The following is a 72,089-nucleotide window of genomic DNA, read 5'->3' as shown; positions in this document are numbered from 1 at the left end:
TGCTCTGAAGGAGGGGTGGAGGTGTTTCCCACCGTGTATCCTCCGAAACTTGGAATCGTGGGGAGGATAGCTGAACGCTCCCCCTAGACGTGTGATGACGATTGCCAGATTCCTGCTGGGGAAAGTTTGGTCGAGGCATTCGACGCTTCCACCATGTCGATTTTATTAGTGGTCAGTACGGCCTTTGCCACTGATAAGGCAGCAGAGGACGGATAGGGCGGGAACGGAAGTAGGCCAGGGTGGATAGGAAGATATAGATCAGTTGGAGACTCTTGATGGGAAGTAATGTCATTGTCTGACTTATCAAATTTTAATGCTATAACTCTCTCTGGTTTGCTATGCTTTCAAACTCCTTGTATCTTTTCATTCTAACTTCGGGACGAAGTTTTCTGAAGGGGGGGTGTATGTAATGCCCCACTTAAATCTTATCCTACAAATTTTGTTAATATTTACATTATCTGAAAATATTGAGAAATATTGGTCTAATATAAATTTATGATTTCCATTATTCAAATTCCCCACTTACGTTCTCAAATTGAATATTATGTAGGATATAGTCTCCTTCCATTATTTCAAAATATATGTATTCATGTCACATTCCCCAATGTACCCTCACATTTACTTGGGAGAAGACATAGTCCTCTCCATCTTATCATCAATATATATTTATTCATTTCACATTCCCCAATGTACCCTCACATTTACTAAGGATAAGACATGGTCCTTTCCATGTAAGTACATTTCACATTCCCCAATGTACCCTCACATTTACTTGGGAGAAGACATAGTCCTCTCCATCTTATCATCAATATATATTTATTCATTTCACATTCCCCAATGTACCCTCACATTTACTAAGGAGAAGACATGGTCCTCTCCATGTAAGTACATTTCACATTCCCCAATGTACCCTCACATTTACTTGGGAGAAGACATAGTCCTCTCCATCTTATCATCAATATATATTTATTCATTTCACATTCCCCAATGTACCCTCACATTTACTAAGGAGAAGACATGGTCCTCTCCATGTAATTACACTTCACATTCCCAAATGTACTTTTCAGATTTACTTGGGAGAAGACATGATCCTTTCCCATTAAATTCTCAATTTTATATTCATGTCACAATTCCAAATGTACTCCTAGCTTACTTGGGAGAAGAGAAGTCAACTAAGGATGGATGAGAAGTTAATAACATTAATGAGAGGTGGTTGAGGAAAGAGGGTATAAAAGGGAAGGGGGAAGGAATCAGGGGGAGTGTTGCTTAGGATTGTGGGGGTTGGTTGTGATTGTTTGGCCTTGTCATGATTTTGGGAGACCTTGGAAACCTGTGGAGGTTTCTTGGGTTTGAGAGGAGGAAAGTATCATTATCTAGTTTTGCACATTCTTCTTGAGGACACACTATATCTGGTTGGACTTGGGCACGGAGGGCTAGGGAACCTGTGGAGGTTTCCTGGGCTAGGAATTTATTTCCTAGTTGGCTGGGAGGTAAATCCGGTTGGGTCGGTGATAAGGAGCATTCAGTTGGTGCTATAGGACAAAGGTATCATCATCAACCACCGGAACAGGTATTTTTCTAGGGACTACTCTTGTTAAGTTGATATCAATGGAATGCTCACCTTAATTTATGTTGCTTATGATAAAATGATAAGATGTTAAATGTTTAAAGCTATGTAAGAAGGTCAGTAAGCTCCTTTTATTACTTTCAAATCAGTAGGAAAATAGATCTGTTAGTGTATAATAGATTGAGGCTCTAATAATAGGAATCAGGCCCTTACAACATTTTGTTGAATTGATGTATCTCTATTGAAATTAATTATTTCTCTAAGAAAATGTTGTTGGGTTTTTCCCTATGTGGTTTTTCCCAAGGTAAACTCTCGTGTTTTTGTTTGTATACTTTCATATATGGTATATTTTTGATGTTTTTTTGTTTAATTTATTAATAATGGATAGGAATATGAAAATAATTAAATCATTAGAAGTAATTATCAACCTATATGACATTAAAAAAATCAACATGGTATCAGAGCATTGGTTATAAGAGTAACCAACTTATTTCAAGTTAATTTTTATGGTTTTTCCTTACCCTTGTCCATTGTTGGTTGTAAGGAGGACACAAATATTTCTAGAGGAAACCAAGACCTGTTTGTGTCCTTGAAGAATTTCTATAAAACTTACCTCTGTGAAAAAATCTAAGATCAAGTCCAAAATTGTGTTAGGTTGAAGCTTGCATCAAGTACTGAATGGCCTCAGTCCTTTATAGAGTAAGAAATCTTAGAACTGGTTGTAGGAATTTTAAAGAGTGCCTCAGAAGTCTAGAGACCTCAGTCTAAGTTCATAAGGCCAAAATTCTTAGGGAATGTTGTGGAGGAATCCTCAGGAATATTTTAGGAAGGCCGAGAGGGAATCCAGATAATCAGAAGAAGGTGGAATAGTCTTAATATAGCATTCTCAGTCACCAAGAATCCTCAAACACAAAAAGTCTTACCCTTGTAGGTTTTAACCCCATACAAAAATTACCTACATACGAATTGTAAAAACAAAAAATAAACAATGGCGAGAGCATAACACATAAAACAAATATACATAGAAATTTTCCCCTGGATCCCAAAACTGGGACTACCATATTGATTTTTCATTATGTTCCTTTCAATGTTACAATACATATATATATATACATGCTGAAGCATCCATAAACCCCAATCCATTAACCCTATATTAGAACATAACCGTAGTTCCCTTGACTGGATCTATAAAATACCATGGACCGAAAAACCATCGCGCCTAAAACCATGTGCAAAATCCATGCACAAAACCATAGGTAGGTTCACCCAACTAATATAGGGTCCAAAAACAATTTCGTGGGGACGCTGCCCCGGACCCCATAGAGGGGACCTACCTCCCCTCTCTAACCCCCTGGTTCAACTACTAGGGCTAGTTGTGGAAACAATATAACACAACCCAACATTCTCCCACTTGTAGTTTTCTTTCCACGGGAGAGCTTAGTCATTGATCCACCCCTTGCAACGCCCATTGTTTCCCTACACCAAGGGAAATTCTCAGAGCTCACAAATTTTGTCAATGCATCTTCAATATTCTTCAAAGTGTCCACCTTTACCAACAACACCTTTTTTTCTTCTACCAAATCCCTCAAAAAGTGATACTGAACATCAATATGCTTTGTCTTTTAATGATAAGCAGGGTTCTTTGCTAATAAAATTGCACTTTGGCTATCACAGTCTATCCTTTTATCTCACTGTACTAACCCCATACTTGAACACAATATCTGCAACCAAACTGCTTCCTTTCTTTCATGAGTGGTTGCCATGTATTCTTCCTCTGTAGTTGATAATGCCACTACAAATTGTCTCTTACTCATCCAACTGACTACACCTCCAAATAGGTTAAACACATACCCACTTGTAGATCTTCTCTGATCCATATCTCCAGCCTTGTCTGCATCAACAAAGCCACTAGTGTCCAAAACTCTGTCTAATCCTGGTCTTCCTTGGTAGCATAAACCATAATCACTAGTGCCACACAAATACCTAAAAACCTGCTTCACTATTGTCCAATGCTTTTTCCCTGGTTTTTACATAAACCTGCTCAATACTCCCACTACATGTGCAATTTCTGGTCTAGTACAGACCATCGCATACCTTAGGCTACCAACTGCACTTGCATATGGAACATAGGACATGTCCTCTTCCTCTTCTTATGTCTTGGGACATTGTTTAGCAGATAAATTTACACCCACTGCAATAGGAACCTTCACTGATTTACTATCCTGCATATTAAACCTCTGCAGTATTGTCTCGACATACTTCCTTTGGTTTAACCAAAGCTTCCTCTTTACCCGATCTCATTTAATTTCCATGCCCAAAATATAGTTGGTAGCACCAAGATCTTTCATGTCGAATTTGGAGGACAATTGGGTATTCAAATCCTGGATAATTTCTTTGTCATTTCCAACCAGAAATATATCATCCACATACAAGACCAGATAAATAACATGGTCACCAATTAATTTATAATACACAAAACGATCTGATTTGCTTTTGGTGAAGCCAAGTCCCCGTATAAATGTATCAAATTTTTGATCCCACATCCTTGGTGACTATTTTAACCCATACAAATAATTTTTTAACTTGCATACCAGTTCTTTCTTACCCTTCACCGCAAATCATTCAGGTTGCTTCATGTAGATCTCTTCTTCCAGATTTGCGTGAAGAAATGTTGTCTTCGCATCCATCTGTTCTACCTCAAAATCAAAAGCAACAACAACAGGTAAAAGTAATCTAATAGAATCTATCTTGGCAATAGGAGAAAAAATATCACCAAAATCAATTCTTGGCGCTTGGGAATAACCTTTTTCTACCAACCAAGCTTTGTATTTCATCACCTTTCCTTCTGCATTCATCTTCTTCTTGAACACCCATTTGCTGCCAATGGGTTTCCTTCTAGCCAACAACTCCACCAGATCCCAAGCCACTTTTTTGTGCAAAGATGCCATTTCATCAACCATGGCATATTTCTAGAGTTTAGCATCCATTGAATATACTTCTTCCTTCAAAGTTCTGGGATCATCATTAGTAATAGATAAATCAAAATTTGAACAGAAAGTAGATGGACTATATCTTTCTCGCTGCCTTCTTTCTCGAACTGATCTTCTCACAACTTGAGTTTTTGGCTCTTCATCTTCTGATTCCTCTTTTGCTGTAGAGTCTGATTCTTCTCCCTTTAGCTCAAACTCTATCTTCTCAGGTTCCTTTGGTAGGACTTCATGTTTAATAACATCTTTCACCTCTCTAAACACCACATCTTAGCTATACAAAACCTTCCTTGTTACTAGGTTCCAAAGCTTATAACCTTTTAAACCATCCTTATACCCAATAAAGATGCACTTTTCAAATTTACTATCCAAATTTGTTCTTTTCTCCTTTGGAACATGCACATATGCATCACATCCTACCCTCAGATGTGAAAGAGCAGGTTTATTACCAGTCCATACCTCTTGTGGAGTCTTATCCTCCAACACTGATGAAGGTGATCTGTTGACCAGGTAACATGTAGTCTCCACCGCATTTGCCTAGAATTCCTGTCTTAATCGACACCACTGAGCATGATTCTTCCCCTTTCCATCAACGTCTCGTTCATTCTTTCTGCAACTCCATTTTTCTCAGGTGTGTATGGAGTAGTCTTCTTCCATGCTATACCAAACTTCTTACAGAACTCTACAAAGTCCTTCTTGCAAAACTCTCCACTGTTGTCTTTCCTCAACACCTTTATCTTCCTCTCTGTCTGGTTTTCCACTAGAGCCTTAAATTATTTGAACTTGTCATAGACTTCAGATTTCTTCTTGAGGAAATATATCCATGTATTCCTTGAGAAGTCATCTATAAATGATACATAGTACACAGACTTACCCAGTGATGGAATCGACACAGGTCCAAACACATCATTGTTCACAATCTCTAATATCTATTTCGCCCTCTTACCACCAGAGGGGAAACTCACCCGATTCTGCTTCCCATATACACAATTTTCACAGAAATCAAAATCCAGAGAGCTATTAGTCATACCTTCTACCATACCTTTACCATGAAGTATTTGAAGGCCATTCTCTCTGATATGTCCAAGCCTTTGATGCCATAGTATGGTCTTTTCTCTAGAGACCACTAGATTTTCTGCTCCACTTTCAGGAACCACAAAATTGTTGCACCCATGAATAAAAATGCTACCTTACAGTTTTTACAGAGTTCCAATCCAAACTCGTTGCATCAATACCAGTGCTCCCCAAACCATCTTGCAGGTATCTTTATCGAACACTATTTTTACACCTGGATCATCCAACTTGCTTACAAAAATCAGATTTCTAGCCAATGCAGGAACATGCAGAATACCCAAAAGTGTTCTAATCCTTCCACCTTGCAACTTCAACTTGACTTTTCCGCTACCAATGATTCTAGCCTTCCTGTCATCCCCTAAGAAGACATCACCACCATCATATTTCTCATACTCGCAGAACCACTCTCTATGGGGAGTGAATTGAAAGGATGCACCTGGGTCAATTTGCCATGCTTCATGATCTACATGTGTACTTAAAGAAGAAGCCAAGTACACATCCCCACCTTCATCTGAGGTGTTTTTCACCTCTGCAGAAGGAGCATCATCAAATCCCTTTCATTTCTCAGGAGCATTAGATTTACAGTCCCTTTTGTAGTGTCCTTCCTTTCCACATTTCCAGCACACCTTTACAGGTTTTCCTAGAGATTTAGATCTCCCACTCAAGGACTTATTTTTGTTTCTGTTCTGGGACTGTCCTCATACAGACAAGGCATCACTATTCTAGCTCTCCATATTTTTCCGTCTCATCTCCTCCATCAGTAAGGATGAGACTATTTCATCAAACTGCAAAGCAGTTGCATTGCTACCTATTGCAACAACCATAATATCCCACGAATCTGGTAGAGAACACAACAAACTGATGCACTTATCTTCATCTGAAATTTTAATATCAACAAATAATAATTGGCTTACCACAATATTAAATGCATTTAGATTCTCTGTCACCGAGTCTCCATATTTCATCCTCTGGTTATACATCTTTTTCCGTAGGAACAATTTATTCACCAGAGACTTAGATTGGTGGAATGTCCCTAACTTGTCCCACAAAGCCTTCGTCGAAGCTTCCCCTGATATATTCAGCAATACTGGATCTGAGACACACAATCCTATTGTGTTTTTTGCCTTCCAATCCAAATTATTCCAGTCTTCATTGGACATTTCTGTTGGTTTAGTACCCAGATCTATTGCAATCCACTGATATTTATCCACCAAAAGATCCTCCATATTGAGTTTCCACAAGTCAAAAATATGACCATTAAATTTCTCAATCTCTATCTTTCCACTGCTCACCATCTTCTTTCACCATGAGAATCGATCCCACAGATCTACCACTGAATAGGGTCTACCACAGGCCTGAGAAAAACCCCTCAGCAACAAAGACGTCCCCTTGAAGCCAAAAAAACTCCGATACCAAATATAGGTTTTAACCCTGTACATAAATTACCTACATACAAATTCTAAAAACAGAAAATAAATAATGGCGAGAGCATAACACATAAAACAAATATACACAGAGATTTTCCCTTGGATCCCAAAACCGGGCTACTAGAGTGATTTTTCAATATATTCCTTTCAATGTTACAATACATATATATACATGCCGAAGCATCCATAAACCCCAATCCATTAACCCTAGATTAGAACATAACTGTAGTTCCCTTGACCGGATCTACAAAATACCATGGACTGAAAAACCATCGCACCCAAAACCATGCGAAATCCATGCATAAAACCATAGGTATGTCAGGCCACCTAATATAGGGTCCAAAAAAAAATTTCCTCAGGGCGCTGCCTCGGACCTTGTAGAGGGGGGCTACCACCCCCCTCAAACCCCCCTGTGACTCCCCCACTATGCCCGATGCAACGAAGGGGGGAATCCACCCCCCTAGTTCAACTACTGGGACTAGTTGTGGAAAGAAGATAACACAACCCTTATGTTGTGTGAGCTCTTGAAGAAGACAAAATTGTTAGTACAGTGAGTGTTGAAAGGCAAATTGAAGTTGAGCCACTTGATTTCTTAAGGAGACAAGCTGATTTGAGAACAAGCCAACAAATTCAACTTTTTAATTCATGAAAATTTTCGGAAAAAATCACATAGAGAGTATTAGGTCGACGTGTTTCGAACCAGCCAGTGTGGTTCATCTTCAGGACAAGATGAAGAGACAGATCTCGGAGGATGGTTAAATAAGAAGGTAGGTAAACCTAACGGTTAGAGGAAAACGACTACATTTGACTGGGGAGGGAAGTAGTCCAAATGACTATATACTCTAAATTTCTTAAATAATTAATAAATAATAATTATTTAATATATTAGTTAACTTATTCAATCTTTATTTATTAATGTGTTTATTTATTTTATCATCCGATTAGAAAAATGAGTAAAATAAACCACAATGAAAATATATGAATAATTAACTAAATAAAATATAAAATAAATATATAAAAATCACAAGTGAGGGAGTTCTTATTAAATAATAATAATAATAAAAGGGGATAAATAAACAATAATACAATGAAAATTATTTAAAAATATAAAAAGGAGGGTGTAAAAAGAAAAAGGAAAAAAAGAAATATATATATATATATATATATATATATATATATATATATATATATATATATATATATATATATATATATATATATAACGATAGTGTTAATAGTAATAAATGAAATTGATCACAAATACATAATATTACTTAAAAACAATAAATAAAAAGAGGGGGAGTCCTCTGTAAAAAAGAAAAAAGAAAAAAAAGGAGAAAGACTAAGAGGAGAGGGCGGGAATCCAACAGCTACTAATTTTCCAGCTGTCATCCCTATTAATGTTATTAAAGGACTGCTCAATTTCAATGGCTTCCCTAAACTTGCAGTGATGAAATTGAGAAATTCTTGCAATGACCTTGGCATCCTCAATGCATATGTGATGCTTGGTCTTCACTGCATGTTCTGCTAAAGCCGAGGATTTGGTCCTCCCATGTTTGATATCAATAGCATGTTCTTTAATCCTTTGGTTAATAGATTGACCTGTTTCTCTGATGTATGAGGTCCCACATGAACATGGGATGACATAAACACCTTTCAAATCCATAGGGTTCACATGGTCTTTAATCGACTTTAGGGAGCTTCTAATGGTGTTGAGGGGTCTAAAGGTTGAGGGAACATTATGTTTCTTCAGGATTCTCACAATCTTGTCTGTCGTCCCTTGGATGAAGGGGAGGTGAACTCCTGAATGTTGATCAAATGTGTCAGTCTTAACCTTAGGACCCTTACCAGCTTTGAGGAAAGCTTTAACACCTTGTTGCCTACTAGAGTCATGGAAGGAAATAAAAAAGGGATTGAACTGGTGCATTAATGACAAGTGTGAAAGTGTTTCATAAGGTCTGATATGGCTACAAGATAAAATATTTATTGTTTAAAAATAAGGACTAATATTTTAGTATAAATGGGAAGTCTCATGTAACTCATACATCTAACTACTAGGCTTGATACAATATACAATTCATATAGTTTAAAGACATTGTTTTGATAAGAACACTACAATGATGATCGAAGACAAGTAAAAGAACTGAGAAGTCAAACATGTAACGAGATCTGAAAAGCTATAACTCTAGGATTTTATGCTTAAATGAAAGGTATGCATCATCAAGTTACATTCAATATTTTTGAGATCAAGTTCATTTGACAACATTTGTCAAGAATAAGGACCAATTATAGGTCTAGTTGAAAGTCTGTAGTAAGACTTGTATCAGACTTTCTTTGGAACTATTCATAAGGATATATCTCAGTAATTGAAAAATAATTGCGAATTAATCATGAGACTGTAAAGAATCCTTGAAAAAACCTTTAAGGGCGGTTATGATTGAATAATTTCCTTCACTCACTTACAATCTTCAGTCATATGAAAATATTCTTGATTAAAACATCATAATTTGTGAAAGATATGGCCAATAATGAATAAATGACCTATGTGTTTTCAAAATATGTTGCATTGCGCTTAGAAGCAAGATATTGGAGCTTAAAGCCTTTTTAAAAGTCCTAGAATATGAATTTCATATGTTGATAAGGTATGTAAATATTTTATTAACACTCAGTCATCAAATATGTTCTTTGCACATCAAAGAAAGAAAGAAAAGGGATTATTGTCACTAGTATGCCTTTGAAGAAAGCAAATAGTGAAAAAGAGGTTGAGTCCCTCTTCAAGTTTAGAGTCCTATGTTATCTTGATAGGTTTAAGTCATTTACAGATATAGTACTAGAAGACCAAGAATATAAATGATTGAAGACATTTTGGATTGAAGTATTTGATCGAACCTATTGTTGTAAAGTTTTAAACATCTAAAGTAATGATGCCATATTTATTGCCATGGAAAATATTGCACCTAGTCCTATGGGTATTTAAGTGCTCAAATCTAGTTTTGTAAATATAATGCTCAGTCCATAATGATGAATTCCATTCTTTGCACATTGAAATGAAGATCAAAGACAAAATATTGTTGCTACAATATTTTTTAGGAAGGTGAAAATACCAAGGATATTCAATAATAGAGGGTATATCAATTCTAGGTTCTTGACATTTGGATAATTGGAAATATAGGGTTTGTAAACCCTAACTGGAAAAAGGGGTTTGGATAAGAGAGCCCTAGGGTTTAAGGACAAAATACTATAATTAAACCTAGATCAATGTTTCCGCTAAAATAAGAAACTCTAGCTCATGCAAGGAAGAAATGACATCATGATGTTGATGTGGATGAGGATGATAAAATTGCAAGATGGATATAAGAAGGTTAAGATCAAGAGGGAGCTGAAAGTCGCTATGATCCTAAAAATATGAGTAACCTATATATTTATTTCTTAATTATTATTGTTTTTTTACTATTAAATGGCTTCTTGTCTTTGTTTCTCTTTGATGGGTTATAATTATTCTTTTGTGGCCTCCTAGTGAGGATTCTAGGTGCATAGTAAAAGTCGTCAAGGCTCTAGTAGCATATCAAATACGTGGAATAATGAAGTTGAGCATGTGATAAGATGACTTTCCCAGAATTAGTGATTTGTGTGAGAGATATTGTACTAGATGAGATCCAAGCTCATAGGGAGCAAGAAAATCATCAGGTTTGAAGTATACCGTGTTTTTTCCAAAGAGAAGTCAATGGTGACTTCCAATTGGATCTACAAGATCTAGTATGCAACAAATCAGAACATAGACAAGTACAAAACAAGAATTTAAGGTTTTCCCAGAAAGAGGGAGACGATCATGACAAAATGTTTGCTCCAATTTTCAAGAACACTTATGTCAAAACTATTACCATTGTCATGAGAATTGCACTAGGTGGATGCAGAGATCGTTCAATGGAGTAAATTGAAGAAGAAGAAATGTACATAAATCTACCGTAGGGCTTTGAAGTACATGAGAAGAAGTCCCATTATTGAAGAAGGCTCTGTAGGATCACAAGAAAACATTGTGGGCTTGAAATTTTTGGATTAATGGATCAAGATTTATCCTATTTGATTTGTCTCTAATAACTAAAGCATAAGGACTCATGTGTTAGAGGGAGCAGTTGTGGCAGAAATAATTGCTTTTGTAACAGACGGATCAATAAAAAATCCTTGTTTTATCTTCATAGGGAGTTTACCTTTGAGTTCGAGATGATGGTCTATCAGGCTAAAGGAGCAACAAAGATTACCATAATAGGATATGTTTCAGTGTGAAAGGGAGAACCCAGTTAGAGTGATAGGCAAGAAGATGTGGTGATGGATCCAGTGAAGAAAGCAGACCAGTTTATGGTTGAGCCAAGGAATGTAGCTCAACATGTGTTTAAAAAGAAACATGGTACAATTGGACATGAAAAAATTGATTATGGTTTGAGATATGCCTCAAACAATGAGGTACAAATGCAGGGATTCATAGATTCAGATCAGGAAAAGGGTGTTGAAGACCAAAAGATATCATCAAGATATTGCTTCATTTTGGGCTTCATTATGATTTCTTGGATGAGCAGGAAGAAAACGTTTGTCACACTCAGTATTGAAAAGGCCGAGTATATTTTCGCTTGGTTGGATAGTTTAGAATCAGTGTGGCTTCAAAGGTTACTTGCAGGATTGTCTAGATCATGTGTAGGTGACAACCACAATGACAGGTCAAAGCATAGTGATATCTAGTATCGAGACATGGTGTTGAAGGAAGAAATGTGACTTCAGTATTGTTCTACAGTCAAGAAGATTGCTGACAAAGCCTTAGTCCCAGGATGAAGTCTATATACTTTGAAGAAAAGCTTGGAGTGATTGAACATGCCTTTCTTAGAAAGAGGAGGTGATGATATTGTAGCATCCATGACAATCAGTCTCCCTGGGTTAGATTGAAAAAGGTCAGGGAAAATGGTACAAATTAATAACATGAGGGATAATCATTATTTCTGTGTCACCCATGTTGACCAAAATTATGAAGAATGGTTCAATAGAGGAAAATCGTTCTTCATGTGTCACGTACATTGACCAAAATTAGGGAGAATGGTCCAGAAAAGGACAATCATTCTTCTTGTGTCAAGTATGTTGTCCAGAATTAGGAAGAATGGTACTAGAGGTCCAAGATCACTCATTTGAGTGGGTGCCATTCATGATCAGGCTCATATTACTCTACAAACAAGTTAAGTGAGTCCAGTTAGCATCAGGTACAAAATTACTCAGTAGAGTGTGGCCTTTGGATTTGGGACTAGATTACTCAAATTAATTGAGTTTGTCACTAGAGTTTCACCACAATTCAAAGATATTGACCAAGAAGATGGTAAAGTGGACTTGTTAGTATACCATGGGTCAAAGGCATCGACCAAAATCATGGTGAATATTTGATGCTAATGATTTACCCTGTGTCACAGTTGACCATATTATGGTAAATGGATGATGATGTTGATTTACCGTGTATCACAATTGTTGACCAGATTATGGTAAATGGATGATGTTGTTGATTTACCATGTGTCACATTTTTTTAATCAATTATGGTAATTGGATGGTAATCTAGTCTCAAAAATGTGAATCTATCCTTTGTTGGATCTCAAGGATTATTAAAACTAGATTCATCAACCATGCCTAGGGTTTATGATTTTTTGCTTAAACTAATATGGTCCCTTGCAGCTCCCCGCAATATACCCAAAGAAGCCTACTATGATACCAATATGATCCATAAACCGTCGTGGATGTTCCACTAGACAATTCATCACAACGGATCTAATAAACATACTCTAAAAATTTGAAATTTATACTATGTGTGTTAATTTTCCTTAGATTTTATGGGTTTATTAAATTATTTTTTCTTGCTTATGCATGCAATAGTTTAGAAAAATATTAAATTTGGAAAATAGAGAACATATTAAACAATCACTCATAAACTGCAATAACACCATGTTATGACTCAGGAAACACTTTTGGGAGAAAACGCAACTGGAAGGGGAGGTTGGTGTGTGCTCTCTTTATTTTAATGGAATTGGTTCCAATACAAAGGAGTGAGGGATGTGGCCCATGGGCTACTATAAAACATAAATCCTCTTTACTTTTCCCTCAAACTATATACTTTGAGGCACTTTACTATGGAACAAAATGTACTAGAATAGAATTAACCCATTTTCCTCCTAAAGGCTTGCTTATAACACAATACGATAACCAACTAGGGGTTACAACTTTTGCAACTTAACCTATTAAAACCTCAATATGAGTTACAACTTAACCCTTCTAGAGTCTTCTTTGTAATGCATAACTTTTGCATCCAAACTATGATTGATATGATTCTTGTACCTTTGGAAAGGTATTCGAGTTTCGAGTAATTATTGGGGTGTGATGCTTAAATGAAAAATATTTACCCCAAAAAATCATGTTTAATTCCTTCAATTGGTACAAGAAGGCTTATTACCCAATTCTCCAAATTAGGTCATGTCGCTAAAACTACTCTTGTAAGTTGATTTCTCTAATTTTCCAACTCTGAAAGCATCGAAATGATGACAAAAAATATAATGTTCCAATCTAGATCAACAAATTAACTACTAATAACATGCACAAGGAATAGAGGGGCGATTTCCTTTTCCACTACTTAGAAAGGTATAATGTTGGAAGTCAATTCATTTTATAGACACACTTCCTTGTTCAAGGGAAACTCTGAGTTATTCAGATAAGGCCATTATATTATTTTCCATCCATATTGATGCTTTTAGAGTGGAAAAATTGGAAGAATCAACCCACAAGACCATTTTTATCAGTGGATCCTAGTTTGGTAAAATGGGGTTTGAAACTTTTTGGAAGCAATTTGACACATTAAACGATGTATGTTGGTGGTAGAACTTTTCCACTTAAGTGTTACACCACCTAACATTATTATACACTTAGATACATTTTCAACAACCAAGTAAGGCCTCAAATGCAGTTTGTATGAAAAGTTATGCCACTCAAAATTTGACCTTTCTGTTTTGACCACAATCAAGGAAAATTTTAGGTGCGAAATTTCACAAATTGGCTATTTTTTGGACATTTTCTAAAAACAAATATTAGCCAATTTTGTGAAAAATTGACCCATTTTTCACATATATATGATTAAATGGATAATATTTTCCAAAAATTTAACAATTTTAATAGTAGATTACATGGTTTTTTATTAAATATTTGCCTACATTCTATATGTATGACTTTCAAACTAGAATAGTTGCCTATCATACTATACATAGGCATAATATTTGAATCCTTAACAAAAACCTTGACCACAATGATATGAGAGGATGCCACGTCAGTCCCCATTATTCATGGAAAAGGGGCTAGCCATGTGAGCATAATGAAGAAGACTTTAGAGGAGTTAATATTGTAGCTCTAGTTAAGATTTTAAGTTATCCAAAACGTGTTGTGGGTATTCCACCAAAGAGTGCATCATAATAGATCTACTAAAATCCTTAATCTCTATATTTGTTAGTTGTTGTTCTATGATATGCATGTTATAGACATTTTTGTGCCTTGCAGCCTCGAGCATGAAATGTCCATAATCTAAGGGATCCAAAGTCCCTAAACATGTTGTTCCTACCCCTAGAGGAACAAGGCAAACCAACCATAGCAATTCACAGAAGTTCTCCACCTGAAAACACTCAAAAACAAGCCAATTCTGGATCATGTCAACTGATCCACTGAGCATCTGCGCTGAATGTCAACTGCTCCACTGTCTACCTGCGTTGAATGTCAACTCCAACAAATGCTACCTGCGCTGAGCGTAATTGGACAAGTGACAGGCTCATTCCTCAATGTGTCAATGCCTAGGAAGCTTCCAAAATGACACTTGCATCAAGGAATTCGACTGGTGATGAGTAAGAGGTTCCAAATCTCCAAGTGGACTCAAGAACTGAGAGAGGGAGAGGACACTAGTCAGATCTCAAGCTGACTCATCCTCTCTCCAAAATAACTATATATAGATCTCTCCTCCATGGGATCTAAAGGCTGGAATTTTGTTATTGCAAAGAATTGCTGTTGGTTTGAGACTGGAAACATTGGGTGCTTAATGCTTTGAAGGGAGCTAAAGAAGGAATTCCATTCTGCTGGGAAGGAGATGTTGGATTGGAGCCTTTTGGGTTGTATCTCTTCTTGAACCCTGTTATCAATCAATAAAGCTATCTTGGTTCTTTCCTATATGCTGGTGTATTTTGTATGATTGCATTAGTGTATTTGATTTACTTCTAATCTTGAATCATTTATGAATATGAATATTTTCCTTTGTGTTATGTTCTTCTCTTATCGCAAGTAGTTGTTCTCTTGTCACAGGTAGCTGTTCTCTTGTGATCTCGTGGAATCAAGTAGCTGTTCTCTTGAGCAAGTGAGGAGACAAGTAGCTGTGAACATCCAAAGAGAAGAGGATTTAGATCGAGGGACAAACGGAAGACAACGGTAAGTCTATCGATCTCCCCTCTTTCACATTTCATAAAGGAAGAAACCAGTGTAGCTGTATTCGTTTGTTGCTAAGGCACTGTCACACCTTAGGTGGATAGGATCGTCCTGCATAGGCATTTTTCCCCACAACAAATTGGCGACTCCGCTGGGGAAGATTTGTTTATTCATTTCATTTGTGTTTCTGTTATTTGTTTACTTCATAGACTTGACAACAACTATCGAACTGCATCTTTCCCGGATGCAAAGTAGAAAGTTGCTGCTTTGATCCAGTTTCTGGACTTGTCTATGATCTAAACAATGGATCCAAAAATGATTTGATGATCCTTGTGATAGTCTTTAGTACCCTCACAAAGCATCCCTCTGTTTATACGTTGCTTGTGTTTCTGATTTGGCCTGAAACAATTGATTTTTGAGCATTTTGTGACCCAGAACCCAAGGGGAACGAGAGTTTCTCCTTTAGCGTAACTGCTGTGAAGGCAGTCTGCATTTCAACGCAGGTCCCGTGAAGGCTACCTGCGCTAAATGTCAAATCCTCAGTGTTGAGGTTGCGCTGAACCAGTTTGGCCTTGTGCAGCTGGGGTTCTTTGCTGTCTGTTGCCCTGTTTTGATCTCTGTTTTTTGCAGCCTTTAACCAACATAGGTACCGGTCTGATAACCCCTTTTCTTTGCTTAGATTCCACCTCCTTTTGTACAAAAAGAATGTGAATGTTTTTATGTGTTTGTGGCATCATTTACAATTTTCCTTTGCATGAGTAAAGTAGTCATCCTGTAGCCTTTGATTCAGATCTGATTGATTGTGACCTTAGAAGAGAGTTCATTGGCTGTTTTCAGATTGATTATAGATTTAATTTTGCTTATTGGTTTGAATTTGTCTCTTTTGAAGTGTCAAAACAAGTCTTTATTTCGAAAGTCGTTAAGTAGTGTAATCTCTTCTACCTTCTCTGATTTCGAAAAAAGTGAACTTGTTTGTATTGATCATTTTAAAAGCAAATTCAAAGTTGTGCAAAAAACTTTCTTTGTAGGCATTTATACTAAGAGAGTGGAAAACAAACACCCGCATTGTGCATTTTGGATTTGATAGTTTGCATGTTGGATTTAGGGAAAGTGCATTAGAGTGTGCTGATTGCTCTTTGAGAAAAGATAGTGTCTTTCTTTTCCCTTAGTAGCTAGGATTTTCAAAGTTGAAAAGATAATAAAGCTTGCTTATCATCTTTAGACTGCATTTAGGAATTTGTATCATACATCTCGTGGTGAACCTTGAAAGGCAAACTTTAAAAAGATCAACCTAAAATAAACTGAATGAACCTAACAACGCTTTGTAACATAACGCACAACATAGAGGTCTAGGCTAGAGACGTGTTCCGACGTCGTTAAGCCTAGTGATTGTCAATCTCATGGAAGGTGGGTGATTCCTCCTGAGGGACGATAGCGCTAGTATGGATTGTGCTCCCACGTACCATCGCGTATATATTGGGAGACCCCTATAGGCATATATCTTTTATCCTTAGGAAGCCGTGTCGGCCGCCCTACTGATCGCAATGCAGTGAACACAACATTCACGAAGATCGACCGCCCGTACCCTAAAAAGTATTCTGCGGTTTTGCGAAAGGTTTGGCACACCCTCTGCCTAGAACTCCAGAGCAGTTTCTTTTGGCCTTTTTCAGATTCTATAACAGAAAAAGTCCATCCGAGCATTTTTCACTTCGGGCTCGTTAAAACATCGAAGGAGACTAGAGTCATCTTTAGCTTTTTCTCGACTCTTTAAAAGTGAAAAAGCAAGTTGTGTCTAAAGCGTCTAATAAAATTCATTCAATTCGGAAACACCATTTTCCCCTTTTTGTATTTTGGTTGATCGAGTAATCCGCAATCGTGGAAGAAAGTCAATTGAAACCCCGTCGTTCGCGGAGGCTTACGAGTCAACCGTCTTTGTCTCCGGAATCGAAAACAGTACGGACAAAGCGAACTCGTTTAACCGGTTCAAAATCTCCTATCAAAGTTAGAACAAGTGTTCCAACTACATCTGAGATTCCGGTTACTCCAAACATTTATGGAAACCCTGCCTCTATAGAAGAAGTTCAACAGCCACAGAGGGACAGTAATACTGATCCTAGTCTGGGGGCAAATACTTGCGTTACTGAACCAGTTACATCTGTAACCGGTTTAGAGAGTCTTGCTCCCCAAACAACTGTCGCTGTCGATTCAACCCCTTCTTCGGCACCAGAAATATTTTACGGACCTGACGGTCTTCCTCTTCCACCAGGTTTGATTGCGATAGAGGAAATTGTAGAGGATCCGCAAGCAAGTACTCCAACCCATTTTGGAGTCGGGGTCACTCTATTTCCTTCATCAGAAGTTAATCCACCACAAGTGGAAGTTCCTGTAGAATCGCTAGGCAATCTATTGGATAGACTTAAAATGTCTGAACAACCGTCAACATCTAGGACTGTGTCAAACGACACAGCGACAGCAGAAGCACCTGCCGTCACTCCGACAATGTTTGCCGGCATACCATCTGTCCCGACCAGCTCACAACCGCTAGAAGGAGTCCACCAAGGGACTATTTCGACAGTGTGGTCTGTTCCAATTTGTTCACCCGGAATAATATCCGGAAACTCTTATGTTGAGACTCGCCAGATTGATCCTTTTGGAGGTCAGTTTGGGCAATCCAGTCCCCAAGGACAATCAATCCCTTTGAGTTCCAGATTGCTACCGTATGGGGGGCAGTATGCCCTTTCATTACCCCCTCCGGGAGGGTATCCATACGGGAGTTCACAACAGTATTCAGGTTATACTGGAATTACATCAAGTGGTTGGATACCTATGCTACCTCAACAACCAAGGGTTGTATATTCTATGCAACAGTGTGTACCTATGACGAACATCCCAACCACACCGGCTATTGTAATAGTGTCACAAGTTCAAGCGATGCCTGTTGCATGTCAACCTCAGATTTCTCAAGTTGTAATGCAACAACCCCTTGACCATGGGTCACAACCACAATCACCAAATGGTGGGGCGACACAGGTCCAAACGGGTACAATTACCCCACACCTTGGTCCAACGGTTAGCATAGCACAACAGAACATGGCTTCACAACCATGACTGGTGTAATACCAACAACCTCAATTCCAGCAAGTGTACCAAGGTTCTGAGCAACAGATCTTTGCGAATAGTGGACAATCGTATATTCAAAATGGTCAAAACCAACCGCTTTACAGTGGTCAAGTCCACCAACCGTATCAGTCGTACCAACATCAATTACATTATGCTAGTATGCAAAGGCCCACTGCTCAAGCGATTCCGTCGTACCCTGGTTATGCTTCGCCTAACCTGAATCAACAGTTACCATTCGTGGCAACTTTAGAGTTACCCGATTTACACCGGTTAACCAACGATCAGATTTCTTACGCCCCTTGGTGGCCAGCGATTCCTCACAAACTTCCATCTGACATTCCTAAATTCAATGGAAATCCAGGTGAAGACCCATCGAATCACGTGATGACTTTTCATCTGTGGTGTTCATCAAACACCTTGAATGATGATTCGATAAGGCGTCGCCTTTTCCAGAGGACGTTAACGGGTCCAGCGGCAAAATGGTATATTGAATTACCTAGAGCCTCGTTCGACAATTTTAGCTCCCTAGCCACGACTTTCTTAACCCATTTTCAATTACCGATAAGGTATGAAACGGGAACCGAAATATTAACCAACTTCAAGCAGACAACTGCCACTCATATATCTGATCATATACATGAGTGGCGTCGTCGTCGTAGGATGGTGAAAACATACGTTCCCGATCAGCTGTTAGCTGAATGGTTTATAAAGTCGTTACTTCCTGCTATAACAGAAGATGTGGCAAAGGGATGAGTCATAACAGAGGAGCAAGTTATTGCTCGTGCACAATATCTAGACTTAGTTTATACTCAGTCTGGCATGCTCTACGACAAAATACCTGACGCCCCTAGACCGGAATTTTCAATTCCTCCTCCTCCTAAATCCAATAGTGACGCTCATGCCGGTGATGGCGTGATTGGCACGGCAAACGCGAAATCGATAAAGGCTTCGTCTAAGAAAGCCCGTAAGAATTCAGATCAAAATTCAAAATAAGAAATTCTTGCTTCGGAAGTAAATGCCGTATCAGCAGATAAAGGCAAAGAAACCAATCAACCAGGAAGCAAGAAGAAGCAAAACAAAGGGAAGAAGAAGAAACAGGGTGAGTCATCTCCTGGAAAAACTTCTTCAAACCCTCCTGGGAAAGGGAAACAAAATTATCCATGTCAAATATGTGATGAGGAGGATCATTATACAAAGAATTGTCCATTCAAAGCTGAGTTGAAAAGGTTCTTTAAAAGTTCACAAACCTCAGCTGTGTTAACTGATCCATTTCCCAACCCAGGTCAAAATCTAGTTGATAGTGGAAATGCTTCCCCGTCGCAAGTGCTTATGTTGTCGGTTTCAAAACAGCAGAATGATGCTTTGATTTCGACAAGGAACAAAAATTACAGAAATCCGCAGCTGTCGAACGACAAAGGTAAAGATCAACCAAGTAGTTCGACAACAACTTCGACAGAAGTTGTACCGCCCATCATTCTTGAATTAACAATAAAACCGCCAAAGGGAGTAGTACACAAATCGACATTTAATCCTCGCGCCAGGGCGGCACAACATTATAACATAGTGGAAGATTTGGCCCAATCGCCATCCGCTATGTCGACTCTTGAGGTACTACAAAATTGCCCATCCCAAAGGCAGGCTTTGTTATCGGCTATTGGTGGGGTTGATCCTAAAGATTCCAATCTTGTATCTTTTGATCACAAAGGATACGATCCTCAGTTACCGGCTCAACTAGCTTTCCTTATTCAAGTGAAAGCCCTCAACAAAACTGTTCACAGAACAATTATTGATGAGGGGGCATCTACATGTATTATGTCGATGAGTTGCTGGAAAACTCTAGGATCTCCAACCTTGTCACGATCTTCGACAACATTAAAAGCTTTCGACGAAAGGACTTATACCCCGTACGGTATCCTTAATAACTTGAAGGTTGAACTAGGAGGAAAAATAGTAGAAATAGATGTTGAAGTCATAGATGAGAATCTTGACTACAACATCCTACTGGGTCGACCATGGATCTATGCCATGGCAGCTGTTGTGTCGACTTATTTTAGGAAGATCGCATTCCCGTTTGAAGGAGGGATTACGATCGTCGACCAACAAAACTTCCTCCCTAATGGTTCACAAGTTACAGGAAGCATTCCCATGATCCATGAGAGCAACCATTCGCTTCAAGATATCGGAGTAGGCCTACTGAAAGACCCCACAATGATGGGAACTTTCGCGCTTCCACCTCCAATATACATAGGAAATATAGCATTAGTAGCAACCTGCAACGTGATATCTTCCACGAAGGTCGCAAAAAACGATGTCGACATGGATCATACAATGGTTTTGCCCCCAAGCCCTATAGAAATATTGTAGAAATCAATGTTTCGGGCATGGGAGGCGAACCCAAATCAACGCTTGTCAAGCGTTTGGGTAGATAGGTCTAGAGAATATGGTACCCCATTAGATCCTTGGTCGAAAGTGCATGGGACTGACGAAGGAATATTACAATCAATGTTGATTGAGGGGGCACCATGGAATGATTGCCACCATCGTTCCCTTCTTCCAGAATATGAAGAAGATACTCAACATGATCTTTATCACCCTTCAGTTTTTGAATTCCTATCAAATACTGTAAATACGGTGGATTCCGAGCGAAACTTATCCAATATTGAAGAGACTACAGCCATAAATATCTTGACTAAAACAAATGTTGTAGAGAATATTCATGTCGGCAAAGGTTGTTCCCCTTCAGAACTGGAAATATATAACGCTCTTTTTCGCGAATTCATAGATGTCTTTGCTTGGTCATATGATGAAATGCCAGGAATTGACTCGAGTATCGTTGAACATGAAATTAAAATGTATCCTGATGTCAAACTAGTAAGACAACGGCTTCGGCAGGTGCACCCCAAGAAAGCTGCTGCCATTAAAGCAGAAGTTGAAAAACTCCTCCATGCTGGTTTCATCTACCTGGTTCCTCTAACTGATTGGGTATCGAATATTGTCCCTGTTATGAAGAAACAAGGGACGATTAGAGTGTGTGTCGACTATAGGGATGTAAACCAAGCTTGTCCAAAGGACAACTACCCTACACCCTTCATCGACCAGATAATTGATGAATGCGCCGGATGTGAAATCTTTTCATTTATGGATGGATTTTCCAGGTATAATCAAATAAATATCCGCCCACAGGACCAGTCAAAGACTGCATTTATTTGTCCGTGGGGTACATTCGCTTATCGAAAATTACCCTTTGGTTTAAAGAACGCAGGGGCGACATTTCAGAGGGCAATGAATTATGTCTTCCATGACATCAAGAACATCGTTCAACCATATCTCGACGATCTTCCAGCTCATTCGCGAAAGCGGACTGATCATCCACAACATTTAAGGGCGATATTTCTACGTTGCCGACACTACAAGATAAGACTCAATCCGCACAAATGTGTGTTTTGCGTCTGTTCTGGTCGTTTACTTGGCTTTGTAGTCTCTAAGGATGGGATTCGTCTCGATCCTTTCAAGGTTCAGGCAATCATTAATTTGCCTCCACCTTCAAATTTGCTTCAGATTCAGAAACTCCAAGGGAAAGCAAACTTTCTGAGGAGGTTCATTCCAAATTACGCAGAACTTGCTAAAGGTTATACTCGTCTTTTGAAAAAGGATGTACCTTTTGTTTGGGATCAGGTGGCGCAAGATTCCTTTGATGCTCTGAAAGATTCTCTAGTAAAAGCATCATTAATGTATGCCCCAGACTATCAAAGAGATTTTAACTTGTATCTGGCTGCAGCGGATACGACCATTGCGATGGTTTTAGTTCAAGAAGTCGATGGAATTGAACATCCTATATATTATTTAAGTAAAAACTTAAATGATACAGAAAGTAAATATTCTTATGTTGAAAAACTAGCGCTTGCAGTTGTTCAAGCGATTCAAAGGTTTCGACATTATGTCCTCTTTCAGAAAACTACCATTTTATCAGGTTGCAACCCCATGACTTATATACTGTCGCGACAGTTGCTGGGGGGCAAGTATTCAAAATGGATAGCGATCCTTCAAGAGTTTGATATGGAATTTGTAAAATCCAAATCAAAGAAAGCTCTAGTTTTCGCGGAATTATTGTGCGATCTCCCATCGTCGTCCAACGATGAAAAATCCGAAGAATCAATCGTGGACGAAAGTTTGTTTCTGATATCTGCAAGCGATGAGTGGTATAGGGATATAATAGTTTATCTCCAAACACAAAAGTTCAGGCCTAACACCTGTCACTCTGAACAAAAACGTATACGATACCAAGCTAAAGACTACTTGATCGTCGGTGATACGCTTTACCGTCGTGGTATCGATACAGTTCTGAGGAGGTGCCTTACCCATGAGGAGGCCGAAAAAGCCCTGAATGAGTGTCATTCAGGAGCGTGTGGGGGGCATCAGTCTGGATATGCAACAACACAAAAAATCTTACGAGCAGGATACTTCTGGCCAACCATGTTCAAAGATTGCATAATCGCAGTCAGAAGTTGCCATGCTTGTCAAATTTTCGATAGCAAAACCAGAAGACCACCCGCACCTTTACAGCCAATAGTTGCTGTTGGGCCTTTCGCCAAATGGGTCATCGATTTAATGAAATGTAACCCCACCTCGACCGGGGGGCATGGGTATATTATAGTCGCTGTTGACTATTTTACCAAATGGGCCGAGGCGATGCCTACATTGGATAACACTGGTGAAACAACTGCCCTTTTCTTTTTCAATCATGTAGTCGCCAGGTTCGGCATACCACAGGCTATAGTGACAGATCACGGATCGCATTTTCGCAATCACATGATGGTCGAATTAGCTGCCAAGCTAGGGCTATCTCACGACAGCTCTACCTCGTATTATCCGCAAGCCAACGGACAAGTTGAGGCAATCAACAAGGTCCTGAAGCGTATGTTGCAAAGGATGATCGGGGTTCATAAAAGAAGGTGGCACCTAATCCTGTACTCAGCCTTGTGGGCTTACCGAACATCGGTAAAGAACGCAACCGGGTTCACACCTTTCCAACTGGTATATGGCCTGGAAGCAGTCTTGCCAATCCAGTGCGAAATTTCGTCGCTTAAACTCGCAATTGATCTCCTCCCCGGAACTTCGGAAGAAGAGGCTCGTTTCTTGGAATTAATCCAATTGGATAAAACCCGTCATGATGCCGCTTTGGCTAACGAAGCCCATAAGAAACAAGTCAAGGCGCAGTTCGACAAAAATGTCAAACCCCGTGTCTTCTCAGAAGGTGACTTGGTCTTGCTTTATGACCAAGAATCCGATAAATTGGGAGCAGGAAAATTTAATTCTTTATGGATGGGCCCCTATATTGTTAAACGAGTGTTAGCAAAAGGAGCCTATGAGTTAATGGATTATGACGGAATTCCACTGGCGCAACCCCGTAACGGGTTGTACCTCAAGCGTTACTATGCTTAAATAGTAACCTGTATGCTTTTGTTGTATTTTGTTTTCGCTAAAGTGTTTGCTTTGGTCAAGTGATCCACCTTTTTCCATTTATTGCAGATGTCAAACCTTCTAGAGACATGTGTTGGATATGCCGACGGAGTGAGTCGTAGTTCGCGGAACCTATCCTCCGCAGCCTGGGCCATTTTTGATCCAAGCGGCAAGTTAGTAAGTTTCAGAGGTGTGTGTATTGGGCAATCAACGAATAACATCGCTGAGTATAGCACGTTGATAGAACTACTCTCTGATGTCATCGCCCATGGTATACGCCGACTAATTGTCAGGCTAGACTCACAACTCGTAATACTACAACTCAATGGTATATATTCCGTTCGCAATCCAGCTATTTATCGCATGTTTCTAAGGGTTAAGATTTTGGAAAGACAATTTGATTGAATTCAATACCAGCATATTTCCAGAAACTTGAACACATTAACCGACTCATTAGCAAACTATGTGTTAGATAGACATTTGCGACATTTATAAAAAGAGACACATCATCAATGATTGTACATATGGATCATATAACTCAACCAGAATAAAACTCGAAAATCAAAATATATATAAGCTGTTTGTCGTTCATACATAATGTTCTGTAACCAAGAAAAAAATCGGTCATATGACCCAAAAACTCAAAAGTGCTAGGGGGCACCCTAGTCTAGTGATGCTCATGATAGCACGTCACGGCCTGTGCAATCATGCGCAAGAGACGAGTCCATCGTCTAGGCACACCAGTAGTATGCCGCTGCAACTGTAAAGCTAACTCATCAATCCTCACATCAGGAATGCCGAGAGTAAGGCTCTCAACCTGCTCCTGCACAGCTGTAAGGGTCTCGGCCACGCCAAGGTCGCGGAGAATAACTCTCCCAGCAGTCTCCCCTGCTGGGGCAACAACTGGCGCTCTCGGGCGAACTGCTGGACGAACAGGACCAACATCTGCATGCACACATGAGTTTGATTAAAGTCTTCATAGAATGAAGCACAAGGACATTATAAATAAGAACAGTAAACAGTAATATGGTCAAAGATTTTACCAATAGCGCCCCACTGTTCGCCATCCGGCAGTACCAAGTCCGGATCACCTCGGAAATCCATACCAACATATGGATACTCAGAATACACCATCTCCTGGTACTCGAACCACCTGAAGAAGGTATCAGTGAAAGTAATATGAGATTGACCAGCATGCCTAGACATGTGGTCGACCCATCTCTGCATGCGTGGCTCAGTAGGAGAAGGCAGGTCAAGTACAATATACTGAGGTTGCATCAGTGGTATTTTCTCCAAGGCAAAGGCAGTCAAAATAGAACCAAATCCAAAGTTCTTCAGCTTCCCGTCCTTTACCTTGGTCAATTGACTTTTCATCTGAACAAGTACTGCATCACACCAGTTGAATACTTTCGGTTGGAGACACTCCAGGGCGTGCTGTACATAGGACCTGTTGGCAACATGAAGAGATGCGCTACCGGCCATCCTACCAATAGTATACAGAATGGACCGGAGAGACCTGTCAGTAATCTCACGAATAACAACCTTGCCGTCTCTGCTCGGCTGGGAACCTTCCCTACAATACTGGCAAACATAGTCTCTCACGGAGTCATTCCCCCGGGCCGAACCTGACAAAGAAATGGGGGCACCCCGCCTTGACAACCCAGTCAAGAAGTAAATGTCCACTATGGTCAAGGGGATGGATTTTCCCCTAATCTGGAATACTTGGTTGATGGGATCCCAAGCATCAAGCATATATTGCAGTAAAGATATCTGTGCTCTCATGCTAGAGATACGGAAAAACTTCAGCAGGCCACAGTTCCGCAGCGCGTTCATTGCGACAGGGTCATGGAGGGCAATCATGTCCTCCTCTTCATGTTCTCGTTCTCGCCATGTAAGGGAAATTTTGCTCAAAGATCCCTGCAAAACAAAAAAGAGAAGGAGTAAGTTCCTAAATTTGATGAGAAACTGGCGAAATTTCATCAAAAACTCTGCCACAAAGTCAATTTTCTAGTCCCAACGCAGGTAGACAGTGTTCCACCTGCGTTGAAGGTCAAGCTGCCTCAAGGCATCTTGACATTCAACGCAGGTTTCGAGTGGACAACCTGCGTTGATGACTGGGCGCCCTGGCAAAACCCCAGAGGCTCAGAAAGACTGGGAAACAGGCACATAATGGAAAAATGAAACCATGAAAAGAAAGAGCTAGGGTTTAGCTCCTACCTGGTCCAGACGGTGCCGAGAATCGTCCACAGAATCTCCCGAAATCAGCTGGTGAAAATCAAGGGGGAAGAGGCACCTCCAAAGCTCCAACAAACCAAGTTCAAATGAAATGGTAAAATGAGAGGTAAAAACACTTTTTAAATGCTTTTTACGTAGTTCAAAGCAAAATATTAGGGTTATATTCTCATTTCCATGCAAATGTTATTCATTTCTAACTAAGTTTGATGCAGAAATTGAAGATGCAGTACTATCCTTGAAAAGAGAAAAGTTAGTTATGATAAAAAATCAAAATTTGACTATATAATCGAGCAGTTTTAGCATAAAGTTCATGCTCGTTAAAAAATAAACGCAAGATCCGAGCATTTTTAACGTGGTCTTCATGCTTGTTAAAAAATAAATATAAGCAGTGAGCAGAGTTTCCTCCAGTGTTTAAGCTCATTTTTAACTAAAAAATGAACCTATCCCGGTAAATAACCACTGTGAATGTAATATCATTAGCCATTAAAGCCTTGGTCGTGTTTGCACCTGCCACCTCCACTTTTCATTTGGCCGATCGTTCACCTCCATATGATTGTTTACCCATTATGAGGAACAACTGCGAAGAGTGATTTCACGTAGCCATCCTTGTGACACTGCCGTGATTGGAAAATTCCAACCTGTACCTGGAATCAGTTGTTATCCATGTTTATCACTCGTTCCTCAAAAGACGAGTCTTCTTTAAGCTCTTTTCAATTGACTCGTAAAATATGAAAAGATTGCCGAGTTTTGGCCTTCCAGCTCGTTAAAGGACAGGAAGAGCTATCCCTCCTCTAGATTTTAATCTTTTTGGACCTGAGGGATTATTGCACAAAAAGGTCGAGTGCTTGTTTTATTCAGCTCGTTAAAATTATCGAAAACTCATCCCTTCTGTATTGTTTTATACTTTTTTGGACTTAAGGGATTAGATGACGAAAAAGGAATTTTGGAGTTGACTTTATGTACCTTTTCAGACTCTCTAAAAATGAAAAGGACCGAGTTATCCTTGTCGTTAGACTCGTTAAAATTATTAAATAGCGACAAACTTGTCTTTAGATGAGAACGAGTTTCACTATCGCTAGGCTCATTAAAACATAGCGATGGGCTTGCCCGAAGGGCGGGTTATAGAACAAGCATATGTTATCCTCCTCAAGCTTGACAAAAATAAAGAGGTACTGGTTAGCAATGACTGGGGAAAAATTGGGAGAAAATCAAGAAAACTTTGATGGTAGCAGGTCGCTCTTGAACATGACACTTTTCCTCTGTACCACAATCGGGTTGGGTTGTTTCATTCACCGGTCATATCACCATGGTATCGCCATACCATCCATATTTGGGGTAATGCTACCGATCCATCGCATCAGTGTCGCCATATGTTTAAGAGAAGTCGTTCAGAAAGAGTCAACCGGGTCCCATCCACTGCCATACATTATCCTTCATCCATTCATGACCGCCACCCTGAATCATATGTCACAGATTGTTTTCACCTCCATTAAAATCATTAGCTCCGTTTCGTGTCACTGATGTGGGATTCATCAAGGCCCTCCTTTGATGGATCGCTTCTTGTCGACATCAGCTCATTATCCAAGAAGTTGATCTAGGAACAACCCCTTCAGTACTTTGAAGCTTGCATGCCTCAATGGCAAGTTTCTCACTTCCGGCGACAGGTATACATCAATGACCTTCGACCAGAAGATTTTGCGTGGTGTTCGACGCCAAGTCCTTTATTCAAACCACATGAATTGTACTGCAGTACCTTGAGGGTCATTATCATTATCGGTGATTCCTCTCGCGCTTGTTAACGGTTTACATCATTGACCGGTAATCAAGCGATGTCTTTCCATGTTCGACTTTAGCGCAATTCTCACATGGATCGACTTGTACTTAGAGTGAAGATCGAACGAGTTTGAAATCCCTGGATCTAGTTTCATCCATCCGGGCTGCGATATATATTCAGGAAAGATAAAGACATTTGACATGTACATCATTGCAGCAGATGATCATCCTACTCAAAGGATGATAATTTCGCCAAAATTATCAGTCTACCATCAGACGATCGTCTGTTCTATGTAAAAAAATGAATTTATAAATCTGAGCATGGGAATGCCCACCTCAGCTAGATCATGAAAGCAGTATGAATCATAATGTATTGTATTGTATCTTATTACAGGTCTCCTCCCAGCAAATGGATGAACTTCGGACCCTCCTGGATAAAGCATTTCACCCGATAAACGGCCTCATACTTTAGGGGGCAACTGTTATAGACATTTTTGTGCCTTGCAGCCTCGAGCATGAAATGTCCATAATCTAAGGGATCCAAAGTCCCTAAACATGTTGTTCCTACCCCTAGAGGAACAAGGCAAACCAACTACAGCAATTCACAGAAGTTCTCCACCTGAAAACACTCAAAAACAAGCCAATTCTGGATCATGTCAACTGCTCCACTGAGCATCTGCGCTGAATGTCAACTGCTCCACTGTCTACCTGCGTTGAATGTCAACTCCAACAAAGGCTACCTGCGCTGAGCATAATTGGACAAGTGGCAGGCTCATTCCTCAATGTGTCAATGCCTAGGAAGCTTCCAAAATGACACTTGCATCAAGGAATTCGACTGGTGATGAGTAAGAGGTTCCAAATCTCCAAGTGGAAGCAAGAACCTCCAAGTGGACTCAAGAACTGAGAGAGGGAGAGGACACTAGTCAGATCTCAAGCTGACTCATCCTCTCTCCAAAATAACTATATATAGATCTCTCCTCCATGGGATATAAAGGCTGGAATTTTGTTATTGCAAAGAATTGCTGTTGGTTTGAGACTGGAAACATTGGGTGCTTAATGCTTTGAAGGGAGCTAAAGAAGGAATTCCATTCTGCTGGGAAGGAGATGCTGGATTGGAGCCTTTTGGGTTGTATCTCTTCCTGAACCCTGTTATCAATCAATAAAGCTATCTTGGTTCTTTCCTATATGCTGGTGTATTTTGTATGATTGCATTAGTGTATTTGATTTATTTCTAAACCTGAATCATTTATGAATATGAATATTTGCCTTTGTGTTATGTTCTTCTCTTGTCGCAGGTAGTTGTTCTCTTGTCACAGGTAGCTGTTCTCTTGTGATCTCGTGGAATCAAGTAGCTGTTCTCTTGAGCAAGCGAGGAGACAAGTAGCTGTGAACATCCAAAGAGAAGAGGATTTAGATCGAGGGACAAACGGAAGACAACGGTAAGTCTATCGATCTCCCCTCTTTCACATTTCATAAAGGAAGAAACCAGTGTAGCTGTATTCGTTTGTTGCTAAGGCACTATCACACCTTAGGTGGATAGGATCGTCCTGCATAGGCATTTTTCCCCACAACAATGCAATAGATAAAATGTGAAAAATAGAAAAAAGTGAAATAAAACTCACAAACCACAATGAACACAGGATATGATATGGGAAACCCTTACGGTAGAAAACCCATCTGGAAGGTGAGGTTGCACTACTCTCTCTTTATTTGAATGAGAATTGATGCAAGTACAAAAGAGTGAGACCTATGGGTTTCTATAGTGCAAAAACCCTCTTTGTTTTCTCTTTATCCATCCAGTATGAGCTACTAGGCTCATTTATGGAACAAAATTCCCTCTAATGGAATGGAAACCCCTTTCCTCTTAGTGGCTTAGATATAACACACAATGATATCATACTAGTGGTTAATATTATCTCCTTCAAATATTTAATAGAGTTACAATATTGACTCTTCTAGAGTCTTCTTCATCACGATCATGTCACTAGTGCCTTTTCCATGAATAATAGGAGTTAATGTGACATTCTCTTGAATCATGGTGTAAAAAATAAGAATGTCAACTTTAGGGTAGGATAACTTTTGTATACGAACTTTGTTTGGGGCCTTTTTTGTGCCCATTGGAAAGGCTTATGGGTGTATAATAGTGCTAGGGGTGTGGCACTTAAGTGACACATTTTTACCCCAAAAAAATGTTGTTTCCTCAAACTACTTCCGAAAGGTTTTAAACCTCAATTTGAAAAATTTGGGCTAGTTGGTTAAAAATATCTCATAAGATGATTCCTTCACTTTTTCCACTTTGAAAATATAGTTCACACCTCCCCATTTTGGGAGGGTTTTGGTTATCAAGATATTCTATTGAATGGGATGAGGAAATTTTTCTCTACCTTCTCTCGTGTGTATCATTTAACATTTCCTGGAATTTGTCCTTTTCGCATGTTAAACCAAAGGTCATGTTGTCCCTATCTTGTAACCATTGACCCCTTCTGTAAAATAGTATACTTCGTGAAATCTCCTTGAGCATCTAGTTTCAAATTATATACATTCGCCACTAAGTAAATATTCATGTATAGGGGTAGACTTAGTCTACATGCGTTATCTCCCACCTTTTCCAATATATCAAAGGGACCATATCAAAAAGTGTTGATTTTATTAACCAGACCATATATTCTCTCCTTATTCTATAGTAATCATATTGGCCTTCTATTTTTCTTGTTACTTTTGCGGCATCTCCTATCCATGTGAGATCAATGAAATAAAAGGGAGCACAAATATAAGTATAAGAAGCAATGTTAAAGTGAAAAAGTGAGTGAAGAGTAGAATAGTGCAATGAAGTGTCATGTAATGTGTGAGAGGAGTGTCAATTAAGAGAGTAAAGAACCGATAGCTATGAATGTAAGATGTGAATGCAGAGAATTATCATAGAGTTGCAAATAGAATAATTCAAAATTGTGCAATGATAAATGCATTGCAAAATTAAATGAGTGTGAGATGAGATTGTTGAGATGGCCTAGGGAGTATAATGAATCTAAGAAGATAAAATATCATTGAGAATTAAGGAGATTGTAGAGAATTGTTGAAGAGAAGCTAGGACCAGAGAAGAAAAAAGTTGCAAATCTGAGGGGATTGAGGTCTCTTGCAAAATGGTGCTTGCAAATATGAGGGGATTGGTGTATCTTGTAGGTTGATTCCCACAAAGAAGATTATAACAGTAGGTTGGTGCATATAAAAAACAATTAATCAGAATAAGTTGTGTGGTTTTTTCCTTGATGGATTTCCATGTCTATCTTGTGTCTTATGATTATGCTTGTGATATTGATGTTTAAGAGTGTTTGAATTGCATTATACCGATTCAACCCCCCTCTCTTGGTATAATTGTGAATCCAACAATTGTATCAGAGTGAGTTACTTTAGAAGAAGTCTAACCATTGGACAATAGATCTGAAAGGGACAAAATGGTTATTCATGATGGTACTTTCTCAAACAAAGCCCAACTATTTGATTGAAAAAATTATGCCTTCTGGAAGGTTATGGAGAGTACATATCTGGATTCTCTTAGTCTTGATATTTGGCTATTTGTGATATATGGTTATCAGGTTCTAGCAACTCTAATAGATCCAGATGGTAAAATGGATTTTGCAAATAACACGAAATCTATGAATGAAATTTAATGTGGTCTCGCAAAATATGAATTTGTTAAGGAAATTCATTGTGGATGTGCTAAATAAATTTGGAACAAGCTTCGAAGCAACTACGAAGGGGATGAAAAGGTAAAGAGAGAAAAGCTTCAAACTCATAGAATGCAATTTGAAAGTTTAAATATGATTGAAGGAGAAGTTATTTCTAACTTTTTCCTTTTTGTGGATAGATTTTTGAACATTATTAAATGACTTAGTTAAAAGATTGATTATTTCGTAGTTGTTTAAAAGGTGTTAAGATCTCTTCCCATGAGATTTAATATAATATTGAAGATATGAAATATTTGTAAGATCTGAAGATGGATGAGATACATGGAATCCTTGTTGCATTTTGTGAACATTATTAAATGACTTAGTGAAAAGATTGCTAATTTCATAGTTGTTTAAAAGGTATTAAGATCTGTTCCCATGAGATTTAATCTAATATTGAAGATATGCAATATTTGTAAGATTTGAAGATGGATGAGCTACATGGAATCCTTGCTGCATTTGAAATGAGGACACAAAGAGAAAAAACTAGGATTAAATGAAGTAACATTCAAAGCATCAAAGGAAGATAACATTAGGTTAATGATGATTCGAGTGATGGACTAGATGAAGAAGAAGTTAAATTTGTATTAAAGCTAAAAAGATAATACAAGAAATATAAATGTAAGTTATAATTCAAATGCTTCAATTGTGATAGAATAGGACATTATTATTCTAAATGTACACATCCAAAACTAGAGGATAATGATGATGAAAAATAACATAAAAATAGAGGCAAAGTCCATAAAAATCATAAGGGAAGATTTCTCAAGAATAAAATCTTCTCTCCATGGAAGATGGTAGCTCATCCAAGGATAATCATGGAAATGCTATTGGTTTTGTGGGCCTTGACCCAGGTTCATTGTTAGTTATCCAAACAAATCCCTACACTACTGGCCCTTTTAGCATCAACTCATGGAGCACGGACCGAAGTCTCACCTGAAGCAATATGGGGGGATGCTGGAACCAAGTTTCCGCCACCTGAGATGAACGTGATGTCGACTTATACCCTATTCCCCTACTTTCATGCATGTTTCTAAGCCTTAGGGCTCTGTCATTCTACCCTTTATTCTGCCCCTTAGTACCTCCGCGAAGGTGTACGATTGACCTTTGCGCATCCCTAACCCATGGTATAGGTACTTTTGCACAGCTATGAAAATATATTGTATAGATTCCCAAGTTATCTAAAGTGTTTTACTTACCTTACTAATCAATCATAGTTAGCGCCGCGTAAACTAATATCCTTACTTGCGTTTAATTAACTGATACAATCACATATATTCACGCATCAAATAAACATTGTAAATTAAACCCAAAATGCAATATAATCAGATGCATTAACAGGAACTAATTACACAGTAATTGCAAAATACTCCTCTTTTTATTGATATCTTCCAATTTATTTAGACTCTATCTGCCCTGTGCACACAACTGCAAGGGTCGACACACTCAGCTGCAGACTTCCACCCTAGGCCTCTGTGTACTCAGCTGCAGAGCCTCTACCTACGCTAAGACCCGAGAACACTTAGAATTCTCTACTCTACTTCAGTACTTTCTTCCTTTTCTTAACTACCTAGAGCTTACTTACTTATCTCCTTTTTATACAATCCCATGGTCCGCAGACCATGGGTGGATCTTTACAGCCGACTTGACACTTTACAAAATATGGGTGGACAACCCTGTATGACTCTTGACACCTTCGCGCTTCACGACCACAAAATGCGGAGACTTTACAACTTTATTACAAAATTATACCAAAACATGGGCTTTTAGCCCCAAAATTGCTCTTGGGGGAACCCGTTCCCAATAGGCCCCCAACACAAACATGGTGACTCACCCTCGAGTCACTCTGCGCACACAGAAATCTTGGTGCAAAGACCTCCCAGCTCGACCTGTATGACTGCTACTTTGACAGTGCACTACACGATTGCCTGCTTCACTTCCTCAACCAACTGATCTGTGGTTGGTCTTGAACTGTCAGCCTGAAGCTTCTGCTGAATTTCTTGCAGATGAGAAAGCTTGCCTTCAATGGAGGTTGTGACCGAATAAGCTTCATCCAACCAAGGCTTCAAGTGTGTCTTCAACACTACCTCTTTGTGCTGCGCTGCATCTACCTGTTCCTTCAATGTTTTGGCCTCTTGCAGCTTTGCCAGTCTCTGTGTGAGAGCGACAGTGCGCACTATACATTTTACTTCGTCATAGCATTGCTACAGTTCTCGCACCTCTGTCTCCAGCCGTTGTACATTAGCATCCTCTTGCAAACTCATAAAGACCTTGAACTACTATTCAAACAACTGTGTGCATTCTGCTACTGCACTATCTACCGCTTCTATCGCCTCTGTGACAGCGGTTGCACACTGCTCCTTTACTTCCGGTGGAGTTGAAGGTTGGGCCTTCAACTGTAAATCTACAATCTGTAGGTTCAGCTCCAGCTGAACCTTATCCAACTCTGTGCGAGCATCGCGCACCCCTGTAGCAAGCTTGCGAACATGCACCTCGACCGGTTCTCCCTCGGGAATGGCCAACTCTGGGACCATTCGTCATGCTTCCTCCACGACCTGAACTATGCGCTTGTTTCAGTCAGTTACCTCAGTCACGGTCGCTTTGGTAGAGTCTCGTTGTAGGGCCAACTACACATTATTGATCTACTGCTCACTTCCTCTTTCACTTTCTGGATAGCTTCTGTAGCTACCTTTACCAACTCTATTTGTTCATAAATTACTTGGATTGATGGCCAAATATCATTGATAGAGTCAATGACATTGGCCCACAATGTTTCTTTGGTTTGTCCAAGTGGTTTCTCCAACGTTAAATCCTTCTCTAGGATTTTGATTCTCTCACCCATCCTCTGGGGCTTTTGTACTTCTTATTTCTGCTTCAGTTTGGAAAGTCTGCAGTCTATTTCTAAACTTGTAGTGTTTTCTTTTAACTTGTTCATTTCAGTAGCTTGGATGGACATTTCTTCCATGGGTCTGACCAATTCTATTGCTTTCTCTCCTGATGTAGACTGTGTTGTTGTTGGCAAGGCTATTGCAAGTGGAGCTGTAGGTGCCAAAGATGCTGCGAGTGTGGATGGCACTACTATAGAGACTGTGGGGATAACATTTGTTGAAGGAGTGGCCACATCTTCTTGTTTTAATGGGATCAGAGCATCCAATTCCTTTTCTGTCTCTTTTAGTTGGTAATTCAATTTCAAGATTAGGTCCATTCGTTCTTCATGCCCCTGCTGGGCTTCTAGGACTTCCAATGTTTGTGGATGCTACAACTGAGGCATTTTTAGTTGTTTCTTCAATGCAGCTATTTCATTGTTATTCTTTTTAATAATATTTTCTTTAGCTTTTATATCCTTGGGATCGTGTCCCAATTCAATCACTCAGTCCTCTAAGAACTTGATCCTGGTATCCTTTGCCTGTGAGGAAGCCTTTTCTAACTGGAATTGAGCTGAGATGTTGTTGAGAGAGTTATGTAGCTGATGGGCAGCTATGGATTTACCTGTCAGGGTAGAGTATATCATATCTCCAACCTATTTGTGTAGTTCAATCTCGTCTATGGGATGAATATCCCTTGGTAACACTTCAAAATCTACTGTTTTGAAATCTGATGCTGCCTTTGGTTGTTGAGCTGTGGGCTTCACAAAGGTCATTTGCAGCTTCCCCTCTTTAATGTCAAAGGCTGAAATTAGCCTTTTTTGATTGGTAGGAGTGAGCTTCAGGTATTGTGCATATGTTTGGGCCTTAAGCCTCTCATTTCTAGCCTTGATCTCTTTATATCTTTCCTTGATATCTAGGTCTTTGTCAGCAGGCATTCTGAAGGAGGATACGTCAACACTGAGTTGCCTTTCCAACATCTGAGTTTGTGATGTGGAAGGCTCTTGCATGCCTCCAGATGGAGTGGTAGGCATACTTCTTTCCTGCTCCTATGTTTGTGACCTCAACTGAGTCTTCAGTATACTCTTGATCAAAGGCTGGATTTAGCCTTTGCCTCTTGTTGGATTCATACTGCAAATTAGAGGTGGCCATTCCTGACATGGAAGCCCCTTCTTTGTTTATTTTTGGGATCTTCTCCTCATTCTGAGGAGTCTACATAACTGGTGGGGTACTCATGGTTTTTTCTTGTTCTTCTGGTACCTGCAGAAAAGAGTTGTCATCAATCTTCTTTTCTAAATCAATTATTGCATTCTATACATCTACTCTGGTGCTGTCTTGGTCTACTAGGGTACCTTCCACCCATTCTGTCTGATTTGCATAAGCTTCTATCTCAGGTATGGGATGGTGAATGAAAGGTCCTAACTTGACCTTTTGTCTCTTCTTTGTGATGAATTCCAAAGGATCATATCTCCAAACAAAACTTCTTTGGAACTTCATATTCTGTAATATCAAATCTGCCTCTTTGCCAGCCTCCCTAGAGTTGCATATGAAGGGGCCTAGTTAGTCTTTTATTTTGAAATTGGCCTTCTTATTGGCACTGATGAAGTTTATTTCATCTGCATTGATAATTTTCTATAGTATTCTAATGCAAACAACCTCATTGGGAGGTATCTTGGTAGCTTGTATGGTGCCAGCATGCAACCATAAATCCTAATTTCTGTATGGTTCTGGTAAAGGTACCAGTCACCAAATTTGGTCTGTTTAGTCAATTTAAGGACTCTCTTTATTTCTAGAATGATTCTAGGAGGAGGGCTTCCAGTCAACATTGCCATGATTGGATTTACAAATAAATTGATGAAATCGGAGTAAGGGTATCAAGAGTGGTATTAGTGGATCAATGGGTTCGAAAAAATGACTGACCTGGGTTGACCCTTGGTGTCAAGCTTTTGAAGGGTGAATGGGAACTTCTCTGATTGATAATATAAGAACATATGGTATAAAACTGAGGAGTACTTAAAAACCCTTTCATTGTCCATTCTAAGGAATTGCTTATGCATCCTATCAGCTATAAATTGGGCAGAGTCATAAATGACAACAAGAGGTTGCCCTAGAGTGTAAATGGACATGAAGGCAAGGATTATTTTATCAATGTACTCACTGGTGGAGTAACCCAAAACATAAGATATCATGGCCATAATATTCTGTCCCCATGGAGAGAAAATGACTGATACATATGGAGGGGAGTCCTTAGGGATGTGTTTCTCTTCTTTGATGAAAGTTTGGAATAGTTGGGCCAACTTTGCAGAGATAAGTTTGGGATACAAGTCCAACAAGTCCCCAATTGAAAGTGAGGTTAGGCCTGGTCCTGGTTGGAGCTACAACATTTCATTTATAGACTTAGTATTGATGGTGAAAAGGACCTTTTGGTCATGAGACATGACAGTTCTGTGATTGGGGATGTAGCAAGCATAGCACATGTGCACAATTTCAGGAAAAATGTGGACTTGGGGGAACTGGTACTTGGGCAAATTTGACTCCCAAAGGCCAATTTCATCAGCACGGTTTAGGAACTTGTCCCTACTTTGGCAATGTACTTTGAGTAGGAGTTCTAGGATAGTGGTATCTTTTATTTGGAAATCTTTATCCGCCAAAGGAAGGTGGTCCAGGTCTAAATGAGGTGTAGTGATGGGCTTCACATCCACAACAATTGCGGCAACCATACTCAGTTCTTGTGGATTTGAGTGTGGGGGATGATTCAGATTTTTTAGGGAAATGGAGGTTTTGTAGTGGTTTATGGCTCACAATGTTAAAATTTATGTAAATTTGATCTTTTCTTAGTTAATTAACAGTGTCAAAGAGGGTGAATTGACTTGGAATTTGACAATGGAGCTAGAATTCCATGGTTAAATACATGGAATTGGGTGGAACTAACTGTAAATGGTGGTTGAAGGCGGCTGCAAAGGTTCCTGTGGTACTGGTATGGACTGATGAATGAGCTGGGCTGTCTACAACGTTTGTGGAGCAATGGCGGAGGTTTGTGAGAAAGTTGGCTGTTTGTAGTGGTCGCAATGATTTTTTGAGCTCTCAAAGGGAAAATGCGCGAAAAGAGTGAAAAAGGGGGGTAAATAGGCTTTTATAGGAAAAACATTTAATTTTGGCAGGTTTCACTAATTAATGAACAGTGACGGTTTTCAGTCGGAAAGGGGAAGTGGTTTGGGAGGTCCATCACACCACTTTTGTGGTGAGGGCGGTATTCGGGAGGGGTCGTCCGATTCCATTTAGCGCTTAACACGTAGCGTTGGGGGCCAGGGGGAAAACCGCCTTATTGGGCGAGTAAAGGGCGGATGTTGGGCCATACCAATATGTTTGTGAGGCATTGGATGTGGAGGAGGGACAATCAACGGTGATCAGGAGATGAGAGTTGCACGTGGGTTTAACCATAAAGTTTTTCGGGGGGCCCATGGGTCTAATCATCCGCGGTATGATATTAATTTAGAGCTTAATCTCATCAGGGACTCTTTAACACAGGATTAAGGACTGAGGGCAGGTTTTAAAATATTTTGTGGGATAAGGGGTAGTAATATAGTTTATAGATAAACTAAGGGGTGGGGTTAATTTATATGAGGGAGTTAAATATATACGAGATAATGGGTTTATCGGGATTTTTACATATTTAATTAAAAAGTTAATATGAAGTGAAATGAGCAGAAGGGGTATTATGCTTAGGTGTATGAAATGTTGTGTGTTTTCCATATACCTAGTACTTAGGATAAATGTATTTGGTAGGTTTTTGTATATAAAACATGTTTATCAAGGGGTTTTCCTAGGAAAAAGAACTTAACCTTAGGAAAAGGGGTTTTGTGAGGGGGATGAATGAATTATGATGGAATTTAACACCTTTCCTTCTTAAGTCATCAAGCTGAGGGTCCGATCCCACCAGAAGTGAGAGAAATGCTCTGAGCCTTTTTGACTTAGAAACTATATACATTAATATTTTTATTATGAAATGGAAGTTAGTGAGTGCCATAGGGGTTACATTGAATGAGGGGATGTTAAGTAAACCAAATTGTGAACCATTGCTTTTGTTTTGTTTACCACTTATGAATATTTAAATGATGTATTTGAAACAATTACATAAGTGCTTTTTGTGTCAAATGACATGATATTTCTGCAACTTTTCTACTACTTACCCACTTACTTATCCTACCGTTTTTCTTCACTTTATTTGGGTGCATTTAGGCTAGAAAACTCTTATCAATATTTTTCTTTTCTTTACAAAATAAACTATCTAATTCTAACCTTATATCATCCAAGGTCTCAGATTAAACTGATGAGCTCCTTTTATTCACTCTAACTATCTAATGATCTGCCAAGGTTACATTGTTTGGTCAGATTTATTCACTACCTATGAACATAAAATTCAAAGCATGAAATAGCCAATTTTAAACATTTTGACTACCATGGATTGTGGCATAAGTAACAGGCTGCACACAATCATTTATTATGCATAAAAAGTAAATAGTAGTGGCATTTTGACTTGCACACTTTCATGCTCTCTTTTTTGTCTTTTGGGGTTCATATATTTCATTTTTTTTTACCTTTTTCATTTTTTTTTATCCTTTGATTATTCTTTTAGTACATACCCACTTTACATTTTTTTAATTTTTTAATATGGAAAACATTTGCAGAAAGCAAAGGTATGTAAAATATTACAAGGCTTAACCTTAGTCATTCAAAATTATGACTCCTATTGGTATAGGAACCTAACAGTGGCTCCACTTGGGGATGGCATTTCCTGGTGAAATGTCAAGAACTTTGTAGATCAGTGGCCTTTGAATTGCTGTTGATGTTACCTTGCAAAATTATCCTCTATGCCTCTGCATTATTGATACTTATGACAATGAATCCTTAAATCTTAGGGCCTTCTCTTCAGGCTTCAACTTCAAAAATCACCATCCAATCCAAACTAAACTTTTTGAAGAAAAATGAAATATGTACAATGGGAAGTAAAAATCAGTAGTTAGGTTCAAAATAGTGTTTGAGCATTCGACCATTCACTGGTCCACCTTCTGCTTCTGTACCATCCATTTCTCTTAAGAAGAAAGCATTATTACCTCTGAAAGCATAAATGGCATATGGGCCTTTCCATAGGAAATCAAATTTCCCATGTTTACCTTTATCTTCCCTCCTTGAATCCCATTTTAGGACTTTGTCACCAAGGTAGAAATATTCAGCCTTGGTTCTCTTGTCAAAAATATTTTTAATCCTTTCCTGCACAACTTGAGACTTGATATATACTTCCTCCCTGGTTTGTTGAAGATGTATTGTTTGGTTTATTCTTCTTTGGATGCTATTTGGTTAAAACTGCAACTCTTGAAGCAGCTTCATCACTAGTGTTCCCAAGGAGGATGGAAAAACAACTTCCATCCCATATACTAGTTGGTAGGGAGAGGTACCAATTGATTTCTTAGTGGTTAGTCTATCTGCCCATAAGGCATTGACTAACTTTTTATTCCATGTTTTCTTATTGTCCTCTAACAAATTTTTGATGATGTTCACCAGACTTTTGTTTGAGGATTCTGCCAGTCCATTTCCTTGAGGATAATAGGCTGTGGAATGACCTAGGGTTATATGATACTTGTTGCAGAAATCTATCATTCTTTTGGATTTAAAGGCTACTGCATTATCAATAATGAGCTTAGTTGGACATCCAAATCTTGATAGAATGTTGGTTTCAAGGAAGGTTATGATAACAGTGTCAGTGGCTTGCCTTGAAGGTATGGCCTCTATCCATTTTGTGAAATAGTCTGTGGCAGTGAGGATCCATTTGTGTTGGGTAGAGGAAGGTGGGTGAATTTCACCAATGAAGTCTAAACCCCATTGTTGAAAAGGTGTTTCAGCAGAGATTGGCTTAAGGGGTAAAGGTAGAAGCTTTTCTTTTCCCTCAAAAATTTGACATTTGTGACAGGAGGTCACATATTTCTCTACATCAGAAAACAAGGTAGGCCAGTAGAAACCATATCTAAGGATGTTATTAGTAGTGGTTTTCCAGTAAAGGTGTCCTCCACAGTCACCTGCATGAAACTCTTGTAATACTTTTTCAGATTCATCTTTTAATAAATAGTTGAGAAGAATACCTTCATGATTTCTCCAAAACAAAGCATTATCTAATATACAAAATTTTAAGGATTTTATCTTTAAAAATATGCTTTTGGTTTTAGATAATTCTGGAGGAGCTTGTAAATTCAGTAAAACATAAATGATATTAGCATACCATGGTGATTCAATAAAGGCCTGGCTGATTAGTGGAGTTGCCATCTCCTCTTGCAATAAGGTTTATATCTAGAGCTTCACATTTTGATCCAGCGATGAGCTTGGCTAAACCTTGGCCCTTGATTAACTTAGTTGGTTTGATTTCTATGTCATATTCTAGAATAGTAGCAATCCATTTTCCCCTCTTTCCATCTAGACCACCCTGAGTTAGGATGTCTTTGACTACTGAATTAGGAACATAGGCTACTATATGAGAATATAAAATGTACACCCTAAAATCCTTGATAGCTTTGACCAAAGCAAAGGCTTGTTTTTCCATTATGTTATATTTTAAGGGGGCATCTCTCAGGGCTTTTCTAAAGAAAGAAATAGGTTGTTCATAGCCCTGGTCATTTTTCTGCAATAAAACTGCAGCAATTGTGTGCTCAGAAGCAAAGGAAAATAAGATGAAATCTCTGTCAAATTTTGGGCTGATCAAAACTGGTGTTCTAGTCAAGGATAGTTTAATGTCTTCAAAGGATTTATTAGCCTCAACAGTCCATTTTATGGTCGAACATTTTTTCAACATATTGTTCAGTGATCTAATTAATTCTTCTAGATTAGAAATAAATCTTCTAAGAAAGTTAATTTTCCCTAAGAAAGCTTGTAATTCCCTAATGTTCCTTGGATGTTGTATCTATAAGATGGCTTCTATTCTTGAAGGGTCTATTCGAACATCATCTTTTGAAATTATATGACCTAGTAACTTTCCTTCTTCTAACCCAAACAAAGACTTCTTGGGGTTTAAAGAAATTCCATATTTCCTGCATTTAATAAAAACCTGCCTTAGATGATCCAAATGTTGGCTATCAGATTTTGAAAATACAGTAATGTCATCTAGATATATCACAAGGAAGTCATGAATTTCTTTGGCAAAGGATATATCCATATCCCTTTGGAAATTGGATCCTGCATTCATTAGTCCAAAAGGCATTTTCACATACATGAATGTGCCCCAAGGAGTAGTGAAGGCAGTCTTGGCTTGGTCATCAGGATGAACTAAGATCTGATTGTAACCAGAAAACCCATCCAATAATGAGATTTTGGTTGATCCAACTACCCTTTGAAAAATATGGTCCATTTTGGGGAGAGGGTAATTGTCTTTAAGGGATACTTTTTTGAGGTTCCTAAGGTCCACACAGAGTCTGATCTCGCCAGTTTTCTTCCTAGTTGGCACCAAGTTTGAAACCCAATCAGAAAATCTGATTGGTGCAATTATCTTAGCATCATACATTCTTTGGATTTCCTTTTCAATTGAAGGTAATAGGACAAGATTTATCCTTCTAAGTTTTTGTCTGAAAGGTTTTTGATTTTATTTTATAGGGATTGTGTGTTGTATGATGCTGGTGTCATAGGATTTGAGGTCCTCATAACTCCAAGCAAAGACATCCTGAAATTATTTTAGTAACTCAATGTATTTTACTCTTTCAGTGGGGGGTAATGATTTAGAAAGTTTGATCAATTTTGGATTTTCATCAATGCCTATATTACACTCCTCTATATCAGATTTTAAAGGTTCCATTTTAGGCTTTCTAGGAACATCATTTGAATCAAACAAGCCTTCCAAAGGGGTTAATCCCTTACGTGAGAAATTGTCTCCGAGGTTGATTACTTCAGTGTCTTCGTTAATTATTTAATCAATCTCACGTTGCTCTAGGTTTTATACATTTGATTTTGTAAATTTAGTGCGATGAAATCTATCTATCTCTTCACCTTATATCTTATTTATTTGTATTTTATCTTTAATATTAGGATCTATTGATGTGTCAGTATCTATATTTCTATTTACAAATTCTTCTTCCGAGATTAAAAAGTTGTTTATCTGCTTGTCATCAGCGAATATTTTCCAGTTCTTCAAATTATCTGGAATTGCAGGTCTGTGCCTAACTTCAGTAGTGTACTGATGGTAGGTTGAAAGGGTAACTTGCAGGTGCTGGAAAACATTGCTAAACTATGAGCCTACATACTATGTTTCCTAGGAATTACAACAACCTTGCTTTCTAAGAAAGTTTTTAGTATTTCTACAATGGTTCCTCTGTAACAACTTAATCTAGGGTTTGTTGTCATATATACAGGATTAATTTGTTTTATAACTAGTTCAGAGTCTCCCATGACAGAAACTCTTATAGCTCCTAGATTCCTAACTAATTTAAGACCTAAAATTAGTGCTTCATACTCGGCCACTTTGTTAGTACATTTAAAATTTAGTCTGTATGCATGGCCTTGTTATGAAACCAGCTCACAAAAAGATAGAAAAGAGAGATCCACGCCTTAGAATTCAGCCTCTTCGAGGGGGCAACCTCCTTTACATTACATAAATGAACAATTCTTGGATGATACAAATGAAAATACCTCCTTTCTATATATAGGAGTCTAAGTGGTCCCAATACAATCAAAGCCTACATAACAATAATATTGTAGGGCACAACAGTGACAATGGTGGGCTTCTATGTGGCATAATAGTAACAATATGGGCACTACATGGGTACATCAATATAATAAGTGGGTTATACTAATAACAATAAGGGGTTACACTAGTAGTATAGGGGCCTAACATGCCCCTCTCCTTCAAAAAGCGTTGTCCTCAATGCTTGAGTAGTTCTTGATGCTTCTATATAAAATTCTTGTCCTCCCATGTGGAATATTCAGCGGGTAAGTTCTTCCACTTGATGAGATACTCTGAAATTGATCGATTTCGTAGCTGTCGGGTTCTTGTTTTTGTGACTGCTCCAGGTTCCAATATGATTTTTCCTTCCTCTTCAATTTCTGGCAATATTGCTTGAATTGGGATCTTTTGCAACTTTTGAATAAGTGGCCATACTTCTTCGTTCTTCTTCCATTCATCTGTTGCTTCGTTTATCCAATTTGGTTGGATAATATAAATAGCACAAAACAATGCTTCCACATCCTCATCCTTGAAGCGTCTTCCCATTCGGTAAGGTCGCCATTTTTTAAGTGCATGTAGTATTGCCAACATTTCCTTCTCATAAATAGCTTGCTTGAGATGTAGCATTAAAAATACCCAATCACTCGCATCAAAACATTTTTCACTACGATGTTGATCTACCTGTTGTTTCATTTGATTTTGCATCGAAGTGGCGTTATCCTTTAAAAGTTGGAGAACTTGTTGTTGATGCTCGATATGATCTTTCTCTACTTGAACCTTTTTCTTCTTGATATGTCCTTCTATCTTTTGAGGAGTGGTAATTTCTTCCAGTCCTTTACAAGATATGGTCGGATTCATTTCTTGATGCTTGATGTGATCTTTCACTTCTTGAACATTTTTCTTCTTGATGTGTCCTTCTATCTTGATAGTTTGAGGAGTGGTAATTTCATCCATTGAATTACAAGATATGGTTGGATTCATTTCTTCTTTCTCGATGTGATCTTTCACTTCTTGCACCTTTTTCTTCTTGATATGTCCTTCTATCTTGAGAGTTTGAGGAGTGGTAATTCTTGCCAATGCTTTACAAGATATGGTCTGATTCATTTCTTCTTTCTCTAGGGTGGTGTCCTGACGTATATCCTCTTCTTTTGATGTTTCTTGATCCTTTTCTTCCTCCTCTTCATATTCTATGTAAAATAATTTCTTCTCAGAACACCTATGACCTTTAGTGCATTTGCTATCACAATTGTAACAAAGCCCTTTTTCTCTTTTTTCTTCCAATTGTTGTGGTGTAACCCTTGTAGGTTGTGGAAGGCTGGGAGAAACAACACTTCCATATTTATAGTTGTGAGGGGTATGCTTCCTGGTTTCCATAATTTTGCTTTCCATTATGTCACAAATCCCTTTTACTCTTTCCAATTGTTGTGGTGTTGCTCTAAAGAAGGTGTTGCTCTTTGTATCCTCATAATGTGCTATCATTTCCTCCGTGAAAATTGACCATGTAACAAGTTTTTTATGAGAACAAAGCCCTTTGTACCATAAAAATTGATCTGGTTCTAAATATGAAGATGCAATACATACCTTTTGTAACAGTTGTACACCATGTATATCAAAATATTGCTCCATCTGAAGTATCCAATTTACCGGATCCTTGCCATCAAACTTCCTCATCTTGCTTTTTCTTGATTTTAGGAGCTCTACCTTGAAACGATTGTAACTCTGTACTTTCGGATCTTTAAGTTCTGAAATTGTGAGCTGTAGTAGCCCTTTATGTCCTCTTTCTAATGCCACAAGTCTGATCCAAATTGGATTCTCCAAGAAAGAGTTATGCACAATCTCCCGCAGTGACCTGATTATAGACTAGTTCAGTAGAGCGAATTTGTATGAAGTGCCATGTGTCACTGTTTCAACCTTTGACTCTGAAAAATATATAAATCGAAACTACAGTCTGTTCTCTTTCTGTACCTTCTTACAAAATTTCAATCCGATGCACAGAAAGAAAGTTATGACGATTTTCCCCAGGTCACCTGTTTTGAGTGTAATTCAGGAGTCTGCAAAAAGACCAACTTCCTCAGATCATATCTCCGAAAATGTCGCGTAAAAATCTCTGAAATTCGGACCCCAGGTTCAACGTCAATTATTCTCAAATGGGTTTTGTATGCGACTTCTGAAACGTCACAGAAAAAAAGTTATAGCGAAAATGCCATGATGACTTGTTTGGAGCAGCGAAACCCTAGAATCCAAAGCTCTGATACCAAATGTTATGAAACCAGCTCACAAAAAGATAGAAAAGAGAGATCCACGCCTTAGAATTCAGCCTCTTCGAGGGGGCAACCTCCTTTACATTACATAAATGAACAATTCTTGGATGATACAAATGAAAATACCTCCTTTCTATATATAAAAGTCTAAGTGGTCCCAATACAATCAAAGCCTACATAACAATAATATTGTAGGGCACAACAGTGACAATGGTGGGCTTCTATGTGGCATAATAGTAACAATATGGGCACTACATGGGTACATCAATATAATAAGTGGGTTATACTAATAACAATAAGGGGTTACACTAGTAGTATAGGGGCCTAACAGGCCTTCTGAGTGATCATTCTCCAGATTGTATATCCAAACTCCTACTCCTGCTCCAAACTTATTTCCTAGCCCATCAAACTCAAGATGCCACAATATCTCATGTTCATAATTTGCATCATTTGTTTCCACAAACTTTTCCTCATCTTGACTACCTTGTTTAGTGGAAAGTTCTAAAGTTTGGATAGTTTCCTCTTGTTTTGAAACTGCAATTTCTTTTGGTTCTGTACCAACACTGTCTAAAAGAGTTTCCTGTATTTCATCAACAATATACAAGATAAAAGAATCTGTTATCACAAAATCAAGTACTGAGGGCTGCCAATCAGCAAGATTTTATGTAACTATTTCAGACCAGGCTTTAGACTAAGGCTTAGCCTCCTTAGTCAGAGAGGGCTCTCTCACAGATTATTAATATGGACCACTGACAAGGAAAGATGGCTAACTCTTCAAAAAACACATGAAAATAAGCTGGCTGGACAAATATCAGATTGATTCCCATTGGGCTTATGGAGTCTCACACCTCTCAGCACACAAAAACACCATCTTTTCATAGAAATCAGGGCTCTTTACATCTACTGTTCAAACACAACTTGCATAAAACACAGTTTGCCAAAACATACTGGAAGTCAGAGCATGATACATGAGTTCTGAGTGATTATGCAATGACAAGACTGTAAAGGAACACTAAGAGAATAAACCACCATACATTTGAACAATAAGATCTATTGAGAATCCTGAGAATAAAACAACAATCATTTGCATTACTGAAATCTGCTTTACATAAACCAAAATGGACTAGTTCTCTATCAAAACATCCAACCCTTATTACATCCAAGTCTGATCCATATATAGGAATACATGCTTAACCACCTCGAGCTTCCTCCTCCAGCATGAGGGGAGCATCGAAGGTTGCTATTAACTATCCTTATCTACTGTGTAACTAATTCATTAATTACATAATTGCTGAACTGTAATTACAAAAGGTCTTAATTTATTCAAAACTTAAAATCTGTCCTCCTCGTAGCATGATGCTTTTCTGACTCTTGACACATGTCTTCTTTCTGTTTTGGTTGATGTATCTTGGAGGAGAATACACTGAACAAGCTGGCTTTGGATACTGGTTGCGTAGATGGCTCATTAATTGACCAAGATAAGTGCCCTGTTTTCACGGTCTTTGTCTCCCATCATTCTTCACTACTTAAAGAACATGTTTCCAGCTCTTTAATTCTTCACAAACAACGCATATCACCATACTCTCCAATGAGCTGGAAGCCTTATGAACTGAACAGGTGTACAAACAAACATCTCCGGTAACCTTAACCAGAACCCTAACAATTCGGTCATAAAGTACCTTTAACGAAACTTTAGCTAAAAACAAAATATTTCACCTTTTCCAAAATGCACATCTGTCATTCTCTGAATAGCTAGGAGAGTCTTTTATGGTTTCCCTTATGTCCTTGAGGCTTTTCCTTCAAAAATTTGCTGACCTCATCATTAAACTCTTTGATTTTCTAATAAAACAGCACCTACAGCAGTTTCGTAGCGCGCTACGAAACTGTTGTTTTTGCTAAAACAGAGTACATTTGCACTAAAGCATCTTTTGTTTGAACTTATGACTTTTCAAACTTCCTCTACAGGTGTCAAAGACTTAGATGACTTCAAAATAGTGGAACTTAAACAAAATTGACCAAAACTAAGAATATCACCTTTTCCTCAAATCAGTGAGCTAGCTGACCTAGCTGTGTCTTCAAATTTGCAATCTCCTTCTTCAAAGCTTTGTTTTTAGCTCTCAGGGTCATGTTCATTTTTCTGATGAGTTTAGCTTGCTTGAGGGCTGGAACCGTCCAGGTATATACATCAGCCACGGAATCTGTCTGACCCACTAGGCTTTTGCTACCCTTTAACACAGCTCTTTTATAGTTGGCATACCTAACTGCACGCTCCTTAATCACATTCTTTGCTTTGACAACTTCCTCTTTGGCTGCTCCCACCTGATCCTTTATGGCTGTTTCCACTTGATTCTTTATGGCAATCACATTTCCTCCTTGGGTGATGATGATCTTTCTGTTTTTATCTTTATGTTTGACTGCCTCCACCGTTTTGGTCAATACTTCAATTACCTCTGTTCTGGGTGACTTTACAGCTTTCTTTCCTTTATGCACTTTCTCCTTTACAGCTTCTTCTCCTTTATGCACTTTCTCAGCCTCTTTAATTTGTTTCCTTGTAACTGGCCTTCTTGGCTTGAACATAAACTCCTCACTAGGCTCATCAAACCTTAATCTCTTTGAGGCTTTTGATTTCTTAGTGCTCTCAGGAGAAGATTGGGTCAAATCAATATGCATGGGTTCAAGATGCACTGGTTCTTCCTGCTCAAATTCAATAGCCTCAAGTAGATCACTTAGGCTGGCCTTTGAAATTGGACTTTCCTCCACAGCTACTGATTTACCTTTCTCCTTGCTTAATTGACCTCTTGTTTTAACTCTTGATGCTTTTTCGGATCCAGTTGATCCCTGTACATCTTTCTTCTGCTTGACCTTCTCCTTTGATGATGACTGAGGTGGCTGAGGCAGTTCTTTAATAACCAAGGGCTTGACTGGTTTGTTCAACTGAGATTTAACCTTCTTTTTCTCCCTAGCCTCCTTTCTAAGCTCAACAATAGTAGGTTCCTCCACTGATTCTTCTTTTTCTCTAAGTGGCTGTGGGGTGAGGCCTGTCTTACTTTGGAAACCGGCCATATAGATGAAAGAACTCCAATCCCTACCAATCTTCTGCAAACCATCCAGCACTAACAGTTTAACTAGGCCATGGTGAAACAATGATGTCTCACAATCATCCTTCCTCAATTGGATTTTGTCACACATCTTGCTAAGGCTTCGAAACAAGTAAAATGGGAGGTCTATAGATGCTTTACCCGTGAAATGAAGCAACAACTTGAAATGATAGGAATAAACTTTGTTATATCTGCTCTCACAAGTTAAATATTTTTGAATACAAGTAAGAAGCATAGCATAACTCTCCTTAACATAACTTCTAGGTACAGCCTTGGTTAAATCTTCATTCACATAGGCTTCCTTCAAGAATACTTTACAGGGGCTCATATCAAATTTGAAATTTTTGAACCACTCCTGCCCTCCTCTAGGAATCTCAGTTACCCTAGCAATAGCCTTTGGAGATACTGGGAATTCTAACATAGATACCTTGGAACTTAAGCCTGTAAAATTCAAGGCAAATTCTTTTGTTACCTGAGTGTGTCCTCCCTTCAGCTTTTCACAGAAACTCCAGCAACCAGCGTCTTTGAAGGCCTTTTTAACACCTTCATCCCTCAATGTCAGGTCCAATCCTTCGGGCTCTGCCCTTTGACACCTTCCAGACCGATGCTCCTTCTTCTCCATTACGCTTTGAAAACTTTTGCACAGAGAAACACCGACAGTCTCAACTCGAAAAGCAAATTCAAATTTTAGAACGCAGGCTCGCTTGCAATGCAGCTCTCTTGAAGAAGAAACTCGGGCTCATTTCAATTCAAATATCTTAACATATAAGCTGGCCACTTCATGTAATACTAACAGAACATCATGACACAACTATGCATGACAAAAACATTTGAATGAACTTAATGTGCATGACTATGAACCTATTGGTGGAATGATGGCTCGTAAGTGCTTGGAAGGTACACTAACTGACAACAACCGACCGGACACAATGACTCATCCCCGGACATGACATTTCGAAGATCTGCGCTGCAAAATCCCCGAATCCGCGATTTCGTAGCGCAGACAGTTATAACTTAGCGACATGTGCTGCGAAATGGCTGGCGCTACGAAAAGGCTAAAACATTATTGCGCTTCAAAATCAGCCAATCAAACTGCGCTACGAAACTGCGAAAAGGACAAATGACATATACGAGATAAGACATGTCTTAATCAATCATGATGGAGGATGACTAATGGTTTTGAAAATGATTCTCATCAATATCATTGAAAAACATGACCCCTAAGTAGTAAACATAGGATAACAACCATTTGACATCCATTTTTTAACAATGAAATTTTGGACTCAACTTATATACATGTGACTGCAGTTCTCAGTGATAACAGAATCAATGTCTGAATGTACAGAGTAGATAGGAAAGTTTTGAGGCTGATCCTGGCTACTTACCATGTATTTCATTAAAGTTTCTCGGTACAGCTTCTTGGGTTGTCCAAAAACAAAAATTGTTGCATATGACATATCAAGTTGTAAAGATCCCTGAAGTTTGGCTCCCCATGATCTAGATAACAACATGCCATACTTCGGTGGGATGTCAACAACCACAATATCCATAAGGATGCCATTGGTAGGATATTGAACTAAGGTAACACATAGGTCTTTAATCAACCTTGGACACTTTACTTGACTTGATTCAAATGAAAATAAGTCCTTGTAAGGCCTTGTAATGTCTAGGTTCAATTTCTCCATTATTGATTTGGGCATTAAGTTGTGGGAGGCCCCAGAATCCAACATTGCATTATGAAGAATTTTGTCATGGATGCCAAGGCTAATGTAGAAAGGTGGTATTCCTCCTTCTAGTGGTTTTCCATTAACATCTGGAACAAATATAAGTTCTAGTTGGTCATCAAACATGTTAATGGAATCCTCATTTTCAATAATGTTCAGGGTCTGGTTTATCTGTGTTTTGTAAGTTTCATTCTTGATTAACTCTGTCAAAGGAACCAAAATCTTTAGTTTGGCTACCTTTTCTCCTAGATTAAAAGGCAAAGGGGCTTTCTCTATTTGAGGGTTTAGACTTTTGACAACAGGGATTTGAGTGGGATGGTCTTCTTTTCCTTTATTGGGGACCTCTTTTTGTGAGTTTTCCAATCTAGTGTTTTGAGGTGTGTCCACTGGTTTTTTAGGGGGAATTGAAGTAGAGGGTTGATCATCAGAAGGTTGATTAGGGGTTATATCTACAATGGTGGGGCCAGAAGGATTCTGGTTTTGTCTAGGGAGAATCTAGAGGATTTTAGAAATCAGGGCTTCTTTGATTTTCTTAGGTTGATTTGGCACTATTTTCTTGGTCTAGTCAGGGATATCAGAATTCTTTTTACTCCTTAGGTTATACTGTTTATGCACTTCAAATATGGAAGAATCATAACCTTGTTTATAATCAAATGACTCTCCAGACTAGATTTGCAATTGTTGCAACATATGCAATTCCTGATCATCTTGGGTCAGAAAAACAACACCTTCATCATCTAATCCCATCAGGTTAATCTGTGTGTCTTGCTCTGGGTCTTCAGGATGGGATGTTTCTGCATAATTTTCTTGGAAAGGAGGCCTAATATTCTGATCAGGTCCATTTTTTCCAGTGTTTTGGTTTTGGTTTTGGTTTTTCCTAAAGTTTGGGTTTCTAACTGGAGGTGCCTGTTGATTATCCCACTGGGGTTTCCTCTCTATATTCTCTATTCTATCCATTAAATTTTCCATGCCTTTTGCTAAGCTATCTATTTTAATTTCAAAGGGTGAAGGCTCATCTTTAGCTATTCCTCTTCTTTCATTCCTAACTCTAGCTATTTTAGCTAATAAATTAGCCTCTACACTTACAGCTACACTTTGCATATCTTCTAGGGTTGGGGGGTTTCTTTCCATAAGTTGGAATGCCATGTCTGTGTCGAAACCATTAGGGAACTTTATTAATGCTAAGGCAGGTGGGGGTCTAAGATTAACTGGAATTGCATTGTATATATTGTTAAATCTGGTGCAGCAATCTTGAACAACGTCATTAGGTCCTCTCCTAATATTTTCATATTCTGAAAGGATTTGTAGAGGATTATTTTTCCTTTCCCATCTATTAAAAAAATGCTGATGAAATACTTCTAAACTATCAATACTATTATCAGGCAGTGATCTAAACCATTTCCTAACATCACCAGCTAAATTCTGAGCAAATAGTCTCATTTGGACATCCACAATATCAATTTCATGAAGTTCAAAGTAGTTTGTCATCTTATTAACATGGTGTTGTGCAATGTAGTGTCCTATGCCATCAAATTGGATGATTTTACTCTGGTAGTCTGCTGGCATGGCACCAAGTGGAGCAGGTAAGACACATGGACCATATCTATTTGCCATGGCTATAAGCTGGGAAGGGCTAAGATGTGGGGTTGAAACACTGGAAGATGATACAATAGTGGAGGATAAACTAGGACTAGTAGGTGGTACCTGGGATATGATAGGTTGTTAAGGGAGTGAGGGTATGAATGGCAGTGGGGAATGGACTTTAGAAGTTGAAGGGAATAATGGTGAACTAAGAGTAGTGGACAATTGTTCAGAAAGCTCAAGGATATTGGCAGTACTAAGGGACGATTGTGGTGAATTCAGAATGTACTCATCAATTGATTTGTTGGATTTTTTGACTTCAAGGTCTGCAATAAACTCAGGATCTAGGACGGTGTCACAAATTTCACTTTCAGACTTTGACTTAAATAATGACAAATCAAATTGCTCATCAAAGGGAATATCTTCTAAAAACAACCATTCATCAGGGCATGAATTAGCTTTAACTAAGGGTGTGTGATTAGCTGAACTTTCTTCTCTTTGGATTTTCTTGAAATCAGGTTGGGATTATCAAATATTGGGGGAGGGTTTGGATCTCAGTTAGCCCTAGTATAATGAGTTCTCCTTGAAGCCACAGTTTCAAATTTTTTTAAATGTTTTCTTTTTGTGAGAAATAACTTCTAATAAATTACTTTAAGAGGCTCAAAATACAGAATTAAAAATTTCTTAAAGATTTATTAGGACTGAGGGTTGTCCCCATTATGGTCGCCACTATGTTATCACTCAGAATTTTCCCTAGAAGTTATCAGAAGAAGGAAAAGGCCGAGGTAACTACAAACCAATCTTTTAATTATAGGATCTAGCCAACCTATTACTCAGAGAGGGATCTCTCTTTATGTTTTAGCTTTGCTTGTTGGAATTTTAGGCTAGTTCTTAAAGTTCAGGGGTTTCTGGATTTGTATTGGAAGTTGGATGGTGGAATCCTTACACAGATGGATAGAATGATGTCTCTGGCTATTGGGATATGGAGTCAAAGAAGGGCAGCAGACCTATGATTAAATCATTAAAGGGAGTGTTCAATGGGCAAGCTAGCAGAGTAAAACACATGTTTTTAGGTCGGATGGGTGAAATGATCTTAACCAGGGTGAGAGAGCACTTAAGAATCCTCAAACCGGGATTAAAAGGAGGAACAGAGGATGATCACGAGAGAAGGGAAATTAAGAATCCTTTACTATAGACTAGAGGGAAACTACCTGAACTAAGGAGCAATCAAGAACTCCTTAACTTAGATGATTTTAGCAGAAAACATACAAAATGCCTAATAGTCAAAACAAAGTGTAGTGAAGCAAGTTTTGAGATATCATTCCATATTAAAGCAGTTAAATTTTAGATACATTTAAGATTATGGAAAAACTTTTAAAGAAAAGTGAGAACACAAAAGAAGATATTTGTTTGTATTTCGCACTACACATGAATCCAGTGAAATGTCTTTGCTTTATTCAATAATCCAGCTTGTTGGTCCAACAATGATACAATAGTTTACAGTTTTTGATAAAGAAGACTATAGAAATGTATAAGAATCCACCCTACATACTTCGAATTCTGAAGTATTTATACAAAAAAAAAATCATTGCAAAATATCTCAAAATAACTTGAGATTTAATCTAGAAAATACAAATATCTTCTTGCAAGAAGATAGAGACAGCTAATGAACTATTTCATCATATCCCTTTTATTATGGTTGTACTGGCCTTTATTATTGAAGTGTAGCCATTTGTGTTGGCTTGTAGTTGTGGAGTTTCACGCTGGAGTCTTCTCTACTTTCATCTTTCAACTGATACTTTTTAACTCTGATACTCTTTACCCTACTACCCTGATTTCACATGTTTTACCTCACTGCCTTCATTTTTACTATGCAGTAACTTTCTGCTATAAATTTGTCACAGTAAATATGTCATTTTCTCCCACCATTCTGCATCTGGTAATTTCACATTCACCATTCTCCTATAGATTTCATCAGCCTCAATATACTTTGCAAAATTTGGCTTGGTGAGGAACAAATGTTTTACCTCATGCTCAAGGAAAAACAAGTTTTCAAAGGTGTCATATAACACTTTTCCTGTTGGCAGGGCTTTTATGGATGAAGAACTGGCTTGTTCCTTAGCCAATTTTCTGAGTCTATCACCATAGTCCATTTGTGTCATGAGTTTTTCATTGATGACCATAAGACTGGGCAGACATTTATCCTTCAAAATATGGAATTTATCCATGAACCTATCAATGGCTACCTGCATATTGTGGCACTTTTCTTCCAAATTAAGCATAAGGTTCCTTTTGGAAAGGACCTTCCTTATTTCTAAAATGGTAGTAGTCCTATCTTCTATATTTAGCTCTTGGAGCTCATATCTATTCTTGCTGTTGAGGAAGTGGATGAGTCTATTTGCATCCTCTGGCTTATTTCCCTATTCCTCCTTCACTTTCTGGATAGCTTCTGTAGTTATCTTTACCAACTCTGTTTGTTCAAAAATTACTTGGATTGATGGCCAAATATCATTGACAGAGTCAATGATATTGGCCCACAGCATTTATTTGGTTTGTCCAAGTGGTTTGTCCAGTGTTAAATCCTTCTCTAGGATTTTGATTCTCTCACCCATCCTCTGGGCCTTTTGTACTTCTTCTTTCTACTTCAGTTGGGAAAGTATACAGTCTGTTTCTAAACTTGCAACCTTTTCTTTTAACTTGTTCATTTCAGTAGCCTGGATGGACATTTCTTCAATGGTTCTAACCAGTTTTGCTGCTTTCTCTCCTAATGCACATACTGCTGATGTAGAATGTGTTGTTGCTGGCAAGGCTGTTGCAAGTGGAGCTGTAGGTGCCAAAGATGTTGCTAGTGTGGTTTTCACTGCTGTAGAGACTATGGGGATAACATTTGTTGAAGAAGTGGCCACATCTTCTTGTTTTAATTAGATTGGAGCATCCAATTCCTTTTCTGTCTCTTTTAGTTGTTCATTCAATCTCAAGACTAAGTCCATTCATTCTTCATGCCCTTGCTGGGCTTCTAGGACTTCTAATGTTTGTGGATGTTGTAGTTGAGGTATTTTTAATTGTTTCTTCAATGCAGCTATGACATCATTGTTCTTTTTAATAAGTTGTTTTGTAGCTTTTATATCCTTGGGATCATGTCCTAATTCAATTAATAAGTCCTCTAAGGACTTGATCCTGGTATCCTTGGTCTGTGAGGAGGCCTTTTCTAATTGGAATTGAGCTGAGATGTTGTTGAGATAGTTCTGTAGCTGATGGGAAACTATGGCTTTACCTATCAGGGTGGAGTATATCATCTCTCCAGCCTGTTTTTGTAGTTCAATATGGTCTATGGGATGAATATCCCTTGCCAACACTTCAAAATCTACCCTTTTGAAATCTGATGTTGTCTTTGGTTGCTGAGTTGTGGGCTTCACAAAGGTCATCTGCAGCTTCCCTTCTTTAATGTCAAATGTTGAAATTAGCCTTGTTTGATTGGTAGGAGTGAGCTTCAGGTATTTTGCATATGTTTGGGCCTTAAGCCTCTCATTTCTAGCCTTGATCTCTTTATATTTTTCCTTTATATCTAGGTCATTGTCAGCAGGCATTCTGAAGGAGGATACTTCAACACTGAGCTACCTTTCCAACATCTAAGTTGTTGATGTGGAAGGCTCTTGCATGCCTCCAGATGGAGTGGCAGGCCTACTTCTTTCTGCTCCTGTGTTCGTGACCTTAGCTGAGTCTTCAGTATACTCTTGGTCAGAGGCTAGATTAAGCCTTTGTCTCTTGTTGGATTCCTGTTGCAAATCAAAGGTGGTCATTCCTAACATGGAAGCCCCTTCTTTGTTTCTTTTTGGGATCTTCTCCTCATTCTGAGGAGTCTGCATAATTGGTGGGGTACTCATCCTTCTTTCTGGTTCTTCTGGTACTTGCAGAAAAGAGTTGTCATCAAGCTTCTTTTCTAAATCAATTAGTGCATTCTCTACATCTACTCTAGTGTTGTCTTGGTCTACTAGGGTACCCTCCACCCATTATGTCTAATTTGCATAAGCTTCTATCTCTGGTATGAGATTGTGAATGAAAGGTCCTATATTGACCTTTTGTCTCTTCTTTGTGATGAATTCCAAAGGATCATATCTCCAGAAAAAACTCCTTTGGAACTTCATGTTCTGTAATATCAAATCTGCCTCTTTGCCAGCCTCCCTAGAGTTGCATATGAAGGGGTCCAGTTGGTCTTTTATTTTGAAATTGGCCTTCTTCTTGGCATTGATGAAGTTTACTTCATCTGCATTGATAATTTGTCTATAGTATTCTAATGCAAACAACCTCATTGGGAGGTATCTTGGTAGCTTGTATGGTGCCAACATGCAACCATAAATCTTGATTTCTGTATGGTTCTGGTAAAGGTACCAGTCACCAACTTTGGTCTGTTTAGACAATTGAAGGACTCCCTTTATTTTTGGACTGATTCTAGGAGAAGGGATTCCAGTCAACATTGCCATGACTGGATGTACAAATAAATCGATGAAATAAAAGTAAGAGTATGGAGAGTGGTATTGGTGGATCAATGGGTTCCAAAAAATGACTGACCTGGGTTGACCCTTGGTGTCAAGCTTTTGAAGGGTGAATGGGAACTTCTCTGATTGATAATATAAGAACATATGGTATAAAAATGAGGAGTACTTAAAAACCCTTTAATTGTTCATTCTAAGGAATTTCTCATGCATCCCATCAGCTATAAATTGGGCATAGTCATAAATGACAGCAGGAGGCTTCCTTGGAGTGTAAATGGACATGAAGGCAAGGATTATTTTATCAATGTACTCATTGGTGGAGTAACCCAAAATAGAAGATATCATGGGCACAATATTCTGACCCCATGAAGAGAAAATGACTAATACATATGGAGGGGAGTCCTTAGGAATGTGTTTCTCTTCTCTAATGAAAGTTTGGAACAGTTGATCCAACTTTGCAGAGCTAAGTTTGGGATACAAGTCCAACAAGTCCCCAATTGAAAGTGGGGTTAGGCTTGGTCTTGGTTGGAGCTGCAACATTTCATTTATAGACTCAGTAGTGATGGTGAAAAGGACCTTCTGGTCATGCGACATGACAATTTTGTGATTGGGGACATAGAAAGCATAGCACATATGCACAATTTCAGGAAAAATGTGGACATGGGGGAATTGGTACTTGGGCAAATTTGACTCCCAAAGGCCAATTTCATCAGCATGATTTAGGAACTTGTCCCTACTTTGGCAATGTACTTTGAGTAGGGGTTCTAGGACAGTGGTATCTTTTATTTGGAAATATTTATTTGCCAAAGGAAGGTGGTCTTGGTCTAAATGAGGTGTAGTGATGGGCCTCACATCCATAGCAATTGGGGCAACCATACTCAGTTCTTGTGGATTTGAGTGTACGAGATGATTCAGATTTTTTAGGGAAATGGAGGTTTTGCAGTGGTTTATGGCTCACAGTGTTAAAATTTAAGTAAATTTGATCTTTTTTACTTAATTAACAGTTTCAAAGAGGGTGAATTGACTTGGAATTTGACAATGGAGCTAGAATTCCATGATTAAATACCTAGAATTGGGCAGAACTGACTGTAAATGGTAGTTGAAGGCGATTGCAGAGGTTCGTACGGTACTAGTATGGACTGATGAACGAGTTGGGCTGTCTGCAGCGTCTATGGAGCAATGGCGGAGGTTTGTGAGCAATTTGGCTGTTTGTAGTGGTCGCAATGATTTTCTGAGCTCTCAAAGGCAAAATGCGTGAAAAGAGTGAAAAAGGGGGGTAAACGGGCTTTTATAGGAAAAACAGTTAATTTTGGCAGGTTTCACTAATTGGTGAACAATGACGATTTTCGGATGGAAAGGGGAAGTGTTTTGGGAGGTCCATCTCACCTCTTTTGTGGTGCGGGCGGTATTCGGGAGGGGTTGCCCGATTCCATTCAACGCTTGACACGTAGCATCAGGGGCCAGTGGGAAAACCGCCTTATCGGGTGGGTAAAGGGTGGATGTTGGGTCAGCCCGATATGCTTGTGAGGTGTTGGATGTTGAGGAGGGATGATCAACGGTGATCGGGAGATGGGAGTTGCGTGGGGGTTTAACCATAAAGTTTTCTAGGGGGGCCATGGATCTAATCATCGGTGGTATGAGATTAATTTAGAGCTTAATCTCATCGAGGACTCTTTAACATGGGATTAAGGGCTGAGGGCAGGTTTTAAAATATTTTGTGGGATAAGGGGTAGTAATATAGTTTATAGATAAACTAAGGGGTGGGGTTAATTTATATGAGGGAGTTAAATATATACAGGATAATGGGTTTATTGATATTTTTACATATTTAATTAAAAAGTTAATATGAAGTGAAATGAGCGGAAGGGGTATTATGCTGAGGTGTATGAAATGTTGTGTGTTTTCCATATACCTATTACTTAGGATAAATGTATTTGGTGGGTTTTTGTATATAAAACATGTTTATAAAGGGGTTTTCCTAGGCAAAATAACTTGACCTTAGGAAAAGGGGTTTTGTGAGGGGGATGAATGAATTATGATGGAATTTAACACCTTTCCTTCCTAAGTCATCAAGCCAAGGGTCCGGTCCCACCAGAAGTCAGAGAAATGCTTTGAGCCTTTTTGACTTAGAAACTATAGGCATTAATATTTTTATTATGAAAGGGAAGTTAGTGAGTGCCATAGGGGTTACATTGAATGAGGGGATGTTAAGTAAACCAAATTGTGAACCATTGCTTTTGTTTTGTTTACCACTTATGCATATTTAAATGATGTACTTGAAGCAATGACATAAGTGCTTTTTGTATCAAATGACATGATATTTCTGAAACTTTTCTACTTACCCACTTACTCATCCTACAGTTTTTTCTTCACTTTATTTGGGTGCATTTAGGCTAGCAAACCCTTATCAATATTTTTCTTTTCTTTACAAAATAAACTATCTAATTTTAGCCTTATATCATCCAAGAGCTCAGATTAAACTGATGAGCTCCTTTTATTCACTCTACCTATCTAATGATCTACCAAGATTACATTGTTTGGTGAGATTTATTCAAAACCTATGAACATAAAATTCAAAGCATGAAATAGCCAATTTTAAACATTTTGACTACCATGGATTGTGGCATAAGTAACAGGCCGCACACAATCATTTATTATGCATAAAAATTAAATAGTAGTGGAATTTTGACTTGCACACTTTCATGGTCTCTTTTTTGTCTTTTGGGGTTCATATATTTCATTTTTTTTGACCTTTTTCATTCTTTTTTGTCCTTTAATTATTCTTTTAGGACATACCCTCTTTACATTTTTTTAATTTTTTAATATGGAAAACATTTGCAGAAAGCAAAGGTATGTACAATATTACAAGGCTTAACCTCAGCCATTCAAAATTATGACTCCTATCGGTATAGGAACCTAACATAGCCCATGTCACAGAAGACAACTTTTGCGTGCTATGACTAGCACCATCGACGTAACCAACAAAAGGTTTCGAAGACTCTGACATCTGCAACAAATGCAAAGTGGATTACTAACCAGGTAAAAATCTCTAAAAGAAACACACACATGTAATGAAAGCATATATACTGTGAGTTTTACTACACTTAGTCAAGTATAGTAACGATTGAGGTACAACGCATTTCAGGGCTACAACAATGGAATCCCATCATAATCTACTAACTTGTAGGCACCTTTTGCCAGAACACACTTGACAACATAAGGCCCCATCCACATCGGTTCGAATTTTCCTGCTCCAAGTTTATCAGCTTCCTGATCAAAAGCAAGACCAGGTCTCCTTCTGAGAAGACACAAGGCTTGACATTTCTATCATATTATGCCTTAATATGTTTCTTATGCGCTTCGTTAGCCAATGTGGCATCACAACGGGTTTCATCCAGATGGATTAATTCCAAGAAACGTGCTTCTTCTTCAGAAGTGTCGGGTAACAGGTCAATCACGAGTTTGAGCGATGAAATTTTGCATTGTATTGGTAAGATTGCTTCCAAACCATACACCAACTGAAAGGGTGTGAATCCAGTTGCATTTCTCACCGAGGTTCGATATGCCCACAAGGCAGAGTACAGGATTAAGTGCCAGTTTCTTTTATGAACCCCTATCATTCTTTGCAACATTCGCTTCAGGACTTTGTTGATGGCCTCAACTTGTTCATTCGCTTGCGGGTAATACGGATTAGAACTTTCATGTGACAGTCCTCACTTAGCAGTCAATTCAGCCATCATGTGATTGTTAAAATGTGACCCATGATCTATAACTAAGGCTTGTGGTACACCAAACCAGACAACCACTGTTGTTCAATGTTGGAATCGCCTCGAACCATTTGGTAAAATAGTCAATAACGACTATAATATACCCATGCCCCCCGGCCGAGGTGGGGTTATATGTCATAAAGTCAATGCTCCATTTTGCGAATGGGCCAACAACAACGACTAGATGCAGTGGTGCAGGTGGTAATCTAGTTTTTTGGTCATATATATGGAATGCATGACAACTTTTGATAGCAATAATACAATCTTTAAATATAGTTGGCCAGAAGTAACCAGCACAGAGAATTCTCTGTGCGGTCGCATAGCCTGATAAGTGTCCACCACAGGCACCAGAATGGAAATCATTCAATGCTTTCTCGGCTTCCTCATGCGTGAGGCACCTCCGTAAAACTGTATCAATACCATGACGGTAAAGTGTGTCACCAATGATTAGATAATCTTTGGCTTGGTAACGAATACGTCATTGTTGCAAGCGAGAGGTATCTTACTGGAAAGTTTGGGTCTAGAGATAGATCAGTATATCTCCATACCATGCGTCAGATGACGAAATTAGAAACAAAGACTCATCAAATATTGATGGTTCAGATGTTGAATCAATGGAGGTCGAGGGAAGGTCACATAGTAACTCAGCGAAAACTAGAGATTTCTTTGATTTGGACTACATGAATTCCAAATCAAACTCCGAAGAAGTACCATATTCTAACGAACAGTCTACTCATACAATTGTTGAGTGCGGATTTGGGTTTGCTGCACAAGCCTGAAAAATTGATTGCTATGATGATTCAATGGGGCTTATCGGCATCACCTCAATATTACTATCAACTTCAACCTTGTTGGTAATTCTCCTTAAATTGGATGAGGTGGAGGAAATCATATTACAAGTCTCTACTCTTGCCACTTCCGCCAAATCAGATGGTGATGGTAGGGTAAATGTACCCATTTGGGAAGGATCTTTAAAGAGACCTACTCCAACACTTTGAAGTGACAGCAGGGGTTTGTGTACCAACGGAATGCTTCCCGTAGCCTGTGAACTATTCGCAAAGAAGGCTAGCTGATCAATGACTGTGATGCCACTCTTAAAAGGGAATGAAATAGTACGAAAGTAAGTGGAAACCACTGTAGGTTTTATCCTCGTACAGAAATTACCTGCATATGAATTCTAAAACACAGAAAATAAACAATGCGAGAGCATTGATGAGCCCCAAAAATGGACAATTATTTGGGCTCATTCAACCTCCTAAGTTGACTTAATCCACCATTCTCATTTGTTTATTGAATGTTTTTGATTATTTTTATGTTAATAGAGTGAATTTGGTTGGTCATCATGCCAACAAGTCTAATGGGTGCTTTGTGTAGCCTTGTTGGTCAACTTGGAGACAAATTTGAAGGTCTTAATGAGCACTTGGCAGCCAAATTCGTGGGAGAACAAGCTAGAGGATTTGTAGGAAGGTGTCCCCCTCATTTATGGGCCCTTACCTCGAATTCTCCACCATCAGCTCGGAGTTCAAGGGCCACCGAATCAATCAGCTCAAGGGCAGCCAAGCAAGTCAAGTTGGACTGCTGTTAACTACAAGTCTTGGGCAGCCAAGTCCCTAAATTTTAGGAGGACTGTTGGGTCCTCAAATTGTATAAATAAGAAGGCTTAGGGCCTCATTTTGGTTAGCTAGTGGTTAGTCATTTTGTAGCTAGTTAGTCATTTTGTTTTAGCCATTAGTTGGCTAGTTTGTAGTTCGATTTTTATGCAATAGATTAGCTTTGCTTTCAGCTCATGTTCAAGTTCTCCTTGTGGACAGTTTTGATGTACTTTTCATTTCTTGATTAATAAAGATGGATCCAGCTTTGCACCAGCTCTAAATCTTTCATGGGAGGCTGTAGCTCTTGGGGTTGGGCCCATCTCAAGCGCCCAGTACCTCCCTTGTTTCTCTTTATGTGTGTTTGCTGCATTCTTGAGAAAAAAATCTGCTCTTTAGATTTAATTCATGCTGTGTTACTTAGGTTGCTTTTGATGGTTAAAGTAGTTTCTTATGTTTAAGATAGATTGGTAGGAGTTATTCATGCATTTATATCTCTTTGATAATGTTTTTTTCACAGGTTGTACGTGATTCTTTTCATAAATAAGGTTGCTGTCCACCGATTTCATTAACTTGTTAGATAGATCGCATGATATTTCGATTGCATGCAAGATGTAGTTGGTTTGATCAAATAACCACTATGCAGGGCATCTTCATCACCTCCTCGTTCAGATCAGCTCCTCCATCACCAAGTCTGTTCCTTCATCTCCCATCTTCTCTTTTGCCAAGTAACCTTACCTTCTTCCCCATTGTTGTCTCAACCACCTTCAAGCCAAGTCAGCTTTCCACATCACCTCACCACTCCATCCATCAGTTCCTGGGTCACTTCAGACCCCCATCCTACCTCCATAACCATCCATGCATCTTCCATCAACCATCCATCCTCAAACATCCCATTTCAGAACATCCTGTAGAAGAATTGCAGACCTTCCTGTAGAAACCCCCGCGTTTCCTGTAGAATCCCCTGCAGACATCCTGTAGGAGGCCACTCACTCGGTTGCTGAGCCTCTGAACATGAGGAGCCTCTGTGGACTGATGCTAAGGATCTCTGGGGACCTCTCCTAGCCTCCCCAACCTTTCCCAAGCTTTCCTTCCTTCCGCATCACATCTGCACAACCAAACCCTAATAAGCACAAAATCACAATCACTCCATCCACTTAAAGAAAAAATATAAAAACATGTCTTTTAAGATGCAAGTAGATTAGATTCATGCATTTTCACTTATTAGAAGTAATGGCATCATTGGTAGAAGTTTCATTCACATTCTTTGCATCATAAAGGTTAGACTAGTTAAATTAGGGTTTCCTAGGGTTTCCATGTTTTGATTTGCTTTCAGTTCATTTTTGCCAAGTAGATTAGTCTTCTTTGAGCTAGCTTTCGTTCATCATTTAACAAGCTTCTTCTGAGAGCCTATAGAAGTTGGCTTGAGCCCTAGCGGACTTGTGCCAGCTGACCAAGTGACAGCTGCGACAAGAGCTAGTATTTGTGCATACAGCACCGTCGCTTCCAAGTTTGTACGAACTACCGGGTTGATAAAATTAAGAGACAGGAAGCCCCAGGAGTTGTAGCATTATTGCTACAATACTGGAGCTCACCATCTTTTTGGCGCCGTTGCCGGGGAAGCGTCAGAGTATTGGTGATTGTCGCTTTTCTTCTATTTTCCACTACAATCTTCTGCTAAGTAGTTTATTTCATTTCCATTATGCAATTTCGTTTATGCAAAAGTAGATTAGCATTTCCCGCTTTCATAGATTAGCATTTCTCGATTTCATAGATTAGCATTTCAATTATGCAATTTCAATTCCGCAAGCGTAGATTAGCATTTCTATTCTGCAAGCATAGACTAGCATTTCAATTCCGCAAGTGTAGCCTAGCATTTCATTCCTGCAATTTCATTTGAGAAAAATAGATTAGTCCTTTCCTGCTTTCATTTCAATTCCGCATTTTCATTTTCGCAAGATAGTTAGTTGCAGTTCAATTTATTTCAATTTTGCAAGTAGAAGTGGAAAAAAGCAAAAATCAACCAAAAAATATTTCATTTCATGCTTTGTAGGAGTAGAGATAAGTTAGAAAAATGATTGCAAACACCCCCACTGCTTCACACAGCCAACGTTCTTCTTCGATGGCTGTGATGAAAGAACCCCTGGGTGGACATCAAGGCATATTTAAAGAACCTCTAGGGGAGAAGAAGAAGAAAACATTCCTCTGGAGCAAATGGCTACAAGCAAATATGTTGGGAGCAACATCTTGTCCAAAGATGAATTTGAAAATCAGATCAATGATTTCAAGAGTGATATGAGGCAGTTTCTTGCCATGCAACTGGATACCTTGCGGATCCAACAAAAGCAAGAGGAAGCCAAGAGGGCTTTGGTCATTTTTTGTCCTAGGTGCACTAGAAAGCATCCTAGGAACAAATGTCCATTGTACTCCATAGAAGTGTGTTTTGTCTGTGAAGAATACCATCCTACAGATCAGTGCCCTTCCTTACCCAGATTCAAAGCTGCATATCAAAGAGCCAAAGGAGCCACTGAATCACTCTATTACATGAACCAAAGTTGGCCGCATGGACCTAAATCTTACCAGCAGGAACTGCAAGGGACACCCGAGACCTATTATGACCCCTATCAAGCTACTTTCATGCCTTCTTGGGGTCCCCCTGCTCATCCTTCCTGGTCTACACCTCCTCCTTGGTCATATCCTCCTTGTTCCTTCACAGATCCATATTATGCCCAACCAGTTGCTCATTCATTTCACTCTTATGCTCAGCCACAGCCTCAGTGGACTGCACCTTATCAGGAGTGGAGGCCCCAGTACAACTCTCATCCCGCTCATTTTCCTCCACCACCTGTTCATCCACAACCATCGCCTCCTCCTCCACCAAGGCAACCCCAAATGCCTACCCAACCACAATTCCATCCATCTCCATCTCAATTTCACACCTCCACTCAACCACCCGTACCATTTCCAAAGCCATACAATGGAGTAGCTCAACCCCATTGCAAATCTGAGGCACAACATGTGCAAATGATTCCTCGTGAGCTCAATGATGTTCACCAAAGCTCAAGAAAAGCATTGCAAAAAAGAGATCATCTTGACAACATTGAAGGACCAAAAGCAAAAGAAGATTCAGAAGAGGAGATCAAAGAAACATGGGCTGCACTTGATGCAGAGAAGAGATCAGAATCAGAGATCGAGAGAGTTCCCTCATGGTTACCATCAAATCCTCCATGCACTCAAGAGAAAGATCAAAAAAAGGAGGAAGATCAGAAGGTCATGATAGAAGGTGACATGAAGAATGATCCAAATCAGCAAGATGACCAAGGATATCAGAGCTATATTGAGATATGGTTTCAGAAGGTCACTAATTTGCAGCAGTACTCTCCTCCTCAGCTATGTTTTGTACTTTCAAAGTCAGATCATTTTGTCTCTGAAAGTTGGATAGTTGTCAAAGCATGCATCCCGAGCCTTCACATCATCTTGTCTCTAATCTCGATGTGCACATGGCTCCATTGGAAGTATTCTTATACTTGAGAATGATTTTGTTTTTCAAGTAGGGTAGGGTAGAAAAAAAAAAAAAAGAAAAAAAAGAGAAAAAAGAAAAAAAATGAAAAAAAAGAAAAAAGTAAAGAAAAGAAAAAAATGAAAATAAGAGAAAAAAACAAAAATCTAAGGTGAAAACCTCCTCGGAGGCGCCTTAGATTGGCTCATTGATTGAAAACCTCCATGAGGCGGTCAATGGGTTGGGAAAAAATAGAGAAAAGAGAATAAGATCTCTGGGTGAAAACCTCCATTGGAGGCGCCCAGGGCAGGCAATTAGGATGAAAACCTCCATGAGGCGCCCTAGTTGTTTTTCAAAAAAAAGAGAAAAAAAAGAAAAAAATAAAAAGCTAATCTCCATTGAATAATTTCATGTTGCAGCAGTGACATTGCAGGTTGCAAGAAGGACATTGTAGGTCAGGTGGATCACTCAAAACAAAGACAAAGGAGTTTTTGTGCCTTCTACAGGAAGTTTCGTATCTTCTACAGGAAGCTTACAAAAAAGCCAAATTGATCTCCGAGGAGGACCTGAAGGCTTGGAATATGTCCATGAGGCCTACCCACATCCATGTTTCCATTCCTCACCCCTTTTCCATCATTTTTTTCATGTCATTATGCTTCTTTCCTCAAAACTGTGTCTTCTACAGGAAGCTCTGTAGTTCTACAAGAAACATCTTGTAGAACCTTGGGACGAGCCAAATCCAATTTCAAAAGTGAATCTAATGGTGGGAATCTGTTGATTAGGCCTACAAGCACTTTTGCGTCCATCCCTTGCCTTCATCCATCATTTTTTCCACCTCCTTGTGCTTCTCATTGTGCTTCTACAGGATCTTCCTGTAGAAATTGTGGGAAACTAGGCATGCATTTCAAAAAGTGGTTTGGCAAGCATGGTAGCTTCCTCAAGGGTTCAGAAGCCCTCATGCAATCTTCCAACTCCTCCTCCATCATCTCCATACCTGCATCACAGCCAAAATTCATTTTGTCATACCATGCAACCAAAATGCAAAGTGCCTTGAAGCAAAAACACATAGAGCAGAATTTGTTTTTGCCATAACTTGAGAACCATGCATCCATTTGACAAACCATTTTATGGGGGATTGTACAAGGTCGATGGCAACATGCCTGAGCAGTTTCATGCAATTTCGGTGCACGGTTTCCAAGAAATCAGCCTCCATCACCATCAGCCATTTTTGCGTTTTCTCCATATCCGTGCATCCATTTTAAAACCTGTTTCATGGGGAGATGCACATGGGTGATAGTAGCCTACCCAAGCAGTTTCAGCTGATTCCGATGCATGGTTTCCCAGAAATCGAGCTCTGAAATCTTCAGCCATTTTCCATTTTTCTCGAAATCCGTGCATCCATTGATCACGAATTTGCTATGGGAGATGCATAATGATGGTAGTAACATGCTCACCGAGTTTCAGATCAAACCGATCTACCGTTTGGGAGAAATGGCAAAAAGAAGTTCTGGTTTTGTGACCAGGCAGCAGCAGCAGCTTGAACGGGCAGAGTTGAACGTGGAAATGAACTCTTGTTGCATGCATCTGGCCAGAGGACACCTGCACAAGGAAACCAGCTATGAATCATCAGCCACGCCCTCATGCAACCAAGGAATCCAAGCATGCAGCAGCAAAAAGCTTCACAGCAGCCAGTCGATTTGCAGGTACGTGACTTAACCTTGTTCATCTATTTGCATAGATCTAATCTAAAGCAATGCATGAATGAATGAGATGAGTGGATTCAGCCAAGAAGGGAGCCACGTTCAATTGCACTCAGCAAGGCAAAAATCACGCATGCATGGATCAGCCATTCACGTGAAGTTCAAAACAAAACACAGTCAGTTGGGGATTAACTAAACTCTAGTGCAACTAATGGAATTGAATACAAGCAGAGAACAAATAGATAACAACAGCAGTTCATGACATTACTTCAGTTCGAAAAATCCAGCACGCATGTTTTTTGCCACCTCACCACAAGTCACGCAGTAATTCAAGGGACGCTCGGCTGAAACTCTCACCACTCTTTGTTCAACTGCGGTCAACTGAAGCACATGTCCACCATCCAGATCAGTTAAACAATGGTGCTCTACCGATTTCTACCTTTTATTCTCGAGATCTCTCCAGTTCCTTAAACAATTCCCGCCTGTCGCACTCTACAGGCGTTTCTACAGGAACGTAGTCTCTACAGGAGCGCAGTTCTACAGGAGCACAATTCTACAGGAACGCAGTCTACAGGAACACAGTCATCTACAGGAAAGCGGGTGCCTCACGAAAAAAGGTGGCCAATTAAAGAGGTAACCCTGAACTTTGCATGCAACTGGTTAGTAAAAGTGGCAAGACCTTCGTCCACAGTCGAGTCATAAAGATATCGGTGGAATTGTTGTTTGCTGTGCCTATGCTATCGTTCTACAGGATGTCGATATAAGTAGACTGTGTTGAATTTTGTCGATTATGTGCATGCTCTGTCTTAATAGACCAAATCTCTGTTGCATTTGCCACCTTTAATTAAAACGACCGTGTTCATCATGCTGGGTGGTTTTATAAGACGGGAACCCACTGAGTCCACTAAATTAAGGGAAAACCCGGCAGTGGTAGAGCTCTTCACCAGAGCACAATGGATATCTTTTCGTGATAAATTGCAGGGTTACGATGATGAAGTGGCTGAAGAATTCTTGCAGGCTCTGAGACCGAAATCCCAGACACTGGCCACAGTAAACTTCAGAGGCCTCAGCCTCAAGCTCACTCCGCAACATATCAGTCGGATCACAGAACTCCCTATGGGTTTGCCATGGGATAAGGACGAAGAAAAAGAGGGCACACCTACCCTGTCAGCAAGAGAAAAGAGGCTGAAGAGCAGAATGGACAAAACTGAGGTGGTCCACGTCAGCCCAAGCACCTCAACAGTACCTGCAACCACAGCAAAAAGCAAAACTCAGGCAGGTAAGCAAGAAAAGGTGGAGACACCTGTGCCTACAGGAAAGCAGAAGCAGGCTTCTACAGGAAGCCCGAAAATCATTAAGAAACAGGCTTCTACAGGAAGCCCGAAAACAGAGATAAAGGCTTCTACAGGAAGCCCGAAATGGCTAAAACAGGGTCTTCTACAGGAAGCCTTAAAAAGGCGAAACCCAAGGAGAAGAAGGCAGACATCCTAGCTAAGGAGGCAGCAGCCATACTTGCCACCATTAGCACACCTCCAAGACCAAAAAGGAAGGGAAAGAGGCAAACCTTCATGTACTTTAAAGTAAAAAAGGAGCACACAAATAAAAGTGGGCAAACCCAAACCACTGTCAAAGGAGAAAATCGTCATTAAGGACACGAAGGCTAAACAAAGGGAGGAGCCTCCTTCAAAGATATCCATCAGCTATGAATAGGGAAGCCCGAAGACATCCACTTAGAGAAAAAGAATGAAAATGTTGGACACAAAGGCCTTTCTACAGGAAGCTGGCAGACTGTTTCTACAGGAAGCTAGCGAACTGTTTCTACAGGAAGTTTGAAAAGAGGGAAGCCAAAGGAGAAATCAGCCGAGATGTTAGCCAAAGAAGCCACCAGGGCCATCAAAGACAAGGAGAGAGATTGGTTGCTAAGAGGATGAGCAACACTTTCAGTAGGGGGGTGATGATGAGCCCCAAAAATGGACAATTATTTGGGCTCATTCAACCTCCTAAGTTGACTTAATCCACCATTCTCATTTGTTTATTGCATGTTTTTTATTATTTTTATGTTAATAGAGTGAATTTGGTTGGTCATCATGCCAACAAGTCTAATGGGTGCTTTGTGTAGCCTTGTTGGTCAACTTGGAGACAAATTTGAAGGTCTTAATGAGCACTTGGCAGCCAAATTCGTGGGAGAACAAGATAGAGGATTTGTAGGAAGGTGTCCCCCTCATTTATGGGCCCTTACCTCGAATTCTACACCATCAGCTCGGAGTTCAAGGGCCACCGAATCAATCAGCTCAAGGGCAGCCAAGCAAGTCAAGTTGGACTGCTGTTAACTACAAGTCTTGGGCAGCCAAGTCCCTAAATTTTAGGAGGACTGTTGGGTCCTCAAATTGTATAAATAAGAAGGCTTAGGGCCTCATTTTGGTTAGCTAGTGGTTAGTCATTTTGTAGCTAGTTAGTCATTTTGTTTTAGCCATTAGTTAGCTAGTTTGTAGTTCGATTTTTATGCAATAGATTAGCTTTGCTTTCAGCTCATGTTCAAGTTCTCCTTGTGGACAGTTTTGATGTACTTTTCATTTCTTGATTAATAAAGATGGATCCAGCTTTGCACCAGCTCTAAATCTTTCATGGGAGGCTGTAGCTCTTGGGGTTGGGCCCATCTCAAGCACCCAGTACCTCCCTTGTTTCTCTTTATGTGTGTTTGCTGCATTCTTGAGAAAAAAATCTGCTCTTTAGATTTAATTCATGCTATGTTACTTAGGTTGCTTTTGATGGTTAAAGTAGTTTCTTATGTTTAAGATAGATTGGTAGGAGTTATTCATGCGTTTATATCTCTTTGATAATGTTTTGTTCACAGGTTGTACGTGATTCTTTTCATAAATAAGGTTGTTGTCCACCGATTTCATTAACTTGTTAGATAGATCACATGATATTTCGATTGCATGCAAGATGTAGTTGGTTTGATCAAATAACCACTATGCAGGGCATCTTCATCACCTCCTCGTTCAGATCAGCTCCTCCATCACCAAGTCTGTTCCCTCATCTCCCATCTTCTCTTTTGCCAAGTAACCTTACCTTCTTCCCCATTGTTGTCTCAACCACCTTCAAGCCAAGTCAGCTTTCCACATCACCTCACCACTCCATCCATCAGTTCCTGGGTCACTTCAGACCCCCATCTTACCTCCATAACCATCCATGCATCTTCCATCAACCATCCATCCTCAAAAATCCCATTTCAGAACATCCTGTAGAAGAATTGCAGACCCACCTGTAGAAACCCCTGCGTTTCCTGTAGAATCCCCTGTAGACATCTTGTAGGAGGCCACTCACTCGGTTGCTGAGCCTCTGAACGTGAGGAACCTCTGTGGACTGATGCTAAGGATCTCTGGGGACCTCTCCTAGCCTCCCCAACCTTTCCCAAGCTTTCCTTCCTTCCGCATCACATCTGCACAACCAAACCCTAATAAGCACAAAATCACAATCACTCCATCCACTTAAAGAAAAAATATAAAAACATGTCTTTTAAGATGCAAGTAGATTAGATTCATGCATTTTCACTTATTAGAAGTAATGGCATCATTGGTAGAAGTTTCCTTCACATTCTTTGCATCATAGAGGTTAGACTAGTTAAATTAGGGTTTCCTAGGGTTTCCATGTTTTGATTTGCTTTCAGTTCATTTTTGCCAAGTAGATTAGTCTTCTTTGAGCTAGCTTTCGTCCATCATTTAACAAGCTTCTTCTGAGAGCCTATAGAAGTTGGCTTGAGCCCTAGCGGACTTGTGCCAGCTGACCAAGTGACAGCTGCGACAAGAGCTAGTACTTGTGCATACAGCATCGTCGCTTCCAAGTTTGTACGAACTACCGGGTTGATAAAATTAAGAGACAGGAAGCCCCAGGAGTTGTAGCATTATTGCTACAATACTGGAGCTCACCAAGCATAACACATAAAACACATATACACAGAGATTTTCCCTTGGATCCCAAAACCGGGACTACCAGCGTGATTTTTCATTATATTCCTTTCAATGTTACAATACATATTTATACATGCCAAAGCATCCAATACCATGGACCGAAAACCATCGATTCCAAAAAAGCATGGACTGAAAACCATCGCGTCCAAAAAACATGTGCGAAAATCATGCACAAAACCGTAGGTGGGTCCGCCCAACCTAACACAAGGTCCAAAACCAACATTTTCCGGGGTGCTCCCCTGGACCCCATAAAGTGGGGTTACGAGTACACCTAAAACCCCCTGTGACCTCCCCCCCTCTAACCCCTGTTTAACTACGTCAGCTAGTCATGGAAAGAATATAACACAACCCAACAACCACAGTAGCCATAGCGTATACCCACAACCTTCCCAGTAAAATGTTGTAATCAAGGGGTTCATCAACTACCTCAACTTCAATAGTAATTGTCTTTCCCCCTAGTTCAATTTGTAGGTTACTCAAAATCCCACAAGGAGTATATATTCTTCCATCAAAAGCTTTCAACGTGGATGTGCGAAAATCATGCACAAAACCATAGGTGGGTTCACCCAACCTAACACAGGGTCCAAAACCAACATTTTCCGGGGCGCCACCCTGGACCCCATAAAGTGGGGTTATGGGTACACCTCAAACCACTTGTGACCTCCCCCCCTCTAACCCCCGTTTAACTACGTCGGCTAGTCATGGAAAGAATATAACACAACCCAACAACCACAGTAGCCATAGCGTATACCCACAGCCTTCCCAATAAAATGTTGTAATCAAGGATTTGGTCAACTACCTCAACTTCAACAGTAATTGTTTTTCCCCCTAGTTCAATTTGCAGGTTACTCAAAATCCCACAAGGAGTATATGTTCTTCCATCAAAATCTTTCAACGTGGTTGGTGATTGTGACAACGGCGGTGAACCAAGTGTTTTCCAGCAACTCATTGACATGATGCAAGTAGATTCCCCCTCATCAATAATAGTTCAGTGAACATT

Source organism: Pinus tabuliformis, chromosome 2_2 (assembly GCF_031772625.1).
Source record: "Pinus tabuliformis cultivar Carrire ecotype Pingquan chromosome 2_2, CPIR1, whole genome shotgun sequence".
In the NCBI taxonomy this organism is placed as follows: Eukaryota; Viridiplantae; Streptophyta; class Pinopsida; order Pinales; family Pinaceae; genus Pinus; species Pinus tabuliformis.
Note: the sequence above shows the minus strand (reverse complement) of the source record.